Genomic DNA, 72,089 nt, shown 5'->3' with positions numbered 1-72,089 from the left:
ACTAATGAAATGTAATTAGGAAGAAAGAAAAGTGGATGAAAAAATAACCAGACGTGAGCAGGAATCAAACCTACGACCTTCGAATAACGCGTCTGCTGCTCTAACCACTGAGCTACCACAGCGGCCTTCCCTCCATCCCCTTTTTTGGGTTTATACGTGAATTTAGACGTAGGAGTGACAGTCAGCGCCATCTATAAGCCAAGCGACGATTGTGAAAACACTCTTTTATGCGCATGTTTGGCGTCACGTAGCACGTGAACTCATTTGTAGCGGGCAGCTGATTAATAGTCCCTCGTATACAACCTAATGACACCATGTCTGCCAGTATGAGACCCTCGTTTAAAGAAATAAGGGAAAGAAGTGTATACCTAAAGGCTCGTTTTTCCGTAGTTTAACACAATTATAATGAGATGTAACAGACAGTAATGCCAAGGAATGTACAGGGGAAGTTATTAGAACCAATGAAGTGTAATTAAGAAGAAAGAGAAGTGGATGAAAAAATAACCAGCCGTGTGAAGGAATCGAACCTACGACCTTCGAATAACGCCTTCGATGCTCTAATCACTGAGCTACCACAGCGGCCTTCCCTACATCCACTTTTTTGGGTTTATACGTGACTTTAGATGTAGGAGTGACAGTCAGCGCCATCTATAAGCCAAGCCACGAGTGTGCAAACTCTCTTTTATGCGCATGTTTGGCGTCACGTAGCACGTGAACTTATTTTGAGCGGGCAGCTGATTAATAGTCCCTCATATACAACCTAATAACACCATGTCTGCCAGTACGAGACCCTCGTTTAACGAAATAAGGGAAAGAAGTGTATAGTAAGGGCTCGTTTTTCCGTGTTTTAACACAATTAAAATGAGATGTAACAGGCAGTAATGCCAAGGAATGTACAGGGAAAGTTATTAGAACCAATGAAATGTAAATCAGAAGAAATAAAAGTGGATGAAAAAATACCCAGCCGTGAGCAGGAATCGAACCTACGACCTTCGAATAACGCGTTCGATGCTCTAACCACTGATCTACCACAGCGGCCTTCCCTTCATCCCCTTTTTTGGGTTTATACGTGAATTTAAATGTAGGAGTGACAGTCAGCGCCATCTATAAGCGAAGCGACGAGTGTGAAAACACTCCTTTATGCGCATGTTTGGCGTCACGTAGCACGTGAACTTATTATGAGCGGGCAGCTGATTAATAGCCCCTCATATACAACCTAATGACACCAAGTCTGCCAGTACGAGACCCTCGTTTAATGAAATAAGGGAAAGAAGTGTATACCTAAGGGCTCGTTTTTCCGTGTTTTAACACAATATTAATGAGATGTAACAGACAGTAATGCCAAGGATTGCACAGGGAAAGTTATTAGAACTAATGAAATGTAATTAGGAAGAAAGAAAAGTGGATGAAAAAATAACCAGACGTGAGCAGGAATCAAACCTACGACCTTCGAATAACGCGTCTGCTGCTCTAACCACTGAGCTACCACAGCGGCCTTCCCTCCATCCCCTTTTTTGGGTTTATACGTGAATTTAGACGTAGGAGTGACAGTCAGCGCCATCTATAAGCCAAGCGACGAGTGTGAAAACACTCTTTTATGCGCATGTTTGGGGTCACGTAGCACGTGAACTTATTTTGAGCGGGCAGCTGATTAATAGTCCCTCGTATACAACCTAATGACACTATGTCTGCCAGTACGAGACCCTCGTTTAACAAAATGAGGAAAAGAAGTCTATACCTAAGGGCTCGTTTTTCCGTGTTTTAGCACAATTATAATGAGATGTAACAGATAGTAATGCCAAGGAATGTACAGGGGAAGGTATTAGAACCAATGCAATGTAAATAAGAAGAAACAAATTGGATAAAAAATTACCAGCCGTGAGCAGGAATCGAACCTGCGACCTTCTAATGTCGCGTCTGCTGCTCTAACCACTGAGCTACCACAGCGGCCTTCCCTCCATCCCCTTTTTTGGGTTTATACGTGAATTTAGAAGTAGGAGTGACAGTCAGCGCCATCTATAAGCCAAGCGACGAGTGTGAAAACACACTTTTATGCGCATGTTTGACGTCACGTAGCACGTGAACTTATCATGAGCGGGCAGCTGATTAATAGTCTCTCATATACAACCTAATGACACCAAGTCTGCCAGTACGAGACCCTCGTTTAATGAAATAAGGGAAAGAAGTGTATACCTAAGGGCTCGTTTTTCCGTGTTTTAACACAATAATAATGAGATGTAACAGGCAGTAATTCCAAGCAATGTACGAGGAAAGTTATTAGAACCAATGAAACGTAGTTAAGAAGAAAGAAAAGTTTATAAAAAATAACCAGACGTGAGCAGGAATCGAACCTACGACTTTCGAATAACGCGTCGGCTGCTCTAACCACTGATCTACCACAGCGGCATTTCCTTCATCCCCTTTTTTGGGTTTATACGTGAATTTAAATGTAGGAGTGACAGTCAGCGCCATCTATAAGCGAAGCGACGAGGGTGAAAACACTCTTTTATGCGCATGTTTGGCGTCACGTAGCACGTGAACTTATTATGAGCGGGCAGCTGATTAATAGCCCCTCATATACAACCTAATGACACCAAGTCTGCCAGTACGAGACCCTCGTTTAATGAAATAAGGGAAAGAAGTGTATACCTAAGGGCTCGTTTTTCCGTGTTTTAACACAATATTAATGAGATGTAACAGACAGTAATGCCAAGGATTGGACAGGCAAAGTTATTAGAACCAATGAAATGTAATTAGGAAGAAAGAAAAGTGGATGAAAAAATAACCAGCCGTGTGCAGGAATCGAACCTACGACCTTCGAATAACGCGTTCGATGCTCTAACCACTGACCTACCACAGCAGCCTTCCCTACATCCACTTTTTTGGGTTTATCTGGAATTGAGATGTAGGAGTGACAGTCAGCGCCGTCTATAAGCCAAGGGACAATTGTGAAAACACTCTTTTATGCGCACGTTTGGCGTCACGTAGCACGTGAACTTATTATGAGCGGGCAGCTGATTGATAGTCCCTCGTATACAACCTAATACCACCATGTCTGCCAGTACGAGACCCTCGTTTAACGAAATAAGGGAAAAAAGTGTATACCTAAGGTCTCGTTTTTCCGTGTTTTAACACAATTATAATGAGATGTAACAGGCAGTAATTCCAATAAATGGACAAGGGAAGGTATTAGAACCAATGAAATGTAAATAAGAAGAAAGAAAGTGGATAAAAAATTACCAGACGTGAGCAGGAATCAAACCTACGACCTTCGAATAACGCCTTCGATGCTCTAATCACTGAGCTATCACAGCGGCCTTCCCTACATCCACTTTTTTGGGTTTATACGTGACTTCAGATGTAAGAGTGACAGTCAGCGCCATCTATAAGCCAAGCGACGTGTGTGAAAACACTCTTTTATGCGCACGTTTGGCGTCACGTAGCACGTGAACTTATTATGAGCGGGCAGCTGATTTATAGTCCCTCGTATACAACCTAATAACACCATGTCTGCCAGTACGAGACCCTCGTTTAACGAAATAAGGGAAAGAAGTGTATACGTAAGGGCTCATTTTTCCGTGTTTTAACACAATTATAATGACTTGTAACAGGCAGTAATGCCAAGGAATGTACAGGGAAAGTTATTAGAACCAATGAAATGTAAATCAGAAGAAAGAAAAGTGGATGAAAAAATACCCAGCCGTGAGCAGGAATCGAACCCTACGACCTTCGAATAACGCGTTCGATGCTCTAACCACTGAGCTACCACAGCGGCCTTCCCTCCATTCACTTTTTTGGGTTTATACGTGAATTTAGAAGTAGAAGTGACGGTCAGCGCCATCTATAAGCCATGCGACGAGTGTGAAAACACTCTTTTATGCGCATGTTTGGCGTCACGTAGCACGTGAACTTATTTTGAGCGGGCAGCTGATTAATAGTCCCTCGTATACAACCTAATGACACCATGTCTGCCAGTACGAGACCCTCGTTTAACGAAATAAGGAAAAGAAGTGTATACCTAAGGGCTCGTTTTTCCGTGTTTTAACACAAATATAATGAGATGTAACAGACAGTGTTGCCAAGGAATGTACAGGGGAAGTTATTAAAAACAATGAAATGTAAATAAAAAGAAACAAAGTGGATAAAAAATTACCAGCTGTGAGCAGGATTGGAACCTACGACCTTCTAATAACGCGTCTGCTGCGCTAACCACTGAGCTACCACAGCGGCCTTCCCTCCATCCCCTTTTTTGGATTTAAACGTGAATTTAGAAGTAGGAGTGACAGTCAGCGCCATCTATAAGCCAAGCGACGATTGTGAAAACACTCTTTTATGCGCATGTTTGGCGTCACGTAGCACGTGAACTCATTTGTAGCGGGCAGCTGATTAATAGTCCCTCGTATACAACCTAATGACACCATGTCTGCCAGTATGAGACCCTCGTTTAAAGAAATAAGGGAAAGAAGTGTATACCTAAAGGCTCGTTTTTCCGTAGTTTAACACAATTATAATGAGATGTAACAGACAGTAATGCCAAGGAATGTACAGGGGAAGTTATTAGAACCAATGAAGTGTAATTAAGAAGAAAGAGAAGTGGATGAAAAAATAACCAGCCGTGTGAAGGAATCGAACCTACGACCTTCGAATAACGCCTTCGATGCTCTAATCACTGAGCTACCACAGCGGCCTTCCCTACATCCACTTTTTTGGGTTTATACGTGACTTTAGATGTAGGAGTGACAGTCAGCGCCATCTATAAGCCAAGCCACGAGTGTGCAAACTCTATTTTATGCGCATGTTTGGCGTCACGTAGCACGTGAACTTATTTTGAGCGGGCAGCTGATTAATAGTCCCTCATATACAACCTAATAACACCATGTCTGCCAGTACGAGACCCTCGTTTAACGAAATAAGGGAAAGAAGTGTATAGTAAGGGCTCGTTTTTCCGTGTTTTAACACAATTAAAATGAGATGTAACAGGCAGTAATGCCAAGGAATGTACAGGGAAAGTTATTAGAACCAATGAAATGCAAATCAGAAGAAATAAAAGTGGATGAAAAAATACCCAGCCGTGAGCAGGAATCGAACCTACGACCTTCGAATAACGCGTTAAATGCTCTAACCACTGATCTACCACAGCGGCCTTCCCTTCATCCCCTTTTTTGGGTTTATACGTGAATTTAAATGTAGGAGTGACAGTCAGCGCCATCTATAAGCGAAGCGACGAGTGTGAAAACACTCCTTTATGCGCATGTTTGGCGTCACGTAGCACGTGAACTTATTATGAGCGGGCAGCTGATTAATAGCCCCTCATATACAACCTAATGACACCAAGTCTGCCAGTACGAGACCCTCGTTTAATGAAATAAGGGAAAGAAGTGTATACCTAAGGGCTCGTTTTTCCGTGTTTTAACACAATATTAATGAGATGTAACAGACAGTAATGCCAAGGATTGCACAGGGAAAGTTATTAGAACTAATGAAATGTAATTAGGAAGAAAGAAAAGTGGATGAAAAAATAACCAGACGTGAGCAGGAATCAAACCTACGACCTTCGAATAACGCGTCTGCTGCTCTAACCACTGAGCTACCACAGCGGCCTTCCCTCCATCCCCTTTTTTGGGTTTATACGTGAATTTAGACGTAGGAGTGACAGTCAGCGCCATCTATAAGCCAAGCGACGAGTGTGAAAACACTCTTTTATGCGCATGTTTGGGGTCACGTAGCACGTGAACTTATTTTGAGCGGGCAGCTGATTAATAGTCCCTCGTATACAACCTAATGACACTATGTCTGCCAGTACGAGACCCTCGTTTAACAAAATGAGGAAAAGAAGTCTATACCTAAGGGCTCGTTTTTCCGTGTTTTAGCACAATTATAATGAGATGTAACAGATAGTAATGCCAAGGAATGTACAGGGGAAGGTATTAGAACCAATGCAATGTAAATAAGAAGAAACAAATTGGATAAAAAATTACCAGCCGTGAGCAGGAATCGAACCTGCGACCTTCTAATGTCGCGTCTGCTGCTCTAACCACTGAGCTACCACAGCGGCCTTCCCTCCATCCCCTTTTTTGGGTTTATACGTGAATTTAGAAGTAGGAGTGACAGTCAGCGCCATCTATAAGCCAAGCGACGAGTGTGAAAACACACTTTTATGCGCATGTTTGACGTCACGTAGCACGTGAACTTATCATGAGCGGGCAGCTGATTAATAGTCTCTCATATACAACCTAATGACACCAAGTCTGCCAGTACGAGACCCTCGTTTAATGAAATAAGGGAAAGAAGTGTATACCTAAGGGCTCGTTTTTCCGTGTTTTAACACAATAATAATGAGATGTAACAGGCAGTAATTCCAAGCAATGTACAAGGAAAGTTATTAGAACCAATGAAACGTAGTTAAGAAGAAAGAAAAGTTTATAAAAAATAACCAGACGTGAGCAGGAATCGAACCTACGACTTTCGAATAACGCGTCGGCTGCTCTAACCACTGATCTACCACAGCGGCCTTTCCTTCATCCCCTTTTTTGGGTTTATACGTGAATTTAAATGTAGGAGTGACAGTCAGCGCCATCTATAAGCGAAGCGACGAGGGTGAAAACACTCTTTTATGCGCATGTTTGGCGTCACGTAGCACGTGAACTTATTATGAGCGGGCAGCTGATTAATAGCCCCTCATATACAACCTAATGACACCAAGTCTGCCAGTACGAGACCCTCGTTTAATGAAATAAGGGAAAGAAGTGTATACCTAAGGGCTCGTTTTTCCGTGTTTTAACACAATATTAATGAGATGTAACAGACAGTAATGCCAAGGATTGGACAGGCAAAGTTATTAGAACCAATGAAATGTAATTAGGAAGAAAGAAAAGTGGATGAAAAAATAACCAGCCGTGTGCAGGAATCGAACCTACGACCTTCGAATAACGCGTTCGATGCTCTAACCACTGACCTACCACAGCAGCCTTCCCTACATCCACTTTTTTGGGTTTATCTGGAATTGAGATGTAGGAGTGACAGTCAGCGCCGTCTATAAGCCAAGGGACAATTGTGAAAACACTCTTTTATGCGCACGTTTGGCGTCACGTAGCACGTGAACTTATTATGAGCGGGCAGCTGATTGATAGTCCCTCGTATACAACCTAATACCACCATGTCTGCCAGTACGAGACCCTCGTTTAACGAAATAAGGGAAAAAAGTGTATACCAAAGGGCTCGTTTTTCCGTGTTTTAACACAATTATAATGAGATGTAACAGGCAGTAATTCCAATAAATGGACAAGGGAAGGTATTAGAACCAATGAAATGTAAATAAGAAGAAAGAAAGTGGATAAAAAATTACCAGACGTGAGCAGGAATCAAACCTACGACCTTCGAATAACGCCTTCGATGCTCTAATCACTGAGCTACCACAGCGGCCTTCCCTACATCCACTTTTTTGGGTTTATACGTGACTTCAGATGTAAGAGTGACAGTCAGCGCCATCTATAAGCCAAGCGACGTGTGTGAAAACACTCTTTTATGCGCACGTTTGGCGTCACGTAGCACGTCAACTTATTATGAGCGGGCAGCTGATTTATAGTCCCTCGTATACAACCTAATAACACCATGTCTGCCAGTACGAGACCCTCGTTTAACGAAATAAGGGAAAGAAGTGTATACGTAAGGGCTCATTTTTCCGTGTTTTAACACAATTATAATGACTTGTAACAGGCAGTAATGCCAAGGAATGTACAGGGAAAGTTATTAGAACCAATGAAATGTAAATCAGAAGAAAGAAAAGTGGATGAAAAAATACCCAGCCGTGAGCAGGAATCGAACCCTACGACCTTCGAATAACGCGTTCGATGCTCTAACCACTGAGCTACCACAGCGGCCTTCCCTCCATCCACTTTTTTGGGTTTATACGTGAATTTAAAATGGGAGTGACAGTCAGCGCCATCTGTAAACAAAACGACGAGTGTGAAAACACTCTTTCATGCGCGTGTTTGGCGTCACGTAGCACGTGAACTTATTATGAGCGGGCAGCTGATTGATAGTCCCTCCTATACAACCTAATAACACCATGTCTGCCAGTACGAGACCCTCGTTTAACGAAATAAGGGAAAGAGGTGTATACCTAAAGGCTCGTTTTTCCGTGTTTTAACACAATTATAATGAGATGTAACAGACAGTAATGCCAAGGAATGTACAGGGGAAGTTATTAGAACCAATGAAGTGTAATTAAGAAGAAAGAGAAGTGGATGAAAAAATAACCAGCCGTGTGAAGGAATCGAACCTACGACCTTCGAATGACGCCTTCGATGCTCTAATCACTGAGCTACCACAGCGGCCTTCCCTACATCCACTTTTTTGGGTTTATACGTGACTTTAGATGTAAGAGTGACAGTCAGCGCCATCTATAAGCCAAGCGACGAGTGTGAAAACACCCTTTTATGCGCACGTTTGGCGTCACGTAGCACGTGAACTTATTTTGAGCGGGCAGCTGATTAATAGTCCCTCATATACAACCTAATAACACCATATCTGCCAGTACGAGACCCTCGTTTAACGAAATAAGGGAAAGAAGTGTATAGTAAGGGCTCGTTTTTCCGTGTTCTAACACAATTATAATGAGATGTAACAGGCAGTAATGCCAAGGATTGTACAAGGAAAGTTATTAGAACCAATGAAATGTAAATCAGAAGAAATAAAAGTGGATGAAAAAATACCCAGCCGTGAGCAGGAATCGAACCTACGACCTTCGACTAACGCGTTCGATGCTCCAACCACTGAGCTACCACAGCGGCCTTCCCTCCATCCACTTTTTGTGGTTTATACGTGAATTTAGAAGTAGGAGTGACAGTCAGCGCCATCTATAAGCCAAGCGACGAGTGTGAGAACACTCTTTTATGCGCATGTTTGACGTCACGTAGCACGTGAACTTATTTTGAGCGGGCAGCTGATTAATAGTCCCTCGTATACAACCTAATGACACAATGTCTGCCAGTACGAGACCCTCGTTTACCGAAATAAGGAAAAAAAGTGTATACCTAAGGGCTCGTATTTCCGTGTTTTAACACAATTATAATGAGATGTAACAGATAGTAATGCCAAGGAATGTACAGGGGAAGTTATTAGAACCAATGCAATGTAAATAAGAAGAAACAAATTGGATAAAAAATTACCAGCCGTGAGCAGGAATCGAACCTGCGACCTTCTAATATCGCGTCTGCTGCTATAACCACTGAGCTACCACAGCGGCCTTCCCTCCATCCCCTTTTTTGGGTTTATACGTGAATTTAGAAGTAGGAGTGACAGTCAGCGCCATCTATAAGCCAAGCGACGAGTGTGAAAACACACTTTTATGCGCATGTTTGACGTCACGTAGCACGTGAACTTATTATGAGCGGGCAGCTGATTAATAGCCCCTCATATACAACCTAATGACACCAAGTCTGCCAGTACGAGACCCTCGTTTAATGAAATAAGGGAAAGAAGTGTATACCTAAGGGCTCGTTTTTCCGTGTTTTAACACAATATTAATGAGATGTAACAGACAGTAATGCCAAGGATTGCACAGGGAAAGTTATTAGAACCAATGAAATGTAATAAGGAAGAAAGAAAGGTGGATGAAAAAATAACCAGCCGTGTGCAGGAATCGAACCTACGACCTTCGAATAACGCGTTCGATGCTCTAACCACTGACCTACCACAGCAGCCTTCCCTACATCCACTTTTTTGGGTTTATACGTCAATTTAGATGTAGGAGTGACAGTCAGCGCCATCTATAAGCCAAGCGACGAGTGTGAGAACACTCTTTTATGCGCACGTTTGGCGTCACGTAGCACGTGAACTTATTATGAGCGGGCAGCTGATTGATAGTTCCTCGTATACAACCTAATAACACCAAGTCTGCCAGTACGAGACCCTCGTTTAACGAAATAAGGGAAAGAAGTGTATACCTAAGGGCTCGTTTTTCCGTGTTTTAACACAATATTATTGAGATGTAACAGACAGTAATGCCAAGGAATGTACAGGGGAAATTATTAGAACCAATGAAATGTAAATAGGAAGAAAAAATGTGGATGAAACAATAACCAGCCATGAGCAGAAATCGAACCTACAACCTTCGAATAACGCGTTCGATGCTCTAACCACTGAGCTACCACAGCGGCCTTCCCTCCATCCACTTTTTTGGATTTAAACGTGAATTTAGAAGTAGGAGTGACAGTCAGCGCCATCTATAAGCCAAGCGACGATTGTGAAAACACTCTTTTATGCGCATGTTTGGCGTCACGTAGCACGTGAACTTATTTGTAGCGGGCAGCTGATTAATAGTCCCTCGTATACAACCTAGTGACACCATGTCTGCCAGTATGAGACCCTCGTTTAAAGAAATAAGGGAAAGAAGTGTATACCTAAAGGCTCGTTTTTCCGTGTTTTAACACAATTATAATGAGATGTAACAGACAGTAATGCCAAGGAATGTACAGGGGAAGTTATTAGAACCAATGAAATGTAATTAAGAAGAAAGAGAAGTGGATGAAAAAATAACCAGCCGTGTGAAGGAATCGAACCTACGACCTTCGAATAACGCCTTCGATGCTCTAATTACTGAGCTACCACAGCGGCCTTCCCTACATCCACTTTTTTGGGTTTATACGTGACTTTAGATGTAAGAGTGACAGTCAGCGCCATCTATAAGCCAAGCGACGAGTGTGAAAACACTCTTTTATGCGCACGTTTGGCGTCACGTAGCACGTGAACTTATTTTGAGCGGGCAGCTGATTAATAGTCCCTCATATACAACCTAATAACACCATGTCTGCCAGTACGAGACCCTCATTTAACGAAATAAGGAAAAGAAGTGTATACCTAAGGGCTCGTTTTTCCGTGTTTTAACACAAATATAATGAGATGTAACAGACAGTGTTGCCAAGGAATGTACAGGGGAAGTTATTAAAAACAATGAAATGTAAATAAAAAGAAACAAAGTGGATAAAAAATTACCAGCTGTGAGCAGGATTGGAACCTACGACCTTCTAATAACGCGTCTGCTGCGCTAACCACTGAGCTACCACAGCGGCCTTCCCTCCATCCCCTTTTTTGGATTTAAACGTGAATTTAGAAGTAGGAGTGACAGTCAGCGCCATCTATAAGCCAAGCGACGATTGTGAAAACACTCTTTTATGCGCATGTTTGGCGTCACGTAGCACGTGAACTCATTTGTAGCGGGCAGCTGATTAATAGTCCCTCGTATACAACCTAATGACACCATGTCTGCCAGTATGAGACCCTCGTTTAAAGAAATAAGGGAAAGAAGTGTATACCTAAAGGCTCGTTTTTCCGTAGTTTAACACAATTATAATGAGATGTAACAGACAGTAATGCCAAGGAATGTACAGGGGAAGTTATTAGAACCAATGAAGTGTAATAAGGAAGAAAGAGAAGTGGATGAAAAAAATAACCAGCCGTGTGAAGGAATCGAACCTACGACCTTCGAATAACGCCTTCGATGCTCTAATCACTGAGCTACCACAGCGGCCTTCCCTACATCCACTTTTTTGGGTTTATACGTGACTTTAGATGTAGGAGTGACAGTCAGCGCCATCTATAAGCCAAGCCACGAGTGTGCAAACTCTATTTTATGCGCATGTTTGGCGTCACGTAGCACGTGAACTTATTTTGAGCGGGCAGCTGATTAATAGTCCCTCATATACAACCTAATAACACCATGTCTGCCAGTACGAGACCCTCGTTTAACGAAATAAGGGAAAGAAGTGTATAGTAAGGGCTCGTTTTTCCGTGTTTTAACACAATTAAAATGAGATGTAACAGGCAGTAATGCCAAGGAATGTACAGGGAAAGTTATTAGAACCAATGAAATGCAAATCAGAAGAAATAAAAGTGGATGAAAAAATACCCAGCCGTGAGCAGGAATCGAACCTACGACCTTCGAATAACGCGTTAAATGCTCTAACCACTGATCTACCACAGCGGCCTTCCCTTCATCCCCTTTTTTGGGTTTATACGTGAATTTAAATGTAGGAGTGACAGTCAGCGCCATCTATAAGCGAAGCGACGAGTGTGAAAACACTCCTTTATGCGCATGTTTGGCGTCACGTAGCACGTGAACTTATTATGAGCGGGCAGCTGATTAATAGCCCCTCATATACAACCTAATGACACCAAGTCTGCCAGTACGAGACCCTCGTTTAATGAAATAAGGGAAAGAAGTGTATACCTAAGGGCTCGTTTTTCCGTGTTTTAACACAATATTAATGAGATGTAACAGACAGTAATGCCAAGGATTGCACAAGGAAAGTTATTAGAACTAATGAAATGTAATTAGGAAGAAAGAAAAGTGGATGAAAAAATAACCAGACGTGAGCAGGAATCAAACCTACGACCTTCGAATAACGCGTCTGCTGCTCTAACCACTGAGCTACCACAGCGGCCTTCCCTCCATCCCCTTTTTTGGGTTTATACGTGAATTTAGACGTAGGAGTGACAGTCAGCGCCATCTATAAGCCAAGCGACGAGTGTGAAAACACTCTTTTATGCGCATGTTTGGGGTCACGTAGCACGTGAACTTATTTTGAGCGGGCAGCTGATTAATAGTCCCTCGTATACAACCTAATGACACTATGTCTGCCAGTACGAGACCCTCGTTTAACAAAATGAGGAAAAGAAGTCTATACCTAAGGGCTCGTTTTTCCGTGTTTTAGCACAATTATAATGAGATGTAACAGATAGTAATGCCAAGAAATGTACAGGGGAAGGTATTAGAACCAATGCAATGTAAATAAGAAGAAACAAATTGGATAAAAAATTACCAGCCGTGAGCAGGAATCGAACCTGCGACCTTCTAATATCGCGTCTGCTGCTCTAACCACTGAGCTACCACAGCGGCCTTCCCTCCATCCCCTTTTTTGGGTTTATACGTGAATTTAGAAGTAGGAGTGACAGTCAGCGCCATCTATAAGCCAAGCGACGAGTGTGAAAACACACTTTTATGCGCATGTTTGACGTCACGTAGCACGTGAACTTATCATGAGCGGGCAGCTGATTAATAGTCTCTCATATACAACCTAATGACACCAAGTCTGCCAGTACGAGACCCTCGTTTAATGAAATAAGGGAAAGAAGTGTATACCTAAGGGCTCGTTTTTCCGTGTTTTAACACAATAATAATGAGATGTAACAGGCAGTAATTCCAAGCAATGTACAAGGAAAGTTATTAGAACCAATGAAACGTAGTTAAGAAGAAAGAAAAGTTTATAAAAAATAACCAGACGTGAGCAGGAATCGAACCCTACGACCTTCGAATAACGCGTTCGATGCTCTAACCACTGAGCTACCACAGCGGCCTTCCCTCCATCCACTTTTTTGGGTTTATACGTGAATTTAAAATGGGAGTGACAGTCAGCGCCATCTGTAAACAAAACGACGAGTGTGAAAACACTCTTTCATGCGCGTGTTTGGCGTCACGTAGCACGTGAACTTATTATGAGCGGGCAGCTGATTGATAGTCCCTCCTATACAACCTAATAACACCATGTCTGCCAGTACGAGACCCTCGTTTAACGAAATAAGGGAAAGAGGTGTATACCTAAAGGCTCGTTTTTCCGTGTTTTAACACAATTATAATGAGATGTAACAGACAGTAATGCCAAGGAATGTACAGGGGAAGTTATTAGAACCAATGAAGTGTAATTAAGAAGAAAGAGAAGTGGATGAAAAAATAAGCAGCCGTGTGAAGGAATCGAACCTACGACCTTCGAATAACGCCTTCGATGCTCTAATCACTGAGCTACCACAGCGGCCTTCCCTACATCCACTTTTTTGGGTTTATACGTGACTTTAGATGTAAGAGTGACAGTCAGCGCCATCTATAAGCCAAGCGACGAGAGTGAAAACACCCTTTTATGCGCACGTTTGGCGTCACGTAGCACGTGAACTTATTTTGAGCGGGCAGCTGATTAATAGTCCCTCATATACAACCTAATAACACCATATCTGCCAGTACGAGACCCTCGTTTAACGAAATAAGGGAAAGAAGTGTATAGTAAGGGCTCGTTTTTCCGTGTTCTAACACAATTATAATGAGATGTAACAGGCAGTAATGCCAAGGATTGTACAAGGAAAGTTATTAGAACCAATGAAATGTAAATCAGAAGAAATAAAAGTGGATGAAAAAATACCCAGCCGTGAGCAGGAATCGAACCTACGACCTTCGACTAACGCGTTCGATGCTCCAACCACTGAGCTACCACAGCGGCCTTCCCTCCATCCACTTTTTGTGGTTTATACGTGAATTTAGAAGTAGGAGTGACAGTCAGCGCCATCTATAAGCCAAGCGACGAGTGTGAGAACACTCTTTTATGCGCATGTTTGACGTCACGTAGCACGTGAACTTATTTTGAGCGGGCAGCTGATTAATAGTCCCTCGTATACAACCTAATGACACAATGTCTGCCAGTACGAGACCCTCGTTTACCGAAATAAGGAAAAAAAGTGTATACCTAAGGGCTCGTATTTCCGTGTTTTAACACAATTATAATGAGATGTAACAGATAGTAATGCCAAGGAATGTACAGGGGAAGTTATTAGAACCAATGCAATGTAAATAAGAAGAAACAAATTGGATAAAAAATTACCAGCCGTGAGCAGGAATCGAACCTGCGACCTTCTAATATCGCGTCTGCTGCTCTAACCACTGAGCTACCACAGCGGCCTTCCCTCCATCCCCTTTTTTGGGTTTATACGTGAATTTAGAAGTAGGAGTGACAGTCAGCGCCATCTATAAGCCAAGCGACGAGTGTGAAAACACACTTTTATGCGCATGTTTGACGTCACGTAGCACGTGAACTTATTATGAGCGGGCAGCTGATTAATAGCCCCTCATATACAACCTAATGACACCAAGTCTGCCAGTACGAGACCCTCGTTTAATGAAATAAGGGAAAGAAGTGTATACCTAAGGGCTCGTTTTTCCGTGTTTTAACACAATATTAATGAGATGTAACAGACAGTAATGCCAAGGATTGCACAGGGAAAGTTATTAGAACCAATGAAATGTAATAAGGAAGAAAGAAAGGTGGATGAAAAAATAACCAGCCGTGTGCAGGAATCGAACCTACGACCTTCGAATAACGCGTTCGATGCTCTAACCACTGACCTACCACAGCAGCCTTCCCTACATCCACTTTTTTGGGTTTATACGTCAATTTAGATGTAGGAGTGACAGTCAGCGCCATTTATAAGCCAAGCGACGAGTGTGAGAACACTCTTTTATGCGCACGTTTGGCGTCACGTAGCACGTGAACTTATTATGAGCGGGCAGCTGATTGATAGTTCCTCGTATACAACCTAATAACACCAAGTCTGCCAGTACGAGACCCTCGTTTAACGAAATAAGGGAAAGAAGTGTATACCTAAGGGCTCGTTTTTCCGTGTTTTAACACAATATTATTGAGATGTAACAGACAGTAATGCCAAGGAATGTACAGGGGAAATTATTAGAACCAATGAAATGTAAATAGGAAGAAAAAATGTGGATGAAACAATAACCAGCCGTGAGCAGAAATCGAACCTACAACCTTCGAATAACGCGTTCGATGCTCTAACCACTGAGCTACCACAGCGGCCTTCCCTCCATCCACTTTTTTGGATTTAAACGTGAATTTAGAAGTAGGAGTGACAGTCAGCGCCATCTATAAGCCAAGCGACGATTGTGAAAACACTCTTTTATGCGCATGTTTGGCGTCACGTAGCACGTGAACTTATTTGTAGCGGGCAGCTGATTAATAGTCCCTCGTATACAACCTAGTGACACCATGTCTGCCAGTATGAGACCCTCGTTTAAAGAAATAAGGGAAAGAAGTGTATACCTAAAGGCTCGTTTTTCCGTGTTTTAACACAATTATAATGAGATGTAACAGACAGTAATGCCAAGGAATGTACAGGGGAAGTTATTAGAACCAATGAAATGTAATTAAGAAGAAAGAGAAGTGGATGAAAAAATAACCAGCCGTGTGAAGGAATCGAACCTACGACCTTCGAATAACGCCTTCGATGCTCTAATTACTGAGCTACCACAGCGGTCTTCCCTACATCCACTTTTTTGGGTTTATACGTGACTTTAGATGTAAAAGTGACAGTCAGCGCCATCTATAAGCCAAGCGACGAGTGTGAAAACACTCTTTTATGCGCACGTTTGGCGTCACGTAGCACGTGAACTTATTTTGAGCGGGCAGCTGATTAATAGTCCCTCATATACAACCTAATAACACCATGTCTGCCAGTACGAGACCCTCATTTAACGAAATAAGGGAAAGAAGTGTATAGTAAGGGCTCGTTTTTTCGTGTTCTAACACAATTATAATGAGATGTAACAGGCAGTAATGCCAAGGATTGTACAGGGAAAGTTATTAGAACCAATGAAATGTAAATCAGAAGAAATAAAAGTGGATGAAAAAATAGCCAGCCATGAGCAGGAATCGAACCTACGACCTTCGAATAACGCGTTCGATGCTCCAACCACTGAGCTACCACAGCGGCCTTCCCTCCATCCACTTTTTTGGGTTTATACGTGAATTTAGAAGTAGGAGTGACAGTCAGCGCCATCTATAAGCCAAGCGACGAGTGTGAGAACACTCTTTTATGCGCATGTTTGACGTCACGTAGCACGTGAACTTATTTTGAGCGGGCAGCTGATTAATAGTCTCTCATATACAACCTAATGACACCAAGTCTGCGAGTACGAGACCCTCGTTTAATGAAATAAGGGAAAGAAGTGTATACCTAAGGGCTCGTTTTTCCGTGTTTTAACACAATAATAATGAGATGTAACAGGCAGTAATTCCAAGCAATGTACAAGGAAAGTTATTAGAACCAATGAAATGTAGTTAAGAAGAAAGAAAAGTTTATAAAAAATAACCAGACGTGAGCAGGAATCGAACCTACGACTTTCGAATAACGCGTCTGCTGCTCTAACCATTGATCTACCACAGCGGCCTTCCCTTCATCCCCTTTTTTGGGTTTATACGTGAATTTAAATGTAGGAGTGACAGTCAGCGCCATCTATAAGGGAAGCGACGAGTGTGAAAACACTCTTTTATACGCATGTTTGGTGTCACGTAGCACGTGAACTTATTATGAGCGGGCAGCTGATTAATAGCCCCTCATATACAACCTAATGACACCAAGTCTGCCAGTACGAGACCCTCGTTTAATGAAATAAGGGAAAGAAGTGTATACCTAAGGGCTCGTTTTTCCGTGTTTTAACACAATATTAATGAGATGTAACAGACAGTAATGCCAAGGATTGCACAGGGAAAGTTATTAGAACCAATGAAATGTAATAAGGAAGAAAGAAAGGTGGATGAAAAAATAACCAGCCGTGTGCAGGAATCGAACCTACGACCTTCGAATAACGCGTTCGATGCTCTAACCACTGACCTACCACAGCAGCCTTCCCTACATCTACTTTTTTGGGTTTATACGTGAATTGAGATGTAGGAGTGACAGTCAGCGCCGTCTATAAGCCAAGGGACAATTGTGAAAACACTCTTTCATGCGCACATTTGGCGTCACGTAGCACGTGAACTTTTTATGAGCGGGCAGCTGATTGATAGTCTCTCGTATTCAACTTAATAACACCATGTCTGCCAGTACGAGACCCTCGTTTACCGACATAAAGGAAAGAAGTGTATACCTAAAAGCTCGTTTTTCCGTATTTTAACACAATTATAATGAGATGTAACAGGGAGTAATGCCAAGAAATGTACAGGGGAAGTTATTAGAACCAATAAAATGTAAATAAGAAGAAATAAAGTGGATAAAAAATTACCAGCCGTGAGCAGGTATCGAACCTACGACCTTCCAATAACGCGTCTGCTGCTCTAACCACTGAGCTACCACAGCGGCTTTCCCTCCATCCAATATTTTGGGTTTATACGTGAATTTAGAAGTAGGAGTTACAGTCAGCGCCATCTATAAGCCAAGCGGCGAGTGTGAAAACACACGTTTATGCGCATGTTTGGCGTCACGTAGCACGTAAACTTAATATGAGCGGGTAGCTGATTAATAGTCTCTCATATACAACCTAATGACACCAAGTCTGCCAGTACGAGACCCTCTTTAATGAAATAAGGGAAAGAACTGTATACCTAAGGGCTCGTTTTTCCGTGTTTTAACACAATAATAATGAGATGTAACAGATAGAAATGCCAAGGAAATACAGGGGAAGTTATTAGAACCAATGAAATGTAAATAGGAAGAAACAAATTGGATAAAAAATTACCAGCCGTGAGCAGGAATCGAACCTGCGACCATATAATAACGCGTCTGCTGCTCAAACCTTTGAGCTACCACAGCGGCCTTCCCTCCATCCCCTTTTTTGGGTTTATACGTGAATTTAGAACTAGGAGTGACAGTCAGCGCCATCTATAAGCCAAGCGGCGAGTGTGAAAACACACGTTTATGCGCATGTTTGGCGTCACGTAGCACGTGAACTTATTCTGAGCGGGCGGCTGAATAATAGTCCCTCATATACAACCTAATGACACCAAGTCTGCCAGTACGAGAGCCTCGTTTAATGAAATAAGGAAAAGAAGTGTATGCCTAAGGGCTCGTTTTTCCGTGTTTTAACACAATATTATTTAGATGTAACAGACAGTAATGCCAAGGATATCACAAGGAAAGTTATTAGAACCAATGAAATGTAGTTAAGAAGAAAGAAAAGTGGATAAAAAATAACCAGCCGTGTGCAGGAATTGAACCTACGACCTTCGAATAACGCCTCTGCTGCTCTAACCACTGAGCTACCCTAGCGGCCTTCCCTCCATCCACAGTTTTGGGTTTATACGTGAATTTAGAAGAGTGACAGGCAGCGCCATCTATAAGCGAAGCGACGAGTGTGAAAACACTCTTTTATTCGCATGTTTGGCGTCACGTAGCACGTGAACCTATTATGAGCGGGCAGCTCATTAATAGTCCCTCATATACAACCTAATGACACCAAGTCTGCCAGTACGAGACCCTCGTTTAATGAAATAAGGGAAAGAAGCGTATACCTAAGGGCTCGTTTTTCTGTGTTTTAACACAATATTAATGAGATGTAACAGACAGTAATGCCAAGGATTGCACAGGGAAAGTTATTAGAACCAATGAAATGTGATTAGGAAGAAAAGGGGATGAAAAAATAACCAGCCGTGTGCAGGAATCGAACCTACGACCTTCGAATAACGCGTTCGATGCTCTAACCACTGACCTACCACAGTGGCCTTCCCTACATCTACTATCTTGGGTTTATACGTGAATTTAGATGTAGGAGTGACAGTCAGCTTTGTCTATAAGCCAAGCGACAATTGTGAAAACACTCTTTTATGCGCACGTTTGGCGTTACGTAGCACGTGAACTTTTTATAAGCGGGCAGCTGATTGATAGTCTCTCGTATACAACCTAATAACACCATGTCTGCCAGTACGAGACCCTCGTTTAACGAAATAAGGGAAAGAAGTGTATACCTTAGGGCTCGTTTTTCCGTGTTTTAACACAATAATAATGAGATGTAACAGGAAGTAATGCCAAGAAATGTACAGGGGAAGTTATTAGAACCAATGAAATGTAAATAAGAAGAAAGAAAGTAGATAAAAAATTACCAGCCGTGAGCAGGAATGGAACCTACGACCTTCAAATAACGCGTTTGCTGCTCTAACCTCTGAGCTACCACAGCGGCTTTTCCTCCATCCAATTTTTGGGGTTTATACGTGAATTTAGAAGTAGGAGTGACAGTCAGCGCCGTCTATAAGCCAAGCGACAATTGTGAAAACACTCTTTTATGCGCACGTTTGGCGTCACGTAGCACGTAAACTTTTTATGAGCGGGCAGCTGATTGATAGTCTCTCGTATACAACCTAATAACACCAAGTCTGCCAGTACGAGACCCTCATTAATGAAATAAGGAAAAAAAGTGTATACCTAAGGGCTCGTTTTTCCGTGTTCTAACACAATAATAATGAGATGTAACAGACAGTAATGCCAAGGATTGCACAAGGAAAGTTATTAGAACCAATGAAATGTAATTAGGAAGAAAGAAAAGTGGATAAAAAAATTTCCAGCCGTGAGCAGGAATCGAACCTACGACCTTCGAATAACGCGTTCGATGCTCTAACCACTGAGCTACCACAGCTGCCTTCCCTCCATCCACTTTTTTGGGTTTATACGTGAATTTAGAAGTAGGAGTGACAGTTAGCGCCATCTATAAGCGAAGCGACGAGTGTGAAAACACTCTTTTATGCGCATGTTTGGCGTCACGTAGCAGGTGAACTTATTATGAGCGGGCAGCTGATTGATAGTCCCTCGTATACTACCTAATAACACCATGTCTGCCATTACGAGACCCACGTTTAACGAAATAAGGGAAAGAAATATATACGTAAGGGCTCGTTTTTCCGTGTTTTAACACAATAATAATGAGATGTAACAGACAGTAATGCCAAGGATTGCACAGGGAAAGTTATTAGAACCAATGAAATGTAATTAGGAAGAAAGAAAAGTGGATGAAAAAATAACCAGCCGTGTGCAGGAATCGAACCTACGACCTTCGAATAAGGCGTTCGATGCTCTAACCACTGACCTACCACAGCAGCCTTCCCTACATCCACTTTTTTGGGTTTATACGTGAATTGAGTTGTAGGAGTGACAGTCAGCGCCGTCTATAAGCCAAGGGACAATTGTGAAAACACTCTTTTATGCGCACGTTTGGCGTCACGTAGCACGTGAACTTTTTATGAGCGGGCAGCTGATTGATAGTCTCTCGTATTCAACTTAATAACACCATGTCTGCCAGTACGAGACCCTCGTTTACCGACATAAGGGAAAGAAGTGTATACCTAAAAGCTCGTTTTTCCGTATTTTAACACAATTATAATGAGATGTAACAGGGAGTAATGCCAAGAAATGTACAGGGCAAGTTATTAGAACCAATGAAATGTAAATAAGAAGAAAGAAAGTGGATAAAAAATTACCAGCCGTGAGCAGGAATCGAACCTACGACCTTCGAATAACGCGTCTGCTGCTCTAACCACTGAGCTACCACAGCGGCTTTCCCTCCATCCAATTTTTTGGGTTTATACGTGAATTTAGAAGTAGGAGTTACAGTCAGCGCCTTCTATAAGCCAAGCGACGAGTGTGAAAACACTCTTTTATTCGCATGTTTGGCGTCACGTAGCACGTGAACTTATTATGAGCGGGCAGCTGATTAATAGTCTCTCGTATACAACTTAATAACACCAAGTCTGCCAGTACGAGACCCACGTTTAACGAAATAAGGGAAAGAAATGTATACGTAAGGGCTCGTTTTTCCGTGTTTTAACACAATATTAATGAGATGTAACAGATAGAAATGCCAAGGAATGTACAGGGGAAGTTATTAGAACCAATGAAATGTAAATAGGAAGAAACAAATTGGATAAAAAATTACCAGCCGTGAGCAGGAATCGAACCTGCGACCATATAATAACGCGTCTGCTGCTCAAACCTTTCAGCTACCACAGCGGCCTTCCCTCCATCCCCTTTTTTGGGTTTATACGTGAATTTAGAACTAGGAGTGACAGTCAGCGCCATCTATAAGCCAAGCGGCGAGTGTGAAAACACACGTTTATGCGCATGTTTGGCGTCACGTAGCACGTGAACTTATTATGAGCGGGCGGCTGATTAATAGTCCCTCATATACAACCTAATGACACCAAGTCTGCCAGTACGAGAGCCTCGTTTAATGAAATAAGGAAAAGAAGTGTATGCCTAAGGGCTCGTTTTTCCGTGTTTTAACACAATATTATTTAGATGTAACAGACAGTAATGCCAAGGATATCACAAGGAAAGTTATTAGAACCAATGAAATGTAGTTAAGAAGAAAGAAAAGTGGATAAAAAATAACCAGCTTTGTGAGGGAATTGAACCTACGACCTTCGAATAACGCCTCTGCTGCTCTAACCACTGAGCTACCCTAGCGGCCTTCCCTCCATCCACAGTTTTGGGTTTATACGTGAATTTAGAAGAGTGACAGGCAGCGCCATCTATAAGCGAAGCGACGAGTGTGAAAACACTCTTTTATTCGCATGTTTGGCGTCACGTAGCACGTGAACCTATTATGAGCGGGCAGCTCATTAATAGTCCCTCATATACAACCTAATGACACCAAGTCTGCCAGTACGAGACCCTCGTTTAATGAAATAAGGGAAAGAAGCGTATACCTAAGGGCTCGTTTTTCTGTGTTTTAACACAATATTAATGAGATGTAACAGACAGTAATGCCAAGGATTGCACAGGGAAAGTTATTAGAACCAATGAAATGTGATTAGGAAGAAAAGTGGATGAAAAAATAACCAGCCGTGTGCAGGAATCGAACCTATGACCTTCGAATAACGCGTTCGATGCTCTAACCACTGACCTACCACAGTGGCCTTCCCTACATCTACTATTTTGGGTTTATACGTGAATTTAGATGTAGGAGTGACAGTCAGCTTTGTCTATAAGCCAAGCGACAATTGTGAAAACACTCTTTCATGCGCACATTTGGCGTCACGTAGCACGTGAACTTTTTATGAGCGGGCAGCTGATTGATAGTCTCTCGTATTCAACTTAATAACACCATGTCTGCCAGTACGAGACCCTCGTTTACCGACATAAAGGAAAGAAGTGTATACCTAAAAGCTCGTTTTTCCGTATTTTAACACAATTATAATGAGATGTAACAGGGAGTAATGCCAAGAAATGTACAGGGGAAGTTATTAGAACCAATGAAATGTAAATAATAAGAAAGAAAGTAGATAAAAAATTACCAGCCGTGAGCAGGAATGGAACCTACGACCTTCGAATAACGCGTTTGCTGCTCTAACCTCTGAGCTACCACAGCGGCTTTTCCTCCATCCAATTTTTGGGGTTTATACGTGAATTTAGAAGTAGGAGTGACAGTCAGCGCCATCTATAAGCCGAGCGACAAGTGTGAAAACACTCTTTTATGCGCATGTTTGGCGTCACGTAGCACGTGAACTTATTGTGAGCGGGCAGCTGATTAATAGTCCCTCGTATACAACCTAATAACACCAAGTCTGCCAGTACGAGACCCTCATTAATGAAATAAGGAAAAGAAGTGTATACCTAAGGGCTCGTTTTTCCGTGTTTTAACACAATAATAATGAGATGTAACAGACAGTAATGCCAAGGATTGCACACGGAAAGTTATTAGAACCAATGAAATGTAATTAGGAAGAAAGAAAAGTGCATGAAAAAATTACCAGCCGTGTGCAGGAATCGAAGCTACGACCTTCGAATAACGTGTTCGATGCTCTAACCACTGAGCTACTACAGCGACCTTCCCTCTATTCACTTTTTTGGGTTTGTACGTGAATTTAGAAGTAGGAGTGACAGTCAGCGTCATCTATAAGCCAAGCGACGAGTGTGAAAACACTCTTTTATGCGCATAATTGGCGTCACGTAGCACGTGAACTTATTATGAGCGGGCAGCTGAATAGTAGTCCCTCGTATACAACCTAATGACACCAAGTCTGCCAGTACGATACCCTCGTTTAATGAAATAAGGGAAAGAAGTGTATACCTAAGGGCTCGTTTTTCCGTGCTTTAACACAATATTATTGAGATGTAACAGACAGTAACGCCAAGGAATGTACAGGGGTAATTATTAGAACCAATGAAATGTATATAGGAAGAAACAAATGTGGATGAAACAATAACCAGCCGTGAGCAGAAATCGAACCTACAACCTTCGAATAACGCGTTCGATGCTCTAACCACTGAGCTACCACAGTGGCCTTCCCTCCATCCACTTTTTTGGATTTATACGTGAATTTAGAAGTAGGAGTGACAGTCAGCGCCATCTATAAGCCAAGCGACGAGTGTGAAAACACTCTTTTATGCGCATGTTTGGCGTCACGTAGCACGTGAACTTATTATGAGCGGGCAGCTGATTAGTAGTCCCTCGTATGCAACCTATTACACCAAGTCTGCCAGTACGAGACCCTCGTTCATTGAAATAAGGGAAATAAGTGTATACCTAAGGGCTCGTTTTTTCGTGTTTTAACACAATATTAATGAGATGTAACAGACAGTAATGCCAAGGATTGCACAGGGAAAGTTATTAGAACCAATGAAATGTATTTAGGAAGAAAGAAAAGTGGATGAAAAAATAACCAGCCGTGTGCAGGAATCGAACCTACGACCGTCGAATAACGCGTTCGATGCTCTAACCACTGACCTACCACAGCGGCCTTCCCTACATCCACTTTTTTGGGTTTATACGTGAATTTAGATGTAGGAGTGACAGTCAGCGCCGTCTATAAGCCAAGCGACAATTGTGAAAACACTCTTTTATGCGCACGTTTGGCGTCACGTAGCACGTAAACTTTTTATGAGCGGGCAGCTGATTGATAGTCTCTCGTATACAACCTAATAACACCATGTCTGCCAGTACGAGACCCTCGTTTAACGAAATAAGGGAAAGAAGTGTATACCTAAAGGCTCGTTTTTCCGTGTTTTAACACAATTTTAATGAGATGTAACAGGGAGTAATGCCAAGAAATGTACAGGGGAAGTTATTAAAACCAATGAAATGTAAATAAGAAGAAAGAAAGTGGATAAAAAATTACCAGCCGTGAGCAGGAATCGAACCTACGACCTTCGAATAACGCGTCTGCTGCTCTAACCACTGAGCTACCACAGCGGCTTTCCCTCCATCCAATTTTTTGGGTTTATATGTGAATTTAGAAGTAGGAGTTACAGTCAGCGCCATCTATAAGCCAAGCGACGAGTGTGAAAACACTCTTTTATGCGCATGTTTGGCGTCACGTAGCACGTGAACTTATTATGAGCGCAGCTGATTAATAGTCCCTCGTATACAACCTAATAACACCAAGTCTGCCAGTACGAGACCCTCATTAATGAAATAAGGAAAAAAAGTGTATACCTAAGGGCTCGTTTTTCCGTGTTCTAACACAATAATAATGAGATGTAACAGACAGTAATGCCAAGGATTGCACAGGGAAAGTTATTAGAACCAATGAAATGTAATTAGGAAGAAAGAAAAGTGGATGAAAAAATACCCAGCCGTGAGCAGGAATCGAACCTACGACCTTCGAATAACGCGTTCGATGCTCTAACCACTGAGCTACCACAGCTGCCTTCCCTCCATCCACTTTTTTGGGTTTATACGTGAATTTAGAAGTAGGAGTGACAGTTAGCGCCATCTGTAAGCCAAGCGACGAGTGTGAAAACACTCTTTTATGCGCATGTTTGGCGTCACGTAGCAGGTGAACTTATTATGAGCGGGCAGCTGATTGATAGTCCCTCGTATACTACCTAATAACACCATGTCTGCCATTACGAGACCCACGTTTAACGAAATTAGGGAAAGAAATATATACGTAAGGGCTCGTTTTTCCGTGTTTTAACACAATATTAATGAGATGTAACAGACAGTAATGCCAAGGAATGTACAGGGGAAATTATTAGAACCAATGAAATGTAAACAGGAAGAAAGAAATGTGGATGAAAAAATAACCAGCCGTGAGCAGAAATCGAACCTACAACCTTCGAATAACGCGTTCGATGCTCTAACCACTGAGCTACCACAGCGGCCTTCCCTCCATCCACTTTTTTGGGTTTATACGTGAATTTAGAAGTAGGAGTGACAGTCAGCGCCATCCATAAGCCAAGCGACGAGTGTGAAAACACTCTTTTATGCGCATGTTTGGCGTCACGTAGCACGTGATTTTATTATGAGCAGGCAGCTGATTAATAGTCCCTCGTATACAACCTAATGACACCATGTCTGCCAGTACGAGACCCTCGTTTACGAAACAAGGAAAAGAAGTGTATACCTAAGGGCTTGTATTTCCGTGTTTTAACACAATTATAATGAGATGTAACAGATAGAAATGCCAAGGAATGTATAGGGGAAGTTATTAGAACCAATGAATAGTAAATAAAAGGAAACAAATTGGATAAAAAATTGCCAGCCGTGAGCAGGAATCGAACCTACGACCTTCGAATAACGCGTTCGATGCTCTAACCACTGACCTACCACAGTGGCCTTCCCTACATCTACTATTTTGGGTTTATACGTGAATTTAGATGTAGGAGTGACAGTCAGCTTTGTCTATAAGCCAAGCGACAATTGTGAAAACACTCTTTTATGCGCACGTTTGGCGTTACGTAGCACGTGAACTTTTTATAAGCGGGCAGCTGATTGATAGTCTCTCGTATACAACCTAATAACACCATGTCTGCCAGTACGAGACCCTCGTTTAACGAAATAAGGGAAAGAAGTGTATACCTTAGGGCTCGTTTTTCCGTGTTTTAACACAATAATAATGAGATGTAACAGGAAGTAATGCCAAGAAATGTACAGGGGAAGTTATTAGAACCAATGAAATGTAAATAAGAAGAAAGAAAGTAGATAAAAAATTACCAGCCGTGAGCAGGAATGGAACCTACGACCTTCGAATAACGCGTTTGCTGCTCTAACCTCTGAGCTACCACAGCGGCTTTCCCTCCATCCAATTTTTGGGGTTTATACGTGAATTTAGAAGTAGGAGTGACAGTCAGCGCCATCTATAAGCCAAGCGACGAGTGTGAAAACACTCTTTTATGCGCATGTTTGGCGTCACGTAGCACGTGAACTTATTGTGAGCGGGCAGCTGATTAGTATTCCCTCGTATACAACCTAATAACACCAAGTCTGCCAGTACGAGACCCTCATTAATGAAATAAGGAAAAGAAGTGTATACCTAAGGGCTCGTTTTTCCGTGTTTTAACACAATAATAATGAGATGTAACAGACAGTAATGCCAAGGATTGCACACGGAAAGTTATTAAAACCAATGAAATGTAATTAGGAAGAAAGAAAAGTGGATGAAAAAATTACCAGCCGTGTGCAGGAATCGAAGCTACGACCTTCGAATAACGCGTTCGATGCTCTAACCACTGAGCTACCACAGCGGCCTTCCCTACATCCACTTTTTTGGGTTTATACGTGAATTTAGATGTAGGAGTGACAGTCAGCGCCATCTATAAGCCAAGCGTCGATTGTGAAAACACTCTTTTATGCGCACGTTTGGCGTTACGTAGAACGTGAACTTATTATGAGCGGGCAGCTGATTGATAGTCCCTCATATACAACCTAATGACACCAAGTCTGCCAGCACGAGACCCTCGTTTAACGAAATAAGGAAAAGAAGTGTATACCTAAGGGCGCGTTTTCCCGTGTTTTAACACAATAAAAATGAGATGTCACAGACAGTAATGCCAAGTAATGTACAGGGGAAGTTATTAGAACCAATGAAATGTAAATAAGAAGAAAAGTTGATGAAAAAATAACCAGCCGTGAGCAGGAATCGAACCTACGACCTTCGAATAACGTGTTCGATGCTCTAACCAGTGAGCTACTACAGCGACCTTCCCTCTATTCACTTTTTTGGGTTTGTACGTGAATTTAGAAGTAGGAGTGACAGTCAGCGTCATCTATAAGCCAAGCGACGAGTTTGAAAACACTCTTTTATGCGCATAATTGGCGTCACGTAGCACGTGAACTTATTATGAGCGGGCAGCTGAATAGTAGTCCCTCGTATACAACCTAATGACACCAAGTCTGCCAGTACGATACCCTCGTTTAATGAAATAAGGGAAAGAAGTGTATACCTAAGGGCTCGTTTTTCCGTGCTTTAACACAATATTATTGAGATGTAACAGACAGTAACGCCAAGGAATGTACAGGGGTAATTATTAGAACCAATGAAATGTATATAGGAAGAAACAAATGTGGATGAAACAATAACCAGCCGTGAGCAGAAATCGAACCTACAACCTTCGAATAACGCGTTCGATGCTCTAACCACTGAGCTACCAGAGTGGCCTTCCCTCCATCCACTTTTTTGGATTTATACGTGAATTTAGAAGTAGGAGTGACAGTCAGCGCCATCTATAAGCCAAGCGACGAGTGTGAAAACACTCTTTTATGCGCATGTTTGGCGTCACGTAGCACGTGAACTTATTGTGAGCGGGCAGCTGATTAATAGTCCCTCGTATACAACCTAATAACACCAAGTCTGCCAGTACGAGACCCTCGTTAATGAAATAAGGAAAAGAAGTGTATACCTAAGGGCTCGTTTTTCCGTGTTTTAACACAATAATAATGAGATGTAACAGACAGTAATGCCAAGGATTGCACACGGAAAGTTATTAGAACCAATGAAATGTAATTAGGAAGAAAGAAAAGTGGATGAAAAAATTACCAGCCGTGTGCAGGAATCGAAGCTACGACCTTCGAATAACGCGTTCGATGCTCTAACCACTGAGCTACCACAGCGGCCGTCCCTACATCCACTTTTTTGGGTTTATACGTGAATTTAGATGTAGGAGTGACAGTCAGCGCCATCTATAAGCCAAGCGTCGATTGTGAAAACACTCTTTTATGCGCACGTTTGGCGTTACGTAGAACGTGAACTTATTATGAGCGGGCAGCTGATTGATAGTCCCTCATATACAACCTAATGACACCAAGTCTGCCAGCACGAGACCCTCGTTTGATGAAATAAGGAAAAGAAGTGTATACCTAAGGGCGCGTTTTCCCGTGTTTTAACACAATAAAAATGAGATGTCACAGACAGTAATGCCAAGTAATGTACAGGGGAAGTTATTAGAACCAATGAAATGTAAATAAGAAGAAAAGTTGATGAAAAAATAACCAGCCGTGAGCAGGAATCGAACCTACGACCTTCGAATAACGTGTTCGATGCTCTAACCACTGAGCTACTACAGCGACCTTCCCTCTATTCACTTTTTTGGGTTTGTACGTGAATTTAGAAGTAGGAGTGACAGTCAGCGTCATCTATAAGCCAAGCGACGAGTGTGAAAACACTCTTTTATGCGCATAATTGGCGTCACGTAGCACGTGAACTTATTATGAGCGGGCAGCTGAATAATAGTCCCTCGTATACAACCTAATGACACCAAGTCTGCCAGTACGATACCCTCGTTTAATGAAATAAGGGAAAGAAGTGTATACCTAAGGGCTCGTTTTTCCGTGCTTTAACACAATATTATTGAGATGTAACAGACAGTAACACCAAGGAATGTACAGGGGTAATTATTAGAACCAATGAAATGTATAAAGGAAGAAACAAATGTGGATGAAACAATAACCAGCCGTGAGCAGAAATCGAACCTACAACCTTCGAATAACGCGTTCGATGCTCTAACCACTGAGCTACCACAGTGGCCTTCCCTCCATCCACTTTTTTGGATTTATACGTGAATTTAGAAGTAGGAGTGACAGTCAGCGCCATCTATAAGCCAGGCGACGAGTGTGAAAACACTCTTTTATGCGCATGTTTGGCGTCACGTAGCACGTGAACTTATTATGAGCGGGCAGCTGATTAGTAGTCCCTCGTATGCAACCTATTACACCAAGTCTGCCAGTACGAGACCCTCGTTCATTGAAATAAGGGAAATAAGTGTATACCTAAGGGCTCGTTTTTTCGTGTTTTAACACAATATTAATGAGATGTAACAGACAGTACGGCCAAGGATTGCACAGGGAAAGTTATTAGAACCAATGAAATGTAATTAGGAAGAAAGAAAAGTGGATGAAAAAATAACCAGCCGTGTGCAGGAATCGAACCTACGACCGTCGAATAACGCGTTCGATGCTCTAACCACTGACCTACCACAGCGGCCTTCCCTACATCCACTTTTTTGGGTTTATACGTGAATTTAGATGTAGGAGTGACAGTCAGCGCCGTCTATAAGCCAAGCGACAATTGTGAAAACACTCTTTTATGCGCACGTTTGGCGTCACGTAGCACGTAAACTTTTTATGAGCGGGCAGCTGATTGATAGTCTCTCGTATACAACCTAATAACACCATGTCTTCCAGTACGAGACCCTCGTTTAACGAAATAAGGGAAAGAAGTGTATACCTAAAGGCTCGTTTTTCCGTGTTTTAACACAATTATAATGAGATGTAACAGGGAGTAATGCCAAGAAATGTACAGGGGAAGTTATTAAAACCAATGAAATGTAAATAAGAAGAAAGAAAGTGGATAAAAAATTACCAGCCGTGAGCAGGAATCCAACCTACGACCTTCGAATAACGCGTCTGCTGCTCTAACCACTGAGCTACCACAGCGGCTTTCCCTCCATCCAATTTTTTGGGTTTATATGTGAATTTAGAAGTAGGAGTTACAGTCAGCGCCATCTATAAGCCAAGCGACGAGTGTGAAAACACTCTTTTATGCGCATGTTTGGCGTCCCGTAGCACGTGAACTTATTATGAGCGGCAGCTGATTAATAGTCTCTCGTATACAACCTAATAACACCAAATCTGCCAGTACGAGACCCTCATTAATGAAATAAGGAAAAAACGTGTATACCTAAGGGCTCGTTTTTCCGTGTTTTAACACAATAATAATGAGATGTAACAGACAGTAATGCCAAGGATTGCACAGGGAAAGTTATTAGAACCAATGAAATGTAATTAGGAAGAAAGAAAAGTGGATGAAAAAATACCCAGCCGTGAGCAGGAATCGAACCTACGACCTTCGAATAACGCGTTCGATGCTCTAACCACTGAGCTACCACAGCTGCCTTCCCTCCATCCACTTTTTTTGGTTTATACGTGAATTTAGAAGTAGGAGTGACAGTTAGCGCCATCTGTAAGCCAAGCGACGAGTGTGAAAACACTCTTTCATGCGCATGTTTGGCGTCACGTAGCAGGTGAACTTATTATGAGCGGGCAGCTGATTGATAGTCCCTCGTATACTACCTAATAACACCATGTGTGCCATTACGAGACCCACGTCTAACGAAATAAGGGAAAGAAATATATACGTAAGGGCTCGTTTTTCCGTGTTTTAACACAATAATAATGAGATGTAACAGACAGTAATGCCAAGGAATGTACAGGGGAAATTATTAGAACCAATGAAATGTAAACAGGAAGAAAGAAATGTGGATGAAAAAATAACCAGCCGTGAGCAGAAATCGAACCTACAACCTTCGAATAACGCGTTCGATGCTCTAACCACTGAGCTACCACAGCGGCCTTCCCTCCATCCACTTTTTTGGGTTTATACGTGAATTTAGAAGTAGGAGTGACAGTCAGCGCCATCCATAAGCCAAGCGACGAGTGTGAAAACACTCTTTTATGCGCATGTTTGGCGTCACGTAGCCCGTGATTTTATTATGAGCAGGCAGCTGATTAATAATCCCTCGTATACAACCTAATGACACCATGTCTGCCAGTACGAGACCCTCGTTTAACGAAACAAGGAAAAGAAGTGTATACCTAAGGGCTTGTATTTCCGTGTTTTAACACAATTATAATGAGATGTAACAGATAGAAATGCCAAGGAATGTATAGGGGAAGTTATTAGAACCAATGAATAGTAAATAAAAGGAAACAAATTGGATAAAAAATTGCCAGCCGTGAGCAGGAATCGAACCTACGACCTTCGAATAACGCGTTCGATGCTCTAACCACTGACCTACCACAGTGGCCTTCCCTACATCTACTATTTTGGGTTTATACGTGAATTTAGATGTAGGAGTGACAGTCAGCTTTGTCTATAAGCCAAGCGACAATTGTGAAAACACTCTTTTATGCGCACGTTTGGCGTTACGTAGCACGTGAACTTTTTATAAGCGGGCAGCTGATTGATAGTCTCTCGTATACAACCTAATAACACCATGTCTGCCAGTACGAGACCCTCGTTTAACGAAATAAGGGAAAGAAGTGTATACCTTAGGGCTCGTTTTTCCGTGTTTTAACACAATAATAATGAGATGTAACAGGAAGTAATGCCAAGAAATGTACAGGGGAAGTTATTAGAACCAATGAAATGTAAATAAGAAGAAAGAAAGTAGATAAAAAATTACCAGCCGTGAGCAGGAATGGAACCTACGACCTTCGAATAACGCGTTTGCTGCTCTAACCTCTGAGCTACCACAGCGGCTTTCCCTCCATCCAATTTTTGGGGTGTATACGTGAATTTAGAAGTAGGAGTGACAGTCAGCGCCATCTATAAGCCAAGCGACGAGTGTGAAAACACTCTTTTATGCGCATGTTTGGCGTCACGTAGCACGTGAACTTATTATGAGCGGGCAGCTGATTGATAGTCCCTCATATACAACCTAATGACACCAAGTCTGCCAGCACGAGACCCTCGTTTAACGAAATAAGGAAAAGAAGTGTATACCTAAGGGCGCGGTTTCCCGTGTTTTAACACAATAAAAATGAGATGTCACAGACAGTAATGCCAAGTAATGTACAGGGGAAGTTATTAGAACCAATGAAATGTAAATAAGAAGAAAAGTTGATGAAAAAATAACCAGCCGTGAGCAGGAATCGAACCTACGACCTTCGAATAACGTGTTCGATGCTCTAACCACTGAGCTACTACAGCGACCTTCCCTCTATTCACTTTTTTGGGTTTGTACGTGAATTTAGAAGTAGGAGTGACAGTCAGCGTCATCTATAAGCCAAGCGACGAGTGTGAAAACACTCTTTTATGCGCATAATTGGCGTCACGTAGCACGTGAACTTATTATGAGCGGGCAGCTGAATAGTAGTCCCTCGTATACAAACTAATGACACCAAGTCTGCCAGTACGATACCCTCGTTTAATGAAATAAGGGAAAGAAGTGTATACCTAAGGGCTCGTTTTTCCGTGCTTTAACACAATATTATTGAGATGTAACAGACAGTAACGCCAAGGAATGTACAGGGGTAATTATTAGAACCAATGAAATGTATATAGGAAGAAACAAATGTGGATGAAACAATAACCAGCCGTGAGCAGAAATCGAACCTACAACCTTCGAATAACGCGTTCGATGCTCTAACCACTGAGCTACCAGAGTGGCCTTCCCTCCATCCACTTTTTGGATTTATACGTGAATTTAGAAGTAGGAGTGACAGTCAGCGCCATCTATAAGCCAAGCGACGAGTGTGAAAACACTCTTTTATGCGCATGTTTGGCGTCACGTAGCACGTGAACTTATTATGAGCGGGCAGCTGATTAGTAGTCCCTCGTATGCAACCTATTACACCAAGTCTGCCATTACGAGACCCTCGTTCATTGAAATAAGGGAAATAAGTGTATACCTAAGGGCTCGTTTTTTCGTGTTTTAACACAATATTAATGAGATGTAACAGACAGTAATGCCAAGGTTTGCACAGGGAAAGTTATTAGAACCAATGAAATGTAATTAGGAAGAAAGAAAAGTGGATGAAAAAATAACCAGCCGTGTGCAGGAATCGAACCTACGACCGTCGAATAACGCGTTCGATGCTCTAACCACTGACCTACCATAGCGGCCTTCCCTACATCCACTTTTTTGGGTTTATACGTGAATTTAGATGTAGGAGTGACAGTCAGCGCCGTCTATAAGCCAAGCGACAATTGTGAAAACACTCTTTTATGCGCACGTTTGGCGTCACGTAGCACGTAAACTTTTTATGAGCGGGCAGCTGATTGATAGTCTCTCGTATACAACCTAATAACACCATGTCTGCCAGTACGAGACCCTCGTTTAACGAAATAAGGGAAAGAAGTGTATACCTAAAGGCTCGTTTTTCCGTGTTTTAACACAATTATAATGAGATGTAACAGGGAGTAATGCCAAGGATTGCACAGGGAAAGTTATTAGAACCAATGAAATGTAATTAGGAAGAAAGAAAAGTGGATGAAAAAATACCCAGCCGTGAGCAGGAATCGAACCTACGACCTTCGAATAACGCGTTCGATGCTCTAACCACTGAGCTACCACAGCGGCCTTCCCTCCATCCACTTTTTTGGGTTTATACGTGAATTTAGAAGTAGGAGTGACAGTCAGCGCCATCCATAAGCCAAGCGACGAGTGTGAAAACACTCTTTTATGCGCATGTTTGGCGTCACGTAGCACGTGATTTTATTATGAGCAGGCAGCTGATTAATAGTCCCTCGTATACAACCTAATGACACCATGTCTGCCAGTACGAGACCCTCGTTTAACGAAACAAGGAAAAGAAGTGTATACCTAAGGGCTTGTATTTCCGTGTTTTAACACAATTATAATGAGATGTAACAGATAGAAATGCCAAGGAATGTATAGGGGAAGTTATTAGAACCAATGAAATGTAAAAAAGAAGAAACAAATTGGATAAAAAATTACCAGCCGTAAGCAGGAATCGAACCTGCGACCTTCTAATAACGCGTCTGCTGCTCTAACCTTTGAGCTACCACAGCGGCCTTCCCTCTATCCCCTTTTTGGGTTTATACGTGAATTTAGAAGTAGGAGTGACAGTCAGCGCCATATATAAGCCAAGCGACGAGTGTGAAAACACACTTTTATGCGCATGTTTGGCGTCACGTAGCACGTGAACTTATTATGAGCGGGCAGCTCATTAATAGTCCCTCATATACAACCTAATGACACCAAGTCTGCCAGTACGAGACCCTCGTTTAATGAAATAAGGGAAAGATGCGTATACCTAAGGGCTCGTTTTTCCGTGTTTTAACACAATATTAATGAGATGTAACAGACAGTAATGCCAAGGATTGCACAGGGAAAGTTATTAGAACCAATGAAATGTAATTAGGAAGAAAGAAATGTGGATGAAAAAATAACCAGCCTTGTGCAGGAATCGAACCTACGACCTTCGAATAACGCGTTCGATGCTCTAACCACTGACCTACCACAGCGGCCTTCCCTACATCCACTTTTTTGGGTTTATACGTGAATTTAGATGTAGGAGTGACAGTCAGCTTCGTGTATAAGCCAAGCGACAATTGTGAAAACACTCTTTTATGCGCACGTTTGGCGTCACGTAGCACGTGAACTTTCTATGAGCGGGCAGCTGATTGATAGTCTCTCGTATACAACCTAATAACACCATGTTTGCCAGTACGAGACCCTCGTTTAACGAAATAAGGGAAAGAAGTGTATACCTAAAGGCTCGTTTTTCCGTGTTTTAACACAATAATAATGAGATGTAACAGACAGTAATGCCAAGGATTGCACAGGGAAAGTTATTAGAACCAATGAAATGTAATTAGGAAGAAAGAAAAGTGGATGAAAAAATACCCAGCCGTGAGCAGGAATCGAACCTACGACCTTCGAATAACGCGTTCGATGCTCTGACCACTGAGCTACCACAGCTGCCTTCCCTCCATCCACTTTTTTGGGTTTATACGTGAATTTAGAAGTAGGAGTGACAGTTAGCGCCATCTGTAAGCCAAGCGACGAGTGTGAAAACACTCTTTTATGCGCATGTTTGGCGTCACGTAGCAGGTGAACTTATTATGAGCGGGCAGCTGATTGATAGTCCCTCGTATACGACCTAATAACACCGTGTCTGCCATTTCGAGACCCACGTTTAACGAAATAAGGGAAAGAAATGTATACGTAAGGGCTCGTTTTTCCGTGTTTTAACACAATATTAAAGAGATGTAACAGACAGTAATGCCAAGGAATGTACAGGGGAAATTATTAGAACCAATGAAATGTAAACAGGAAGAAAGAAATGTGGATGAGAAAATAACCAGCCGTGAGCAGAAATCGAACCTACAACCTTCGAATAACGCGTTCGATGCTCTAACCACTGAGCTACCACAGCGGCGTTCCCTCCATCCACTTTTTTGGGTTTATACGTGAATTTAGAAGTAGGAGTGACAGTCAGCGCCATCTATAGGCCAAGCGACGAGTGTGAAAACACTCTTTTATGCGCATGTTTGGCGTCACGTAGCACGTGATTTTATTATGAGCAGGCAGCTGATTAATAGTCCCTCGTATAGAACCTAATGACACCATGTCTGCCAGTACGAGACCCTCGTTTAACGAAACAAGGAAAAGAAGTGTATACCTAAGGGCTCGTTTTTCCGTGTTTTAACACAATATTAATGAGATGTAACAGACAGTAATGCCAAGGATATCACAAGGAAAGTTATTAGAACCAATGAAATGTAGTTAAGAAAAAAGAAAAGTGGATAAAAAATAACCAGCCGTGTGCAGGAATTGAACCTACGACCTTCGAATAACGCCTCTGCTGCTCTAACCACTGAGCTACCACAGCGGCCTTCCCTCCATCCACAGTTTTGGGTTTATAAATGAATTTAGAAGTGGGAGTGACAGTCAGCGCCATCTATAAGCCGAGCGACGAGTGTGAAAACACGCTTTTATCCGCAGGTTTGGCGTCACGTAGCACGTGAACTTATTATGAGCGGGCAGCTGATTGATAGTCCCTCGTATACAACCTAATAACACCATGCCTGCTAGTACGAGACCCTCGTTTAACGAAATAAGGGAAAGAAGTGTATACGTAAGGGCTCGTTTTTCCGTGCTTTAACACAATTATAATGAGATGTAACAAGCAGTAATGCCAAGGAATGTCCAGAGAAAGTTATTAGAACCAATGAAATGTAAATAAGAAGAAAGAAAAGTGGATTAAAAAATACCCAGCCGTGAGCAGGAATCGAACCTACCACCTTCGAATTACGCGTTCGATGCTCTAACTACTGAGCTACCACAGCGGCTTTCCCTCCATCCACTTTTTTGGGTTTATAAATGAATTTAGATGTAGAAGTGACAGTCAGCGCCATCTATAAGCCAAGCGACAAGTGTGAAAACACTCTTTTATGCGCACGTTTGGCGTCACGCAGCACGTGAACCTATTATGAGCGGGCAGCTGATTGATAGTCCCTCGTATACAACCTAATAACACCATGTCTGCCAGTACGAGACCCTCGTTTAACGATATAAGGGAAAGAAGTGTATAACTAAGGGCTCGTTTTTCCGTGTTTTAACACAATTATAATGAGAAGAAACAGACAGTAATGCCAAGGAATGTACAGGGGAAGTTATTAGAACTAATGAAATGTAAATAAGAAGAAAGAAAGTGGATAAAAAATTACCAGCCATGAGCAGGAATCGAACCTACGACCTTCGAATAACGCGTCTGCTGCTCTAACCACTGAGCTACCACAGCGGCCTTTCCTCCATCCACTTTTTTGGGTTTATACGTGAATTTAGAAGTGGGAGTGACAGTCAGCGCCATCTATAAGCCAAGCGACGAGTGTGAAAACACTCTTTTATGCGCACGTTTGGCGTCACGTAGCACGTGAACTTATTATGAGCTGGCAGCTGATTGATAGTCCCTCGTATACAACCTAATAACACCATGTCTGCAAGTACGAGACCCTCGTTTAACAAAATAAGAAAAAAAATTGTATACCTAAGGGCTCGTTTTTTCGTGTTTTAACACAATTTTAATAAGATGTAACAGACAGTGATGCCAAGGCATGTACAGGGGAAGTTAATAGAACCAATGAAATGTAAATAAGAAGAAAGTGGATAAAAAATTACCAGCCGTGAGCAGGAATCGAAGCTACGACCTTCCAATAGCGCGTCTGCTGCTCTATCCACTGAGCTACCACAGCGGCCTTCCCTCCATCCACTTTTTTGGGTTTATACGTGAATTTAGATGTAGGAGTGACAGTCAGCGCCATCTATAAGCCAAGCGACGAGTGTGAAAACACTCTTTTATGCGCATGTATGGCATCACGAAGCACGTGAACTTATTATGAGCGGGCAGCTGATTAATAGTCCCTCATATACAACCTAATGACACCAAGTCTGCAAGTACGAGACCCTCGTTTAACGAAATAAGGGAAAGAAGTTTATACCTAGGGGCTCGTTTTCGCGTTTTTAACACAATAAAAATGAGATGTAACAGACAGTAATGCCAAGGAATGTACAGGGAAAGTTATTAGAACCAATGAAATGTAAATAAGAAGAAAGAAAAGTGCATGAAAAAATACCGAGCCGTGAGCAGGAATCGAACCTACGACCTTCGAATAACGCGTCTGCTGCTCTAACCACTGAGCTACCACAGCGGCCTTCGCTTCATCCACTTTTTTGGGTTTACACGTGAATTTAGATGTGGGAGTGACAGTCAGCGCCATCTATAAGCCAAGCGACGAGTGTGAAAACACTCTTTTATGCGCATGTATGGCGTCACGTAGCACGTGAACTTATTATGAGCGGGCAGCTAATTGATAGTCCCTCGTATACAACCTAATAACACCATGTCTGCCAATACGAGAGCCTCGTTTAACTAAATAAGGGAAAGGAGTGTATACCTAAGGGCTCGATTTTTAGTGTTTTACCACAATAATAATGAGATGTCACAGACAGAAATGCCAAGGAATGTACAGGGGAAGTTATTAAAACCAATGAAATGTAAATAGGAAGAAAGAAAAGTTGATGAAAAACTAACCAGCCGTGAGCAGGAATCGAACCTACGACCTTCGAATAGCGCGTCTGCTGCTCTAACCACTGAGCTACCACAGCGGCCTTCCCTCCATCCACTTTTTTGGGTTTATACGTGAAATTAGATGTAGGAGTAACAGTCAGCGCCATCTATAAGCCAAGCGACGAGTGTGAAAACACTCTTTTATGCGCATGTATGGCATCACGTAGCACGTGAACTTATTATGAGCGGGAGGCTGATTAATAGTCCCTCGTATACAACCTAACGACACCAAGTCTGCCAGTACGAGACCCTCGTTTAATGAAATAAGGGAAAGAAGGTTATACCTAAGCGCTCGTTTTTTCGTGTTTTAACACAACAAAAATGAGATGTAACAGACAGTAATGCCAAGGAATGTACAGGGAAAGTTATTAGAACCAATGAAATGTAATTTATAGTAAGAAAAGTGGATGAAAAAATACCCAGCCGTGAGCAGGAATCGAACCTATGACCTTCGAATAACGCGTTCGATGCTCTAACCACTGAGCTATACAGCAGCCTTCCCTCCATCCACTTTTTTGGGTGTATACGTGAATTTAGAAGTAGGAGTGACATAAGCGCCATCTGTAAACCAGGCAACGAGTGTGAAAACACTATTTTATGCGCATGTTTGGCGTTACGTAGCACGTGAACTTATTATGAGCTGGCAGCTGATTCATAATCCCTCGTATACAACCTAATAACACCATGTCTGCCAGTACGAGACCCTCGTTGAAAGAAATAAGGGAAAGAAGTGTATACCTAAGGGCTCGTTTTTCCGTGTTTTAACCAATTATAATGAGATGTAACCGACAGTAATGCCAAGGAATGTACAGGGGAAGTTATGAGAACCAATGAAATGTAAATAAGAAGAAAGTGAATCAAATATTACCAGCCGTGAGCAGGAATCGAACCACGACCTTCGAATAGCGCGTCTGCTGCTCTAACCACTGAGCTACCACAGCGGCCTTCCCTCCATCCACTTTTTTGGGTTTATACGTGAATTTGGATGTAGGAGTGAAAGTCAGCGCCATCTATAAGCCAAGCGACGAGTGTGAAAACACTCTTTTATGCGCATGTATGGCATCACCTAGCACGTGAACTTATTATGAGTGGGCGGCTGATTAATAGTCCCTCGTATACAACCTAATAACACCATGTCTGCCAGTACGAGACCCTCGTTTAACGAAATAAGGGAAAGAAGTGTATACCTAAGGGCTCGTTTTTCCGTGTTTTAACACAATTATAATGAGATGTAACAGACAGTAATGCCAAGGAATGTACAGGGGAAGTTATGAGAACCAATGAAATGTAAATAAGAAGAAAGTGGATAAAATATTACCAGCCGTGAGCAGGAATCGAACCTACGACCTTCGAATAGCGCGTCTGCTGCTCTAACCACTGAGCTACCACAGCGGCCTTCCCTCCATCCACTTTTTTGGGTTTATACGTGAATTTAGAAGTAGGAGTGACAGTCAGCGCCATCTGTAAGCCAAGCGACGAGTGTGAAAACACTCTTTTATGCGCATGTTTGGCGTCACGTAGCAGGTGAACTTATTATGAGCGGGCAGCTGATTGATAGTCCCTCGTATACGACCTAATAACACCATGTCTGCCAGTACGAGACCCACGTTTAACGAAATAAGGGAAAGAAGTGTATACGTAAGGGCTCGTTTTTCCGTGTTTTAACACAATATTAATGAGATGTAACAGACAGTAATGCCAAGGATTGTACAGGGGAAATTATTAGAACCAATGAAATGTAATTAGGAAGAAAGAAATGTGGATGAAAAAATAACCAGCCATGAGCAGAAATCGAACCTACAACCTTCGAATAACGCGTTCGATGCTCTAACCACTGAGCTACCACAGCGGCCTTCCCTGCATCCACTTTTGTGGGTTTATACGTGAATTTAGAAGTAGGAGTGACAGTCAGCGCCATCTATAAGCCAAGCGACGAGTGTGAAAACACTCTTTTATGCGCATGCTTGGCGTCACGTAGCACGTGAACTTATTTTGAGCGGGCAGCTGATTAATAGTCCCTCGTATACAGCCTAATGACACCATGTCTGCCAGTACGAGACCCTCGTTTAACGAAATAAGGAAAAGAAGTGTATACCTAAGGGCTCGTATTTCCGTGTTTTAACACAATTATAATGAGATGTAACAGATAGTAATGCCAAGGAATGTACAGGGGAAGTTATTAGAACCAATGAAATGTAGTTAGGAACAAAGAAAAGTGGATAAAAAATAACCAGACGTGAGCAGGAATCGAACGTACGACTTTCGAATAACGCGTCTGCTACTCTAACCACTGATCTACCACGGCGGCCTTCCCTTCATCCCCTTTTTTGGGTTTATACGTGAATTTAGATGTAGGAGTGACAGTCAGCGCCATCTATAAGCCAAGCGACGAGTGTGAAAACACTCTTTTATGCGCATGTTTGGCGTCACGTAGCACGTGAACTTATTATGAGCGGGCAGCTGATTAGTAGTCCCTCGTATGCAACCTATTACACCAAGTCTGCCAGTACGAGACCCTCGTTCATTGAAATAAGGGAAATAAGTGTATACCTAAGGGCTCGTTTTCCGTGTTTTAACACAATATTAATGAGATGTAACAGACAGTAATGCCAAGGAACGTACAGGGGAAATTATTACAACCAATGAAATGTAAATAGGAAGAAACAAATGTGGATGAAAAAATAACCAGCCGTGAGCAGAAATCGAACCTACAACCTTCGAATAACGCGTTCGATGCCCTGACCACTGAGCTACCACAGCGGCCTTCCCTCCATCCACAGTTTTGGGTTTATACGTGAATTTAGAAGTAGGAGTGACAGTCAGCGCCATCTATAAGCGAAGCGACGAGTGTCAAAACCTCTTTTATGCGCATAGTTGGCGTCACGTAGCACGTGAACTTATTATGAGCTGGCAGCTGATTAGTAGTCCCTCGTATACAACCTAAAAACACCATGTCTGCCAGCACGAGACCCTCGTTTAACGAAATAAGGGAAAGATGTGTATAAGTAAGGGCTCGTTTTTCCGTGTTTTAACACAATTATAATGAGATGTAACAGGCAGTAATGCCAAGGAATGTACAGGGAAAGTTATTAGAACCAATGAAATGTAAATCAGAAGAAATAAAAGTGGATGAAAAAATACCCAGCCGTGAGCAGGAATCGAACCGACGACCTTCGAATAACGCGTTCGATGCTCTAACCACTGAGCTACCACAGTGGCCTTCCCTCCATCCACTTGTTTTGGGTTTATACGTGAATTTAGAAGTAGGAGTGACAGTCAGCGCCATCTGTAAGCCAAGCGACGAGTGTGAAAACACTCTTTTATGCGCATGTTTGGCGTCACGTAGCAGGTGAACTTATTATGAGCGGGCAGCTGATTGATAGCCCCTCGTATACGGCCTAATAACACCATGTCTGCCAGTACGAGACCCACGTTTAACGAAATAAGGGAAAGAAGTGTATACGTAAGGGCTCGTTTTTTCGTGTTTTAACACAATATTAATGAGATGTAACGGACAGTAATGCCAAGGAATGTACAGGGGAAATTATTAGAACCAATGAAATGTAAATAGGAAGAAAGAAATGTGGATGAAAAAATAACCAGCCATGAGCAGAAATCGAACCTACAACCTTCGAATAACGCGTTCGATGCTCTAACCACTAAGCTACCACAGCGGCCTTCCCTCCATCCACTTTTTTGGGTTTATACGTGAATTTAGAAGTAGGAGTTACAGTCAGCGCCATCTATAAGCCAAGCGACGAGTGTGAAAACACTCTTTTATGCGCATGCTTGGCGTCACGTAGCACGTGAACCTATTTTGAGCGGGCAGCTGATTAATAGTCCCTCGTATACAACCTAATGACACCATGTCTGCCAGTACGAGACCCTCGTTTAACGAAATAAGGAAAAGAAGTGTATACCTAAGGGCTCGTATTTCCGTGTTTTACCACAATTATAATGAGATGTAACAGATAGTAATGCCAAGGAATGTACAGGGGAAGTTATTAGAACCAATGAAATGTAAATAAGAAGAAACAAATTGGATAAAAAATTACCAGCTGTGAGCAGGAATCGAACCTGCGACCTTCTAATAACGCGTCTGCTGCTCTAACCACTGAGCTACCACAGCGACCTTCCCTCCATCCCTTTTCTTGGGTTTATACGTGAATTTAGAAGTAGGAGTGACAGTCAGCGCCATCTATAAGCCAAGCGACGAGTGTGAAAACACACTTTTATGCGCATGTTTCGCGTCACGTAGCACGTGAACTTATTATGAGCGGGAAGCTGATTAATAGTCCCTCATATACAACCTAATGACACCAAGTCTGCCAGTACGAGACCCTCGTTTAATGAAATAAGGGAAAGAAGTGTGTACCTAAGGGCTGGTTTTTCCGTGTTGTAACACAATATTAATGAGATGTAACAGGCAGTAATTCCAAGAAATGTACAGGGAAAGTTATTAGAACTAATGAAATGTAGTTAAGAAGAAAGAAAAGTGGATAAAAAATAACCAGACGTGAGCAGGAATCGAACGTACGACTTTCGAATAACGCGTCTGCTGCTCTAACCACTGATATACCACAGCGGCCTTCCCTTCATCCCCTTTTTTGGGTTTATACGTGAATTTAGATGTAGGAGTGACAGTCAGCGCCATCTATAAGCCAAGCGACGAGTGTGAAAACACTCTTTTATGGGCATGTTTGGCGTCACGTAGCACGTGAACTTATTTTGAGCGGGCAGCTGATTAATAGTCCCTCGTATACAACCTAATGACACCAAGTCTGCCAGTACGAGACCCTCGTTCATTGAAATAAGGGAAATAAGTGTATACCTAAGGGCTCGTTTTTCCGTGTTTTAACACAATATTAATGAGATGTAACAGACAGTAATGCCAAGGAACGTACAGGGGAAATTATTACAACCAATGAAATGTAAATAGGAAGAAATAAATGTGGATGAAAAAATAACCAGCCGTGAGCACAAATCGAACCTACAGCCTCCGAATAACGCGCTCGATGCTCTAACCACTGAGCTACCACAGCGGCCTTCCCTCCATCCACAGTTTTGGGTTTATACGTGAATTTAGAAGTAGGAGTGACAGTCAGCGCCATCTATAAGCGAAGCGACGAGTGTGAAAACACTCTATTATGCGCATGTTTGGCGTCACGTAGCACGTGAACCTATTATGAGCGGGCAGCTGATTAATAGCCCCTCATATACAACCTAATGACACCAAGTCTGCCAGTACGAGACCCTCGTTTAATGAAATAAGGGAAAGAAGGTTATACCTAAGAGCTCGTTTTTTCGTGTTTTAACACAACAAAAATGAGATGTAACAGACAGTAATGCCAAGCAATGTACAGGGAAAGTTATTAGAACCAATGAAATGTAATTTATAGTAAGAAAAGTGGATGAAAAAATACCCAGCCGTGAGCAGGAATCGAACCTATGACCTTCGAATAACGCGTTCGATGCTCTAACCACTGAGCTATACAGCAGCCTTCCCTCCATCCACTTTTTTGGGTGTATACGTGAATTTAGAAGTAGGAGTGACATAAGCGCCATCTGTAAACCAGGCAACGAGTGTGAAAACACTATTTTATGCGCATGTTTGGCGTTACGTAGCACGTGAACTTATTATGAGCTGGCAGCTGATTCATAATCCCTCGTATACAACCTAATAACACCATGTCTGCCAGTACGAGACCCTCGTTGAACGAAATAAGGGAAAGAAGTGTATACCTAAGGGCTCGTTTTTCCGTGTTTTAACCAATTATAATGAGATGTAACCGACAGTAATGCCAAGGAATGTACAGGGGAAGTTATGAGAACCAATGAAATGTAAATAAGAAGAAAGTGGATCAAATATTACCAGCCGTGAGCAGGAATCGAACCACGACCTTCGAATAGCGCGTCTGCTGCTCTAACCACTGAGCTACCACAGCGGCCTTCCCTCCATCCACTTTTTTGGGTTTATACGTGAATTTGGATGTAGGAGTGAAAGTCAGCGCCATCTATAAGCCAAGCGACGAGTGTGAAAACACTCTTTTATGCGCATGTATGGCATCACCTAGCACGTGAACTTATTATGAGTGGGCGGCTGATTAATAGTCCCTCGTATACAACCTAATAATACCATGTCTGCCAGTACGAGACCCTCGTTTAACGAAATAAGGGAAAGAAGCGTATACCTAAGGGCTCGTTTTTCCGTGTTTTAACACAATTATAATGAGATGTAACAGACAGTAATGCAAAGGAATGTACAGGGGAAGTTATGAGAACCAATAAAATGTAAATAAGAAGAAAGTGGATAAAATATTACCAGCCGTGAGCAGGAATCGAACCTTCGACCTTCGAATAGCGCGTCTGCTGCTCTAACCACTGAGCTACCACAGCGGCCTTCCCTCCATCCACTTTTTTGGGTTTATACGTGAATTTAGAAGTAGGAGTGACAGTCAGCGCCATCTGTAAGCCAAGCGACGAGTGTGAAAACACTCTTTTATGCGCATGTTTGGCGTCACGTAGCAGGTGAACTTATTATGAGCGGGCAGCTGATTGATAGTCCCTCGTATACGACCTAATAACACCATGTCTGCCAGTACGAGACCCACGTTTAACGAAATAAGGGAAAGAAGTGTATACGTAAGGGCTCGTTTTTCCGTGTTTTAACACAATATTAATGAGATGTAACAGACAGTAATGCCAAGGATTGTACAGGGGAAATTATTAGAACCATTGAAATGTAATTAGGAAGAAAGAAATGTGGATGAAAAAATAACCAGCCATGAGCAGAAATCGAACCTACAACCTTCGAATAACGCGTTCGATGCTCTAACCACTGAGCTACCACAGCGGCCTTCCCTGCATCCACTTTTGTGGGTTTATACGTGAATTTAGAAGTAGGAGTGACAGTCAGCGCCATCTATAAGCCAAGCGACGAGTGTGAAAACACTCTTTTATGCGCATGCTTGGCGTCACGTAGCACGTGAACTTATTTTGAGCGGGCAGCTGATTAATAGTCCCTCGTATACAGCCTAATGACACCATGTCTGCCAGTACGAGACCCTCGTTTAACGAAATAAGGAAAAGAAGTGTATACCTAAGGGCTCGTATTTCCGTGTTTTAACACAATTATAATGAGATGTAACAGATAGTAATGCCAAGGAATGTACAGGGGAAGTTATTAGAACCAATGAAATGTAGTTAAGAAGAAAGAAAAGTGGATAAAAAATAACCAGACGTGAGCAGGAATCGAACGTACGACTTTCGAATAACGCGTCTGCTGCTCTAACCACTGATCTACCACGGCGGCCTTCCCTTCATCCCCTTTTTTGGGTTTATACGTGAATTTAGATGTAGGAGTGACAGTCAGCGCCATCTATAAGCCAAGTGACGAGTGTGAAAACACTCTTTTATGCGCATGTTTGGCGTCACGTAGCACGTGAACTTATTATGAGCGGGCAGCTGATTAGTAGTCCCTCGTATGCAACCTATTACACCAAGTCTGCCAGTACGAGACCCTCGTTCATTGAAATAAGGGAAATAAGTGTATACCTAAGGGCTCGTTTTCCGTGTTTTAACACAATATTAATGAGATGTAACAGACAGTAATGCCAAGGAACGTACAGGGGAAATTATTACAACCAATGAAATGTAAATAGGAAGAAACAAATGTGGATGAAAAAATAACCAGCCGTGAGCAGAAATCGAACCTACAACCTTCGAATAACGCGTTCGATGCTCTGACCACTGAGCTACCACAGCGGCCTTCCCTCCATCCACAGTTTTGGGTTTATACGTGAATTTAGAAGTAGGAGTGACAGTCAGCGCCATCTATAAGCGAAGCGACGAGTGTCAAAACCTCTTTTATGCGCATAGTTGGCGTCACGTAGCACGTGAACTTATTATGAGCTGGCAGCTGATTAGTAGTCCCTCGTATACAACCTAAAAACACCATGTCTGCCAGCACGAGACCCTCGTTTAACGAAATAAGGGAAAGAAGTGTATAAGTAAGGGCTCGTTTTTCCGTGTTTTAACACAATTATAATGAGATGTAACAGGCAGTAATGCCAAGGAATGTACAGGGAAAGTTATTAGAACCAATGAAATGTAAATCAGAAGAAATAAAAGTGGATGAAAAAATACCCAGCCGTGAGCAGGAATCGAACCGACGACCTTCGAATAACGCGTTCGATGCTCTAACCACTGAGCTACCACAGTGGCCTTCCCTCCATCCACTTGTTTTGGGTTTATACGTGAATTTAGAAGTAGGAGTGACAGTCAGCGCCATCTGTAAGCCAAGCGACGAGTGTGAAAACACTCTTTTATGCGCATGTTTGGCGTCACGTAGCAGGTGAACTTATTATGAGCGGGCAGCTGATTGATAGCCCCTCGTATACGGCCTAATAACACCATGTCTGCCAGTACGAGACCCACGTTTAACGAAATAAGGGAAAGAAGTGTATACGTAAGGGCTCGTTTTTTCGTGTTTTAACACAATATTAATGAGATGTAACGGACAGTAATGCCAAGGAATGTACAGGGGAAATTATTAGAACCAATGAAATGTAAATAGGAAGAAAGAAATGTGGATGAAAAAATAACCAGCCATGAGCAGAAATCGAACCTACAACCTTCGAATAACGCGTTCGATGCTCTAACCACTGAGCTACCACAGCGGCCTTCCCTCCATCCACTTTTTTGGGTTTATACGTGAATTTAGAAGTAGGAGTTACAGTCAGCGCCATCTATAAGCCAAGCGACGAGTGTGAAAACACTCTTTTATGCGCATGCTTGGCGTCACGTAGCACGTGAACTTATTTTGAGCGGGCAGCTGATTAATAGTCCCTCGTATACAACCTAATGACACCATGTCTGCCAGTACGAGACCCTCGTTTAACGAAATAAGGAAAAGAAGTGTATACCTAAGGGCTCGTATTTCCGTGTTTTACCACAATTATAATGAGATGTAACAGATAGTAATGCCAAGGAATGTACAGGGGAAGTTATTAGAACCAATGAAATGTAAATAAGAAGAAACAAATTGGATAAAAAATTACCAGCTGTGAGCAGGAATCGAACCTGCGACCTTCTAATAACGCGTCTGCTGCTCTAACCACTGAGCTACCACAGCGACCTTCCCTCCATCCCTTTTCTTGGGTTTATACGTGAATTTAGAAGTAGGAGTGACAGTCAGCGCCATCTATAAGCCAAGCGACGAGTGTGAAAACACACTTTTATGCGCATGTTTGGCGTCACGTAGCACGTGAACTTATTATGAGCGGGAAGCTGATTAATAGTCCCTCATATACAACCTAATGACACCAAGTCTGCCAGTACGAGACCCTCGTTTAATGAAATAAGGGAAAGAAGTGTGTACCTAAGGGCTCGTTTTTCCGTGTTGTAACACAATATTAATGAGATGTAACAGGCAGTAATTCCAAGAAATGTACAGGGAAAGTTATTAGAACTAATGAAATGTAGTTAAGAAGAAAGAAAAGTGGATAAAAAATAACCAGACGTGAGCAGGAATCGAACGTACGACTTTCGAATAACGCGTCTGCTGCTCTAACCACTGAGCTACCACAGCGGCCTTCCCTCCATCCACAGTTTTGGGTTTATACGTGAATTTAGAAGTAGGAGTGACAGTCAGCGCCATCTATAAGCCAAGCGACAATTGTGAAAACACTCTTTTATGCGCACGTTTGGCGTCACGTAGCACGTGAACTTTTTATGAGCGGGCAGCTGATTGATAGTCTCTCGTATACAACCTAATAACACCATGTCTGCCAGTACGAGACCCTCGTTTAACGAAATAAGGGAAAGAAGTGTATACATAAAGGCTCGTTTTTCCGTGTTTTAACACAATTATAATGAGATGTAACAGGGAGTAATGCCAAGAAATGTACAGGGGAAGCTATTAGAACCAATGAAATGTAAATAGGAAGAAAGAAAGTGGATAAAAAATTACCGGCCGTGAGCAGGAATCGAACCTACGACCTTCGAATAACGCGTCTGCTGCTCTAACCACTGAGCTACCACAGTGGCTTTCCCTCCGTCCAATTGTTTGGGTTTATACGTGAATTTAGAAGTAGGAGCTACAGTCAGCGCCATCTATAAGCCAAGCGACGAGTGTGAAAACACTCTTTTATGCGCATGTTTGGCGTCACGTAGCACGTGAACCTATTATGAGCGGGCAGCTGATTGATAGTCCCTCGTATACAACATAATAACACCATGTCTGCCAGTACGAGAACCTCGTTTAACAAAATAAGAAAAAAAAGTGTATACCTAAGGGCTCGTTTTTTCGTGTTTTAACACAATTTTAATGAGATGTAACAGACAGTAATGCCAAGGCATGTACAGGGGAAGTTAATAGAACCAATTAAATGTAAAAAGAAGAAAGTGGATAAAAATATACCAGCCGTGAGCAGGAATCAAACCTACGACCTTCCAATAGCGCGTCTGCTGCTCTAACCACTGAGCTACCACAGCGGCCTTCCCTCCATCCACTTTTTTGGGTTTATACGTGAATTTAGAAGTGGGAGTGACAGTCAGCGCCATCTATAAGCCAAGCGACGTGTGTGAAAACACTCTTTTATGCGCACGTTTAGTGTCACGTAGCACGTGAACTTATTATGAGCGGGCAGCTGATTGATAGTCCCTCGTATACAACCTAATAACACCCTGTCTGCCAGTACGAGATCCTCGTTTAACAAAATAAGAAAAAAAAGTGTATACCTAAGGGCTCGTTTTTTCGTGTTTTAACACAATTTTAATGAGATGTAACAGACAGTAATGCCAAGGCATGTACAGGGGAAGTTAATAGAACCAATTAAATGTAAAAAGAAGAAAGTGGATAAAAATATACCAGCCGTGTGCAGGAATACAACCTACGACCTTCGAATAACGCGATCGATGCTGTAACCACTGAGCTACCACAGCGGCCTTCCCTACATCCACTTTTTTGGGTTTATACGTGAGTTTAGATGTAGGAGTGACAGTCGGCGTTATCTATAAGCCAAGCGACGAGTGTGAAAACACTCTTTTATGCGCATATTTGGCGTCACGTAGCACGTGAACTTATTATGAGCGGGCAGCTGAATAGTAGTCCCTCGTATAAAACCTAATGACACCAAGTCTGCCAGTACGAGACCATCGTTTAATGAAATAAGGGAAAGAAGTGTATACCTAAGGGCTCGTTTTTCCGTGTTTTAACACAATATTATTGAGATGTAACAGACAGTAATGCCAAGGAATGTACAGGGGTAATTATTAGAACCAATGAAATGTATATAGGAAGAAAGAAATGTGGATGAAAAAATAACCAGCGGTGAGCAGGAATCGAACCTACGACCTTCGAATAACGCGTTCGATGCTCTAACAACTGAGCTACAACATTGGATTTATACGTGAATTTAGAAGTAGGAGTGACAGTCAGCGCCATCTATAAGCCAAGCGACGAGTGTGAAAACACTCTTTTTTGCGCATGTTTGGCGTCACGTAGCACGTGAACTTATTATGAGCGGGCAGCTGATTAATAGTCCCTCATATACAACCTAATTACACCAAGTCTGCCAGTACGAGACCCTCGTTTCATGAAATAAGGGAAAGAAGTGTATACCTAAGGGCTCGTTTTCCCCTGTTTTAACACAATATTATTGAGATGTAACAGACAGTAATGCCAAGGAATGTACAGGGGTAATTATTAGAACCAATGAAATGTATATAGGAAGAAAGAAATGTGGATGAAACAATAACCAGCCGTGAGCAGAAATCGAACCTACAACCTTCGAATAACGCGTTCGATGCTCTAACCACTGAGCTACCACAGTGGCCTTCCCTCCATCCACTTTTTTGGATTTATACGTGAATTTAGAAGTAGGAGTGAAAGTCAGCGCCATCTATAAGCCAAGCGACGAGTGTGAAGACACTCTTTTTTGCGCATGTTTGGCGTAACGTAGCACGTGAACTTATTATGAGCGGGCAGCTGATTAATAGTCCCTCATATACAACCTAATTACACCAAGTCTGCCAGTACGATACCCTCGTTTAATGAAATAAGGGAAAGAAGTGTATACCTAAGGGCTCGTTTTCCCGTGTTTTAACACAATATAATGAGATGTAACAGACAGTATTGCAAGGATTGCACAAGGAAAGTTATTAGAGCCAATGAAACGTAATTAATAAGAAAGAGAAGTGGATGAAAAAATAACCAGCCGTGTGCAAGAATCGAACCTACGACCTTCGAATAACGCGTTCGATGCTGTAACCACTGAGCTACCACAGCGGCCTTCCCTACATCCACTTTTTTGGGTTTATACGCGACTTTAGATGTAGGAGTGACAGTCAGCGCCATCTATAAGCCAAGCGACGAGTGTGAAAACACTCTTTTAAGCGAACGTTTGGCGTCACGTAGCACGTGAACTTATTATGAGTGGGCAGCTGATTGATAGTCCTTCGTATACAACCTAATAACACCATGTCTGCTAGTACGAGACCCTCGTTTAACGAAATAAGGGAAAGAAGTGTATACGTAAGGGCTCGTTTTTCCGTGCTTTAACACAATTATAATGAGATGTAACAGGCAGTAATGCCAAGGAATGTACAGGGAAAGTTATTAGAACCAATGAAATTTAAATAGGAAGAAAGAAAAATGGATGAAAAATACCCAGCCGTGAGCAGGAATCGAACCTACGACCTTCGAATAACGCGTTCGATGCTCTAACCACTGAGCTACCACAGCGGCCTTCCCTCCAGCCACTATTTTGGGGTTTAAAAATGAATTTATATGTAGAAGTGACAGTCAGCGCCATCTATAAGCCAAGCGACAAGTGTGAAAACACTCTTTTATGCGCACGTTTGGCGTCACGTAGCAGGTGAACTTATTATGAGCGGGCAGCTGATTGATAGTCCCTCGTATACAACCTAATAACACCATGTCTGCCAGTACGAGAACCTCGTTTAACGAAATAAGGGAAAGAAGTGTATACCTAAGAGCTCGTTTTTCCGTGTTTTAACACAATTATAATGAGATGTAACAGACAGTAATGCCAAGGATTGTACAGGGGAAGTTATTAGAACCATTGAAATGTAAATAAGAAGAAAGAGGGTGGATAAAAAATTACCAGCCATGAGCAGGAATCGAACCTACGACCTTCGAATAACGCGTCTGCTGCTCTAACCACTGCGCTACCACAGCGGCCTTTCCTCCACCCACTTTTTTGGGTTTATACGTGAATTTAGAAGTGGGAGTGACAGTCAGCGCCATCTATAAGCCAAGCGACTTGTGTGAAAACACTCTTTTATGCGCACGTTTAGTGTCACATAGCACGTGAACTTATTATGAGCGGGCAGCTGATTGATAGTCCCTCGTATACAACCTAATAACACCATGTCTGCCAGTACGAGACCCTCGTTTAACGAAATAAGGGAAAGAAGTGTATACCTAAGAGCTCGTTTTTCCGTGTTTTAACACAATTATAATGAGATGTAACAGACAGTAATGCCAAGCATTGTACAGGGGAAGTTATTAGAACCAATGAAATGTAAATAAGAAGGAAGTGGATAAAAAATTACCAGCCGTGGGCAGGAATCAAACCTACGACCTTCCAATAGCGCGTCTGCTGCTCTAACCACTGAGCTACCACAGCGGCCTTCCCTCCATCCACTTTTTTGGGTTTATACGTGAGTTTAGATGTAGGAGTGACAGTCGGCGTTATCTATAAGCCAAGCGTCGATTGTGAAAACACCCTTTTATGCGCACGTTTGGCGTCACGTAGAACGTGAACTTATTGTGAGCGGGCAGCTGATCGATAGTCCCTCACATACAACCTAATGACACCAAGTCTGCCAGTACGAGACCCTCGTTTAATCAAATAAGGAAAAGAAGTGTATACCTAAGGGCTCGTTTTCCCGTGTTTTAACACAATAAAAATGAGATGTCACAGAGAGTAATGCCAAGTAATGTACAGGGGAAGGTATTAGAACCAATGAAATGTAAATAAGAAGAAAAGTTGATAAAAAAATAACCAGCCGTGAGCAGGAATCGAACCTACGACCTTCGAATAACGCGTTCGATGCTCTAACAACTGAGCTACTACAGCGACCTTCCCTATATCTACTTTTTTGGGTTTGTACGTGAATTTACAAGTAGGAGTGACAGTCAGCGTCATCTATAAGCCAAGCGACGAGTGTGAAAACACTCTTTTATGCGCATAATTGGCGTCACGTAGCACGTGAACTTATTATGAGCGGGCAGCTGAATAGTAGTCCCTCGTATAAAACCTAATGACACCAAGTCTGCCAGTACGAGACCCTCGTTTAATGAAATAAGGGAAAGAAGTGTATACCTAAGGGCTCGTTTTTCCGTGTTTTAACACAATATTATTGAGATGTAACAGACAGTAATGCCAAGGAATGTACAGGGGTAATTATTAGAACCAATGAAATGTATATAGGAAGAAAGAAATGTGGATGAAACAATAACCAGCCGTGAGCAGAAATCAAACCTACAACCTTCGAATAACGCGTTCGATGCTCTAACCACTGAGCTACCACAGCGGCCTTCCCTCCATCCACTTTTTTGGATTTATACGTGAATTTAGAAGTAGGAGTGACAGTCAGCGCCATCTATAAGCCAAGCGACGAGTGTGAAAACACTCTTTTTTGCGCATGTTTGGCGTAACGTAGCACGTGAACTTATTATGAGCGGGCAGCTGATTAATAGTCCCTCATATACAACCTAACGACACCAAGTCTGCCAGTACGAGACCCTCGTTTAATGAAATAAGGGAAAGAAGGTTATACCTAAGCGCTCGTTTTTTCGTGTTTTAACACAACAAAAATGAGATGTAACAGACAGTAATGCCAAGGAATGTACAGGGAAAGTTATTAGAACCAATGAAATGTAATTTATAGTAAGAAAAGTGGATGAAAAAATACCCAGCCGTGAGCAGGAATCGAACCTATGACCTTCGAATAACGCGTTCGATGCTCTAACCACTGAGCTATACAGCAGCCTTCCCTCCATCCACTTTTTTGGGTGTATATGTGAATTTAGAAGTAGGAGTGACATAAGCGCCATCTGTAAACCAGGCAACGAGTGTGAAAACACTATTTTATGCGCATGTTTGGCGTTACGTAGCACGTGAACTTATTATGAGCTGGCAGCTGATTCATAATCCCTCGTATACAACCTAATAACACCATGTCTGCCAGTACGAGACCCTCGTTGAACGAAATAAGGGAAAGAAGTGTATACCTAAGGGCTCGTTTTTCCGTGTTTTAACCAATTATAATGAGATGTAACCGACAGTAATGCCAAGGAATGTACAGGGGAAGTTATGAGAACCAATGAAATGTAAATAAGAAGAAAGTGAATCAAATATTACCAGCCGTGAGCAGGAATCGAACCACGACCTTCGAATAGCGCGTCTGCTGCTCTAACCACTGAGCTACAACAGCGGCCTTCCCTCCATCCACTTTTTTGGATTTATACGTGAATTTGGATGTAGGAGTGAAAGTCAGCGCCATCTATAAGCCAAGCGACGAGTGTGAAAACACTCTTTTATGCGCATGTATGGCATCACCTAGCACGTGAACTTATTATGAGTGGGCGGCTGATTAATAGTCCCTCGTATACAACCTAATAACACCATGTCTGCCAGTACGAGACCCTCGTTTAACGAAATAAGGGAAAGAAGTGTATACCTAAGGGCTCGTTTTTCCGTGTTTTAACACAATTATAATGAGATGTAACAGACAGTAATGCCAAGGAATGTACAGGGGAAGTTATGAGAACCAATGAAATGTAAATAAGAAGAAAGTGGATAAAATATTACCAGCCGTGAGCAGGAATCGAACCTTCGACCTTCGAATAGCGCGTCTGCTGCTCTAACCACTGAGCTACCACAGCGGCCTTCCCTCCATCCACTTTTTTGGGTTTATACGTGAATTTAGAAGTAGGAGTGACAGTCAGCGCCATCTGTAAGCCAAGCGACGAGTGTGAAAACACTCTTTTATGCGCATGTTTGGCGTCACGTAGCAGGTGAACTTATTATGAGCGGGCAGCTGATTGATAGTCCCTCGTATACGACCTAATAACACCATGTCTGCCAGTACGAGACCCACGTTTAACGAAATAAGGGAAAGAAGTGTATACGTAAGGGCTCGTTTTTCCGTGTTTTAACACAATATTAATGAGATGTAACAGACAGTAATGCCAAGGATTGTACAGGGGAAATTATTAGAACCAATGAAATGTAATTAGGAAGAAAGAAATGTGGATGAAAAAATAACCAGCCATGAGCAGAAATCGAACCTACAACCTTCGAATAACGCGTTCGATGCTCTAACCACTGAGCTACCACAGCGGCCTTCCCTGCATCCACTTTTGTGGGTTTATACGTGAATTTAGAAGTAGGAGTGACAGTCAGCGCCATCTATAAGCCAAGCGACGAGTGTGAAAACACTCTTTTATGCGCATGCTTGGCATCACGTAGCACGTGAACTTATTTTGAGCGGGCAGCTGATTAATAGTCCCTCGTATACAGCCTATTGACACCATGTCTGCCAGTACGAGACCCTCGTTTAACGAAATAAGGAAAAGAAGTGTATACCTAAGGGCTCGTATTTCCGTGTTTTAACACAATTATAATGAGATGTAACAGATAGTAATGCCAAGGAATGTACAGGGGAAGTTATTAGAACCAATGAAATGTAGTTAAGAAGAAAGAAAAGTGGATAAAAAATAACCAGACGTGAGCAGGAATCGAACGTACGACTTTCGAATAACGCGTCTGCTGCTCGAACCACTGATCTACCACGGCGGCCTTCCCTTCATCCCCTTTTTTGGGTTTATACGTGAATTTAGATGTAGGAGTGACAGTCAGCGCCATCTATAAGCCAAGTGACGAGTGTGAAAACACTCTTTTATGCGCATGTTTGGCGTCACGTAGCACGTGAACTTATTATGAGCGGGCAGCTGATTAGTAGTCCCTCGTATGCAACCTATTACACCAAGTGTGCCAGTACGAGACCCTCGTTCATTGAAATAAGGGAAATAAGTGTATACCTAAGGGCTCGTTTTCCGTGTTTTAACACAATATTAATGAGATGTAACAGACAGTAATGCCAAGGAACGTACAGGGGAAATTATTACAACCAATAAAATGTAAATAGGAAGAAACAAATGTGGATGAAAAAATAACCAGCCGTGAGCAGAAATCGAACCTACAACCTTCGAATAACGCGTTCGATGCTCTGACCACTGAGCTACCACAGCGGCCTTCCCTCCATCCACAGTTTTGGGTTTATACGTGAATTTAGAAGTAGGAGTGACAGTCAGCGCCATCTATAAGCGAAGCGACGAGTGTCAAAACCTCTTTTATGCGCATAGTTGGCGTCACGTAGCACGTGAACTTATTATGAGCTGGCAGCTGATTAGTAGTCCCTCGTATACCACCTAAAAACACCATGTCTGCCAGCACGAGACCCTCGTTTAACGAAATAAGGGAAAGAAGTGTATAAGTAAGGGCTCGTTTTTCCGTGTTTTAACACAATTATAATGAGATGTAACAGGCAGTAATGCCAAGGAATGTACAGGGAAAGTTATTAGAACCAATGAAATGTAAATCAGAAGAAATAAAAGTGGATGAAAAAATACCCAGCCGTGAGCAGGAATCGAACCGACGACCTTCGAATAACGCGTTCGATGCTCTAACCACTGAGCTACCACAGTGGCCTTCCCTCCATCCACTTGTTTTGGGTTTATACGTGAATTTAGAAGTAGGAGTGACAGTCAGCGCCATCTGTAAGCCAAGCGACGAGTGTGAAAACACTCTTTTATGCGCATGTTTGGCGTCACGTAGCAGGTGAACTTATTATGAGCGGGCAGCTGATTGATAGCCCCTCGTATACGGCCTAATAACACCATGTCTGCCAGTACGAGACCCACGTTTAACGAAATAAGGGAAAGAAGTGTATACGTAAGGGCTCGTTTTTTCGTGTTTTAACACAATATTAATGAGATGTAACGGACAGTAATGCCAAGGAATGTACAGGGGAAATTATTAGAACCAATGAAATGTAAATAGGAAGAAAGAAATGTGGATGAAAAAATAACCAGCCATGAGCAGAAATCGAACCTACAACCTTCGAATAACGCGTTCGATGCTCTAACCACTGAGCTACCACAGCGGCCTTCCCTCCATCCACTTTTTTGGGTTTATACGTGAATTTAGAAGTAGGAGTTACAGTCAGCGCCATCTATAAGCCAAGCGACGAGTGTGAAAACACTCTTTTATGCGCATGCTTGGCGTCACGTAGCACGTGAACTTATTTTGAGCGGGCAGCTGATTAATAGTCCCTCGTATACAACCTAATGACACCATGTCTGCCAGTACGAGACCCTCGTTTAACGAAATAAGGAAAAGAAGTGTATACCTAAGGGCTCGTATTTCCGTGTTTTACCACAATTATAATGAGATGTAACAGATAGTAATGCCAAGGAATGTACAGGGGAAGTTATTAGAACCAATGAAATGTAAATAAGAAGAAACAAATTGGATAAAAAATTACCAGCTGTGAGCAGGAATCGAACCTGCGACCTTCTAATAACGCGTCTGCTGCTCTAACCACTGAGCTACCACAGCGACCTTCCCTCCATCCCTTTTCTTGGGTTTATACGTGAATTTAGAAGTAGGAGTGACAGTCAGCGCCATCTATAAGCCAAGCGACGAGTGTGAAAACACACTTTTATGCGCATGTTTGGCGTCACGTAGCACGTGAACTTATTATGAGCGGGAAGCTGATTAATAGTCCCTCATATACAACCTAATGACACCAAGTCTGCCAGTACGAGACCCTCGTTTAATGAAATAAGGGAAAGAAGTGTGTACCTAAGGGCTCGTTTTTCCGTGTTGTAACACAATATTAATGAGATGTAACAGGCAGTAATTCCAAGAAATGTACAGGAAAAGTTATTAGAACTAATGAAATGTAGTTAAGAAGAAAGAAAAGTGGATAAAAAATAACCAGACGTGAGCAGGAATCGAACGTACGACTTTCGAATAACGCGTCTGCTGCTCTAACCACTGATATACCACAGCGGCCTTCCCTTCATCCCCTTTTTTGGGTTTATACGTGAATTTAGATGTAGGAGTGACAGTCAGCGCCATCTATAAGCCAAGCGACGAGTGTGAAAACACTCTTTTATGCGCATGTTTGGCGTCACGTAGCACGTGAACTTATTTTGAGCGGGCAGCTGATTAATAGTCCCTCGTATACAACCTAATGACACCAAGTCTGCCAGTACGAGACCCTCGTTCATTGAAATAAGGGAAATAAGTGTATACCTAAGGGCTCGTTTTTCCGTGTTTTAACACAATATTAATGAGATGTAACAGACAGTAATGCCAAGGAACGTACAGGGGAAATTATTACAACCAATGAAATGTAAATAGGAAGAAATAAATGTGGATGAAAAAATAACCAGCCGTGAGCACAAATCGAACCTACAGCCTCCGAATAACGCGCTCGATGCTCTAACCACTGAGCTACCACAGCGGCCTTCCCTCCATCCACAGTTTTGGGTTTATACGTGAATTTAGAAGTAGGAGTGACAGTCAGCGCCATCTATAAGCCAAGCGACAATTGTGAAAACACTCTTTTATGCGCACGTTTGGCGTCACGTAGCACGTGAACTTTTTATGAGCGGGCAGCTGATTGATAGTCTCTCGTATACAACCTAATAACACCATGTCTGCCAGTACGAGACCCTCGTTTAACGAAATAAGGGAAAGAAGTGTATACCTAAAGGCTCGTTTTTCCGTGTTTTAACACAATTATAATGAGATGTAACAGGGAGTAATGCCAAGAAATGTACAGGGGAAGCTATTAGAACCAATGAAATGTAAATAGGAAGAAAGAAAGTGGATAAAAAATTACCGGCCGTGAGCAGGAATCGAACCTACGACCTTCGAATAACGCGTCTGCTGCTCTAACCACTGAGCTACCACAGTGGCTTTCCCTCCGTCCAATTGTTTGGGTTTATACGTGAATTTAGAAGTAGGAGCTACAGTCAGCGCCATCTATAAGCCAAGCGACGAGTGTGAAAACACTCTTTTATGCGCATGTTTGGCGTCACGTAGCACGTGAACCTATTATGAGCGGGCAGCTGATTGATAGTCCCTCGTATACAACATAATAACACCATGTCTGCCAGTACGAGAACCTCGTTTAACAAAATAAGAAAAAAAAGTGTATACCTAAGGGCTCGTTTTTTCGTGTTTTAACACAATTTTAATGAGATGTAACAGACAGTAATGCCAAGGCATGTACAGGGGAAGTTAATAGAACCAATTAAATGTAAAAAGAAGAAAGTGGATAAAAATATACCAGCCGTGAGCAGGAATCAAACCTACGACCTTCCAATAGCGCGTCTGCTGCTCTAACCACTGAGCTACCACAGCGGCCTTCCCTCCATCCACTTTTTTGGGTTTATACGTGAATTTAGAAGTGGGAGTGACAGTCAGCGCCATCTATAAGCCAAGCGACGTGTGTGAAAACACTCTTTTATGCGCACGTTTAGTGTCACGTAGCACGTGAACTTATTATGAGCGGGCAGCTGATTGATAGTCCCTCGTATACAACCTAATAACACCATGTCTGCCAGTACGAGAACCTCGTTTAACAAAATAAGAAAAAAAAGTGTATACCTAAGGGCTCGTTTTTTCGTGTTTTAACACAATTTTAATGAGATGTAACAGACAGTAATGCCAAGGCATGTACAGGGGAAGTTAATAGAACCAATTAAATGTAAAAAGAAGAAAGTGGATAAAAATATACCAGCCGTGTTAAGGAATACAACCTACGACCTTCGAATAACGCGATCGATGCTGTAACCACTGAGCTACCACAGCGGCCTTCCCTACATCCACTTTTTTGGGTTTATACGTGAGTTTAGATGTAGGAGTGACAGTCGGCGTTATCTATAAGCCAAGCGACGAGTGTGAAAACACTCTTTTATGCGCATATTTGGCGTCACGTAGCACGTGAACTTATTATGAGCGGGCAGCTGAATAGTAGTCCCTCGTATAAAACCTAATGACACCAAGTCTGCCAGTACGAGACCATCGTTTAATGAAATAAGGGAAAGAAGTGTATACCTAAGGGCTCGTTTTTCCGTGTTTTAACACAATATTATTGAGATGTAACAGACAGTAATGCCAAGGAATGTACAGGGGTAATTATTAGAACCAATGAAATGTATATAGGAAGAAAGAAATGTGGATGAAAAAATAACCAGCGGTGAGCAGGAATCGAACCTACGACCTTCGAATAACGCGTTCGATGCTCTAACAACTGAGCTACTACATTGGATTTATACGTGAATTTAGAAGTAGGAGTGACAGTCAGCGCCATCTATAAGCCAAGCGACGAGTGTGAAAACACTCTTTTTTGCGCATGTTTGGCGTCACGTAGCACGTGAACTTATTATGAGCGGGCAGCTGATTAATAGTCCCTCATATACAACCTAATTACACCAAGTCTGCCAGTACGAGACCCTCGTTTCATGAAATAAGGGAAAGAAGTGTATACCTAAGGGCTCGTTTTCCCCTGTTTTAACACAATATTATTGAGATGTAACAGACAGTAATGCCAAGGAATGTACAGGGGTAATTATTAGAACCAATGAAATGTATATAGGAAGAAAGAAATGTGGATGAAACAATAACCAGCCGTGAGCAGAAATCGAACCTACAACCTTCGAATAACGCGTTCGATGCTCTAACCACTGAGCTACCACAGTGGCCTTCCCTCCATCCACTTTTTTTGGATTTATACGTGAATTTAGAAGTAGGAGTGAAAGTCAGCGCCATCTATAAGCCAAGCGACGAGTGTGAAAACACTCTTTTTTGCGCATGTTTGGCGTAACGTAGCACGTGAACTTATTATGAGCGGGCAGCTGATTAATAGTCCCTCATATACAACCTAATTACACCAAGTCTGCCAGTACGAGACCCTCGTTTAATGAAATAAGGGAAAGAAGTGTATACCTAAGGGCTCGTTTTCCCGTGTTTTAACACAATATAATGAGATGTAACAGACAGTATTGCAAGGATTGCACAAGGAAAGTTATTAGAGCCAATGAAACGTAATTAATAAGAAAGAGAAGTGGATGAAAAAATAACCAGCCGTGTGCAAGAATCGAACCTACGACCTTCGAATAACGCGTTCGATGCTGTAACCACTGAGCTACCACAGCGGCCTTCCCTACATCCACTTTTTTGGGTTTATACGCGACTTTAGATGTAGGAGTGACAGTCAGCGCCATCTATAAGCCAAGCGACGAGTGTGAAAACACTCTTTTAAGCGAACGTTTGGCGTCACGTAGCACGTGAACTTATTATGAGTGGGCAGCTGATTGATAGTCCTTCGTATACAACCTAATAACACCATGTCTGCTAGTACGAGACCCTCGTTTAACGAAATAAGGGAAAGAAGTGTATACGTAAGGGCTCGTTTTTCCGTGCTTTAACACAATTATAATGAGATGTAACAGGCAGTAATGCCAAGGAATGTACAGGGAAAGGTATTAGAACCAATGAAATGTAAATAGGAAGAAAGAAAAATGGATGAAAAATACCCAGCCGTGAGCAGGAATCGAACCTACGACCTTCGAATAACGCGTTCGATGCTCTAACCACTGAGCTACCACAGCGGCCTTCCCTCCAGCCACTATTTTGGGGTTTAAAAATGAATTTATATGTAGAAGTGACAGTCAGCGCCATCTATAAGCCAAGCGACAAGTGTGAAAACACTCTTTTATGCGCACGTTTGGCGTCACGTAGCAGGTGAACTTATTATGAGCGGGCAGCTGATTGATAGTCCCTCGTATACAACCTAATAACACCATGTCTGCCAGTACGAGAACCTCGTTTAACGAAATAAGGGAAAGAAGTGTATACCTAAGAGCTCGTTTTTCCGTGTTTTAACACAATTATAATGAGATGTAACAGACAGTAATGCCAAGGATTGTACAGGGGAAGTTATTAGAACCATTGAAATGTAAATAAGAAGAAAGAGGGTGGATAAAAAATTACCAGCCATGAGCAGGAATCGAACCTACGACCTTCGAATAACGCGTCTGCTGCTCTAACCACTGCGCTACCACAGCGGCCTTCCCTCCACCCACTTTTTTGGGTTTATACGTGAATTTAGAAGTGGGAGTGACAGTCAGCGCCATCTATAAGCCAAGCGACTTGTGTGAAAACACTCTTTTATGCGCACGTTTAGTGTCACATAGCACGTGAACTTATTATGAGCGGGCAGCTGATTGATAGTCCCTCGTATACAACCTAATAACACCATGTCTGCCAGTACGAGACCCTCGTTTAACGAAATAAGGGAAAGAAGTGTATACCTAAGAGCTCGTTTTTCCGTGTTTTAACACAATTATAATGAGATGTAACAGACAGTAATGCCAAGCATTGTACAGGGGAAGTTATTAGAACCAATGAAATGTAAATAAGAAGGAAGTGGATAAAAAATTACCAGCCGTGGGCAGGAATCAAACCTACGACCTTCCAATAGCGCGTCTGCTGCTCTAACCACTGAGCTACCACAGCGGCCTTCCCTCCATCCACTTTTTTGGGTTTATACGTGAGTTCAGATGTAGGAGTGACAGTCGGCGTTATCTATAAGCCAAGCGTCGATTGTGAAAACACCCTTTTATGCGCACGTTTGGCGTCACGTAGAACGTGGACTTATTGTGAGCGGGCAGCTGATTGATAGTCCCTCACATACAACCTAATGACACCAAGTCTGCCAGTACGAGACCCTCGTTTAATCAAATAAGGAAAAGAAGTGTATACCTAAGGGCTCGTTTTCCCGTGTTTTAACACAATAAAAATGAGATGTCACAGGCAGTAATGCCAAGTAATGCACAGGGGAAGGTATTAGAACCAATGAAATGTAAATAAGAAGAAAAGTTGATGAAAAAATAACCAGCCGTGAGCAGGAATCGAACCTACGACCTTCGAATAACGCGTTCGATGCTCTAACAACTGAGCTACTACAGCGACCTTCCCTATATCTACTTTTTTGGGTTTGTACGTGAATTTACAAGTAGGAGTGACAGTCAGCGTCATCTATAAGCTAAGCGACGAGTGTGAAAACACTCTTTTATGCGCATAATTGGCGTCACGTAGCACGTGAACTTATTATGAGCGGGCAGCTGAATAGTAGTCCCTCGTATAAAACCTAATGACACCAAGTCTGCCAGTACGAGACCCTCGTTTAATGAAATAAGGGAAAGAAGTGTATACCTAAGGGCTCGTTTTTCCGTGTTTTAACACAATATTATTGAGATGTAACAGACAGTAATGCCAAGGAATGTACAGGGGTAGTTATTAGAACCAATGAAATGTATATAGGAAGAAAGAAATGTGGATGAAACAATAACCAGCCGTGAGCAGAAATCAAACCTACAACCTTCGAATAACGCGTTCGATGCTCTAACCACTGAGCTACCACAGCGGCCTTCCCTCCATCCACTTTTTTGGATTTATACGTGAATTTAGAAGTAGGAGTGACAGTCAGCGCCATCTATAAGCCAAGCGACGAGTGTGAAAACACTCTTTTTTGCGCATGTTTGGCGTAACGTAGCACGTGAACTTATTATGAGCGGGCAGCTGATTAATAGTCCCTCATATACAACCTAACGACACCAAGTCTGCCAGTACGAGACCCTCGTTTAATGAAATAAGGGAAAGAAGGTTATACCTAAGCGCTCGTTTTTTCGTGTTTTAACACAACAAAAATGAGATGTAACAGACAGTAATGCCAAGGAATGTACAGGGAAAGTTATTAGAACCAATGAAATGTAATTTATAGTAAGAAAAGTGGATGAAAAAATACCCAGCCGTGAGCAGGAATCGAACCTATGACCTTCGAATAACGCGTTCGATGCTCTAACCACTGAGCTATACAGCAGCCTTCCCTCCATCCACTTTTTTGGGTGTATATGTGAATTTAGAAGTAGGAGTGACATAAGCGCCATCTGTAAACCAGGCAACGAGTGTGAAAACACTATTTTATGCGCATGTTTGGCGTTACGTAGCACGTGAACTTATTATGAGCTGGCAGCTGATTCATAATCCCTCGTATACAACCTAATAACACCATGTCTGCCAGTACGAGACCCTCGTTGAACGAAATAAGGGAAAGAAGTGTATACCTAAGGGCTCGTTTTTCCGTGTTTTAACCAATTATAATGAGATGTAACCTACAGTAATGCCAAGGAATGTACAGGGGAAGTTATGAGAACCAATGAAATGTAAATAAGAAGAAAGTGAATCAAATATTACCAGCCGTGAGCAGGAATCGAACCACGACCTTCGAATAGCGCGTCTGCTGCTCTAACCACTGAGCTACCACAGCGGCCTTCCCTCCATCCACTTTTTTGGGTTTATACGTGAATTTGGATGTAGGAGTGAAAGTCAGCGCCATCTATAAGCCAAGCGACGAGTGTGAAAACACTCTTTTATGCGCATGTATGGCATCACCTAGCACGTGAACTTATTATGAGTGGGCGGCTGATTAATAGTCCCTCGTATACAACCTAATAACACCATGTCTGCCAGTACGAGACCCTCGTTTAACGAAATAAGGGAAAGAAGTGTATACCTAAGGGCTCGTTTTTCCGTGTTTTAACACAATTATAATGAGATGTAACAGACAGTAATGCCAAGGAATGTACAGGGGAAGTTATGAGAACCAATGAAATGTAAATAAGAAGAAATTGGATAAAATATTACCAGCCGTGAGCAGGAATCGAACCTTCGACCTTCGAATAGCGCGTCTGCTGCTCTAACCACTGAGCTACCACAGCGGCCTTCCCTCCATCCACTTTTTTGGGTTTATACGTGAATTTAGAAGTAGGAGTGACAGTCAGCGCCATCTGTAAGCCAAGCGACGAGTGTGAAAACACTCTTTTATGCGCATGTTTGGCGTCACGTAGCAGGTGAACTTATTATGAGCGGGCAGCTGATTGATAGTCCCTCGTATACGACCTAATAACACCATGTCTGCCAGTACGAGACCCACGTTTAACGAAATAAGGGAAAGAAGTGTATACGTAAGGGCTCGTTTTTCCGTGTTTTAACACAATATTAATGAGATGTAACAGACAGTAATGCCAAGGATTGTACAGGGGAAATTATTAGAACCAATGAAATGTAATTAGGAAGAAAGAAATGTGGATGAAAAAATAACCAGCCATGAGCAGAAATCGAACCTACAACCTTCGAATAACGCGTTCGATGCTCTAACCACTGAGCTACCACAGCGGCCTTCCCTGCATCCACTTTTGTGGGTTTATACGTGAATTTAGAAGTAGGAGTGACAGTCAGCGCCATCTATAAGCCAAGCGACGAGTGTGAAAACACTCTTTTATGCGCATGCTTGGCGTCACGTAGCACGTGAACTTATTTTGAGCGGGCAGCTGATTAATAGTCCCTCGTATACAGCCTAATGACACCATGTCTGCCAGTACGAGACCCTCGTTTAACGAAATAAGGAAAAGAAGTGTATACCTAAGGGCTCGTATTTCCGTGTTTTAACACAATTATAATGAGATGTAACAGATAGTAATGCCAAGGAATGTACAGGGGAAGTTATTAGAACCAATGAAATGTAGTTAAGAAGAAAGAAAAGTGGATAAAAAATAACCAGACGTGAGCAGGAATCGAACGTACGACTTTCGAATAACGCGTCTGCTGCTCTAACCACTGATCTACCACGGCGGCCTTCCCTTCATCCCCTTTTTTGGGTTTATACGTGAATTTAGATGTAGGAGTGACAGTCAGCGCCATCTATAAGCCAAGTGACGAGTGTGAAAACACTCTTTTATGCGCATGTTTGGCGTCACGTAGCACGTGAACTTATTATGAGCGGGCAGCTGATTAGTAGTCCCTCGTATGCAACCTATTACACCAAGTGTGCCAGTACGAGACCCTCGTTCATTGAAATAAGGGAAATAAGTGTATACCTAAGGGCTCGTTTTCCGTGTTTTAACACAATATTAATGAGATGTAACAGACAGTAATGCCAAGGAACGTACAGGGGAAATTATTACAACCAATGAAATGTAAATAGGAAGAAACAAATGTGGATGAAAAAATAACCAGCCGTGAGCAGAAATCGAACCTACAACCTTCGAATAACGCGTTCGATGCTCTGACCACTGAGCTACCACAGCGGCCTTCCCTCCATCCACAGTTTTGGGTTTATACGTGAATTTAGAAGTAGGAGTGACAGTCAGCGCCATCTATAAGCGAAGCGACGAGTGTCAAAACCTCTTTTATGCGCATAGTTGGCGTCACGTAGCACGTGAACTTATTATGAGCTGGCAGCTGATTAGTAGTCCCTCGTATACCACCTAAAAACACCATGTCTGCCAGCACGAGACCCTCGTTTAACGAAATAAGGGAAAGAAGTGTATAAGTAAGGGCTCGTTTTTCCGTGTTTTAACACAATTATAATGAGATGTAACAGGCAGTAATGCCAAGGAATGTACAGGGAAAGTTATTAGAACAAATGAAATGTAAATCAGAAGAAATAAAAGTGGATGAAAAAATACCCAGCCGTGAGCAGGAATCGAACCGACGACCTTCGAATAACGCGTTCGATGCTCTAACCACTGAGCTGCCACAGTGGCCTTCCCTCCATCCACTTGTTTTGGGTTTATACGTGAATTTAGAAGTAGGAGTGACAGTCAGCGCCATCTGTAAGCCAAGCGACGAGTGTGAAAACACTCTTTTATGCGCATGTTTGGCGTCACGTAGCAGGTGAACTTATTATGAGCGGGCAGCTGATTGATAGCCCCTCGTATACGGCCTAATAACACCATGTCTGCCAGTACGAGACCCACGTTTAACGAAATAAGGGAAAGAAGTGTATACGTAAGGGCTCGTTTTTTCGTGTTTTAACACAATATTAATGAGATGTAACGGACAGTAATGCCAAGGAATGTACAGGGGAAATTATTAGAACCAATGAAATGTAAATAGGAAGAAAGAAATGTGGATGAAAAAATAACCAGCCATGAGCAGAAATCGAACCTACAACCTTCGAATAACGCGTTCGATGCTCTAACCACTGAGCTACCACAGCGGCCTTCCCTCCATCCACTTTTTTGGGTTTATACGTGAATTTAGAAGTAGGAGTTACAGTCAGCGCCATCTATAAGCCAAGCGACGAGTGTGAAAACACTCTTTTATGCGCATGCTTGGCGTCACGTAGCACGTGAACTTATTTTGAGCGGGCAGCTGATTAATAGTCCCTCGTATACAACCTAATGACACCATGTCTGCCAGTACGAGACCCTCGTTTAACGAAATAAGGAAAAGAAGTGTATACCTAAGGGCTCGTATTTCCGTGTTTTACCACAATTATAATGAGATGTAACAGATAGTAATGCCAAGGAATGTACAGGGGAAGTTATTAGAACCAATGAAATGTAAATAAGAAGAAACAAATTGGATAAAAAATTACCAGCTGTGAGCAGGAATCGAACCTGCGACCTTCTAATAACGCGTCTGCTGCTCTAACCACTGAGCTACCACAGCGACCTTCCCTCCATCCCTTTTCTTGGGTTTATACGTGAATTTAGAAGTAGGAGTGACAGTCAGCGCCATCTATAAGCCAAGCGACGAGTGTGAAAACACACTTTTATGCGCATGTTTGGCGTCACGTAGCACGTGAACTTATTATGAGCGGGAAGCTGATTAATAGTCCCTCATATACAACCTAATGACACCAAGTCTGCCAGTACGAGACCCTCGTTTAATGAAATAAGGGAAAGAAGTGTGTACCTAAGGGCTCGTTTTTCCGTGTTGTAACACAATATTAATGAGATGTAACAGGCAGTAATTCCAAGAAATGTACAGGGAAAGTTATTAGAACTAATGAAATGTAGTTAAGAAGAAAGAAAAGTGGATAAAAAATAACCAGACGTGAGCAGGAATCGAACGTACGACTTTCGAATAACGCGTCTGCTGCTCTAACCACTGATATACCACAGCGGCCTTCCCTTCATCCCCTTTTTTGGGTTTATACGTGAATTTAGATGTAGGAGCGACAGTCAGCGCCATCTATAAGCCAAGCGACGAGTGTGAAAACACTCTTTTATGCGCATGTTTGGCGTCACGTAGCACGTGAACTTATTTTGAGCGGGCAGCTGATTAATAGTCCCTCGTATACAACCTAATGACACCAAGTCTGCCAGTACGAGACCCTCGTTCATTGAAATAAGGGAAATAAGTGTATACCTAAGGGCTCGTTTTTCCGTGTTTTAACACAATATTAATGAGATGTAACAGACAGTAATGCCAAGGAACGTACAGGGGAAATTATTACAACCAATGAAATGTAAATAGGAAGAAATAAATGTGGATGAAAAAATAACCAGCCGTGAGCACAAATCGAACCTACAGCCTCCGAATAACGCGCTCGATGCTCTAACCACTGAGCTACCACAGCGGCCTTCCCTCCATCCACAGTTTTGGGTTTATACGTGAATTTAGAAGTAGGAGTGACAGTCAGCGCCATCTATAAGCCAAGCGACAATTGTGAAAACACTCTTTTATGCGCACGTTTGGCGTCACGTAGCACGTGAACTTTTTATGAGCGGGCAGCTGATTGATAGTCTCTCGTATACAACCTAATAACACCATGTCTGCCAGTACGAGACCCTCGTTTAACGAAATAAGGGAAAGAAGTGTATACCTAAAGGCTCGTTTTTCCGTGTTTTAACACAATTATAATGAGATGTAACAGGGAGTAATGCCAAGAAATGTACAGGGGAAGCTATTAGAACCAATGAAATGTAAATAGGAAGAAAGAAAGTGGATAAAAAATTACCGGCCGTGAGCAGGAATCGAACCTACGACCTTCGAATAACGCGTCTGCTGCTCTAACCACTGAGCTACCACAGTGGCTTTCCCTCCGTCCAATTGTTTGGGTTTATACGTGAATTTAGAAGTAGGAGCTACAGTCAGCGCCATCTATAAGCCAAGCGACGAGTGTGAAAACACTCTTTTATGCGCATGTTTGGCGTCACGTAGCACGTGAACCTATTATGAGCGGGCAGCTGATTGATAGTCCCTCGTATACAACATAATAACACCATGTCTGCCAGTACGAGAACCTCGTTTAACAAAATAAGAAAAAAAAGTGTATACCTAAGGGCTCGTTTTTTCGTGTTTTAACACAATTTTAATGAGATGTAACAGACAGTAATGCCAAGGCATGTACAGGGGAAGTTAATAGAACCAATTAAATGTAAAAAGAAGAAAGTGGATAAAAATATACCAGCCGTGAGCAGGAATCAAACCTACGACCTTCCAATAGCGCGTCTGCTGCTCTAACCACTGAGCTACCACAGCGGCCTTCCCTCCATCCACTTTTTTGGGTTTATACGTGAATTTAGAAGTGGGAGTGACAGTCAGCGCCATCTATAAGCCAAGCGACGTGTGTGAAAACACTCTTTTATGCGCACGTTTAGTGTCACGTAGCACGTGAACTTATTATGAGCGGGCAGCTGATTGATAGTCCCTCGTATACAACCTAATAACACCATGTCTGCCAGTACGAGAACCTCGTTTAACAAAATAAGAAAAAAAAGTGTATACCTAAGGGCTCGTTTTTTCGTGTTTTAACACAATTTTAATGAGATGTAACAGACAGTAATGCCAAGGCATGTACAGGGGAAGTTAATAGAACCAATTAAATGTAAAAAGAAGAAAGTGGATAAAAATATACCAGCCGTGTGCAGGAATACAACCTACGACCTTCGAATAACGCGATCGATGCTGTAACCACTGAGCTACCACAGCGGCCTTCCCTACATCCACTTTTTTGGGTTTATACGTGAGTTTAGATGTAGGAGTGACAGTCGGCGTTATCTATAAGCCAAGCGACGAGTGTGAAAACACTCTTTTATGCGCATATTTGGCGTCACGTAGCACGTGAACTTATTATGAGCGGGCAGCTGATTAATAGTCCCTCATATACAACCTAACGACACCAAGTCTGCCAGTACGAGACCCTCGTTTAATGAAATAAGGGAAAGAAGGTTATACCTAAGCGCTCGTTTTTTCGTGTTTTAACACAACAAAAATGAGATGTAACAGACAGTAATGCCAAGGAATGTACAGGGAAAGTTATTAGAACCAATGAAATGTAATTTATAGTAAGAAAAGTGGATGAAAAAATACCCAGCCGTGAGCAGGAATCGAACCTATGACCTTCGAATAACGCGTTCGATGCTCTAACCACTGAGCTATACAGCAGCCTTCCCTCCATCCACTTTTTTGGGTGTATATGTGAATTTAGAAGTAGGAGTGACATAAGCGCCATCTGTAAACCAGGCAACGAGTGTGAAAACACTATTTTATGCGCATGTTTGGCGTTACGTAGCACGTGAACTTATTATGAGCTGGCAGCTGATTCATAATCCCTCGTATACAACCTAATAACACCATGTCTGCCAGTACGAGACCCTCGTTGAACGAAATAAGGGAAAGAAGTGTATACCTAAGGGCTCGTTTTTCCGTGTTTTAACCAATTATAATGAGATGTAACCTACAGTAATGCCAAGGAATGTACAGGGGAAGTTATGAGAACCAATGAAATGTAAATAAGAAGAAAGTGAATCAAATATTACCAGCCGTGAGCAGGAATCGAACCACGACCTTCGAATAGCGCGTCTGCTGCTCTAACCACTGAGCTACCACAGCGGCCTTCCCTCCATCCACTTTTTTGGGTTTATACGTGAATTTGGATGTAGGAGTGAAAGTCAGCGCCATCTATAAGCCAAGCGACGAGTGTGAAAACACTCTTTTATGCGCATGTATGGCATCACCTAGCACGTGAACTTATTATGAGTGGGCGGCTGATTAATAGTCCCTCGTATACAACCTAATAACACCATGTCTGCCAGTACGAGACCCTCGTTTAACGAAATAAGGGAAAGAAGTGTATACCTAAGGGCTCGTTTTTCCGTGTTTTAACACAATTATAATGAGATGTAACAGACAGTAATGCCAAGGAATGTACAGGGGAAGTTATGAGAACCAATGAAATGTAAATAAGAAGAAAGTGGATAAAATATTACCAGCCGTGAGCAGGAATCGAACCTTCGACCTTCGAATAGCGCGTCTGCTGCTCTAACCACTGAGCTACCACAGCGGCCTTCCCTCCATCCACTTTTTTGGGTTTATACGTGAATTTAGAAGTAGGAGTGACAGTCAGCGCCATCTGTAAGCCAAGCGACGAGTGTGAAAACACTCTTTTATGCGCATGTTTGGCGTCACGTAGCAGGTGAACTTATTATGAGCGGGCAGCTGATTGATAGTCCCTCGTATACGACCTAATAACACCATGTCTGCCAGTACGAGACCCACGTTTAACGAAATAAGGGAAAGAAGTGTATACGTAAGGGCTCGTTTTTCCGTGTTTTAACACAATATTAATGAGATGTAACAGACAGTAATGCCAAGGATTGTACAGGGGAAATTATTAGAACCAATGAAATGTAATTAGGAAGAAAGAAATGTGGATGAAAAAATAACCAGCCATGAGCAGAAATCGAACCTACAACCTTCGAATAACGCGTTCGATGCTCTAACCACTGAGCTACCACAGCGGCCTTCCCTGCATCCACTTTTGTGGGTTTATACGTGAATTTAGAAGTAGGAGTGACAGTCAGCGCCATCTATAAGCCAAGCGACGAGTGTGAAAACACTCTTTTATGCGCATGCTTGGCGTCACGTAGCACGTGAACTTATTTTGAGCGGGCAGCTGATTAATAGTCCCTCGTATACAGCCTAATGACACCATGTCTGCCAGTACGAGACCCTCGTTTAACGAAATAAGGAAAAGAAGTGTATACCTAAGGGCTCGTATTTCCGTGTTTTAACACAATTATAATGAGATGTAACAGATAGTAATGCCAAGGAATGTACAGGGGAAGTTATTAGAACCAATGAAATGTAGTTAAGAAGAAAGAAAAGTGGATAAAAAATAACCAGACGTGAGCAGGAATCGAACGTACGACTTTCGAATAACGCGTCTGCTGCTCTAACCACTGATCTACCACGGCGGCCTTCCCTTCATCCCCTTTTTTGGGTTTATACGTGAATTTAGATGTAGGAGTGACAGTCAGCGCCATCTATAAGCCAAGTGACGAGTGTGAAAACACTCTTTTATGCGCATGTTTGGCGTCACGTAGCACGTGAACTTATTATGAGCGGGCAGCTGATTAGTAGTCCCTCGTATGCAACCTATTACACCAAGTGTGCCAGTACGAGACCCTCGTTCATTGAAATAAGGGAAATAAGTGTATACCTAAGGGCTCGTTTTCCGTGTTTTAACACAATATTAATGAGATGTAACAGACAGTAATGCCAAGGAACGTACAGGGGAAATTATTACAACCAATGAAATGTAAATAGGAAGAAACAAATGTGGATGAAAAAATAACCAGCCGTGAGCAGAAATCGAACCTACAACCTTCGAATAACGCGTTCGATGCTCTGACCACTGAGCTACCACAGCGGCCTTCCCTCCATCCACAGTTTTGGGTTTATACGTGAATTTAGAAGTAGGAGTGACAGTCAGCGCCATCTATAAGCGAAGCGACGAGTGTCAAAACCTCTTTTATGCG

Source organism: Rhipicephalus microplus, chromosome 2 (assembly GCF_043290135.1).
Source record: "Rhipicephalus microplus isolate Deutch F79 chromosome 2, USDA_Rmic, whole genome shotgun sequence".
NCBI classification, from domain to species: domain Eukaryota; kingdom Metazoa; phylum Arthropoda; class Arachnida; order Ixodida; family Ixodidae; genus Rhipicephalus; species Rhipicephalus microplus.
The sequence above is the reverse complement of the archived record's forward strand: the minus strand, read 5'-3'. Positions refer to the sequence as shown.